The sequence below is a fragment of the Pezoporus flaviventris genome, unplaced genomic scaffold (genome assembly GCF_033815535.1).
Source record: "Pezoporus flaviventris isolate CSIRO_AGI_PZ_B2104156 unplaced genomic scaffold, CSIRO_AGI_Pfla_v1 ptg000007l, whole genome shotgun sequence".
Classification (NCBI taxonomy): domain Eukaryota; kingdom Metazoa; phylum Chordata; class Aves; order Psittaciformes; family Psittacidae; genus Pezoporus; species Pezoporus flaviventris.
The window spans coordinates 44,598,628-44,670,716 of record NW_026892555.1 but is presented as its reverse complement, the minus strand read 5'-3'; the positions used below and the strand labels follow the sequence as shown (position 1 = coordinate 44,670,716).

At 38.6% G+C, this 72,089-nt stretch overlaps 1 protein-coding gene across 1 annotated transcript; it reads right to left on the bottom strand.

Annotated features, from left to right (window-relative positions):
* Positions 1-44,283: 44,283 nt before the first annotated feature.
* On the bottom strand, positions 44,284-63,279 carry LOC133266896 (desmocollin-2-like). The gene is made up of 13 exons (XM_061448601.1): positions 63,159-63,279; positions 61,771-61,926; positions 60,779-60,923; positions 59,479-59,645; positions 58,261-58,395; positions 56,806-56,991; positions 55,120-55,379; positions 54,780-54,922; positions 53,051-53,266; positions 51,223-51,459; positions 49,141-49,262; positions 47,708-47,944; positions 44,284-46,949 (listed from the first exon to the last, which is right to left on the bottom strand). The coding sequence occupies exons 1-13, from the start codon at positions 63,201-63,203 to the stop codon at positions 46,752-46,754; spliced, it is 2,247 nt and encodes a 748-aa protein (XP_061304585.1). The 5' UTR covers positions 63,204-63,279; the 3' UTR covers positions 44,284-46,751.
* Between the last annotated feature and the right edge of the window lie 8,810 nt (positions 63,280-72,089).

Sequence of the window (72,089 nt, the reverse complement as noted above, 5' to 3'; positions counted from 1 at the left end):
AAATCCAAACCCAGAAGTTTTCATCCAGAAGTTTTCATCCAGGCTAGTAACAGGCTGTGTCAGAGGTCATCACCCCAGCAGTTTAAACAAGTTCTTTATTAGAAAGTATCAGACTGATGGCAGAAGAAATAAACAATAACTTCTATCCTAATTTTTGCTGCATCAATCCAACATCAGAGATATCTTTGCACAGAAATGTGAGATTTAATATTGTTTGTGACTGACTTTTGCCTTGCAAGTGCTTTTGAGAAAGCAGTCAGGTGATAAGTGTCACCCACACTTTGAATTTTCTGCTGAGTTTTGTGGCAGCATTTGGTTTGGTTTTTTTGGTGTGTGGTGGTTTTTATCTTGAACATTCTGTATTCAAAAGAGGAAACCTTTCTATAAATTTTAGGATACACTGTAGGACAAGTTTGGCATTCTGGTAGGCTGTGTTGTACCTAAAATCTATGCACAGCCTTTCTTTCCTTCCTTTGTTTAACAGTAAATGACTACTACACAGGATGTCTTGATTTATCTTCTTTAAGCATTCATTATTAGGCATAATTGCCATATCTCTTATTTTTATTCCCCTGAGCAGCCCATTTTAATCTCATACCATATGGAAGTGATGGAAGTGATTGCAAGCCATCAGCAGCAAAAGAAAACCTGAGGTAGATTTGCACTGTGATAGAGTGCATCTGCTCTAACATAACTGGAGTAATTTCACTGCAGAATGACATAATCTTGGATTATGTCAAGATCATAAATCAGTGTTTTAGACTGAAGAAGACGATATTGGCAGTCCCCTCAACATAAAGTTATTGATCAGACAAAGATAATGACCACATTTGGTGATGACTTGCCTAACATATGCCTTTGTTCTGTACACCGAATTTTGACAGAGAAAAATATGTCTCTATGAAACTGCAAACTCCCTTTTACGTTCCACAACATCATTTTATATTATATTTTGAATTCATGTCTTATTTCTCCAAAATGTTCAAAATACCTACCATCTTGAGGTCCAAGGCGTAATACCTCATTAAATTGCAATCACAGTAAAGCCCTCAGGGGTTATCAGCTCTATATTACTGTCCTACATTCCCAAGGTACAATGTGGATTCTGAAAAAAGGTTTGACTAGAGCAAACAGTGTGAAGAAGGAGATGGCAATAATTTCTTACTATCTTTAAGTGTCCTTTGTACGTGGAACTAGAAGGAAAATAGAAAACAGGAGAGCCTTGCAGAAATTACAGCTGACTTCTGACAGTAGATATGATGACAAATTAAGTTAAATAATCCACTAAACTTAGTTTCCCAAAAGCTGTAGTACCACTTCCTTGAAATACTGTGGATATCCTTGTAATAATCTCAGTTTCATCACTTCCCTGCTGACCAAAAGGCCTGGGCTGAGAAAAATCTAGACAGAACTCTAGGAAGCAAAACCTCAGATAGTGGTTTCAGCATATCAGGGGGTCAAGGTCTTGATATACAAGTTTTGTGGCTAGTAGTGAATGCAGGTACACAGTGAAACAGAAGAGAGCTTGGAAGCAAGGCAGCACCTGGAACACCCATCATCTGCTCTACTTACAAGTATGTTCTCTGACCCTGCTATGGCATGCTCCAGCTAGCATTCCTCAAGACCAACCTATTTCAGAACGGTTTGCTCCTTTAAAATTGCAACTTGGTGCCAGCTGGTACCTCTTGGCCTTGGGACCAGAAACCATGACAACAGCCAGTGACAAGGAGCAGAAATAACTCAGAGAGTCAACCCAGTCCAGGATTACTTAGGAGCTATAACTACATCTTTGTGCCGTAAAATGGCACCACTAAAAACAAAAGCAACCAAGTCTGGTCCAGGCTATAGCTGTTCTCTTATAACCACATTAGGTCACTGAACTTTTTTTTCTTAAGAAGTCAGTTTCCTGAAGGCATGATTGCCCCATTCAGTTCCTCTTAGCAGTTTCTTAATAGCTTTGGAAATGATCATAACAACTGATTGTGGAATCTAAGGGAGTCTACAGGAGACATTTTTATATATTATGAATATTTTAATTCACTGCAAAGTAGCAGAAATCCACAGTTCTATAAAATATTGAACTAACTTGTTTATTCCTGGAGGGTTGTGTGAGGAATTCTTGAGCTAGGTACAAAGGCACTTAGCATGTCAGATAATCCTTTAATTAGATTAGAGTGCGCAAATACCTATTGATTAGTGAAAAAGTCTGTCTTGAGGTTTCCTAAGTATATAAGATATATTTATTTTCCACATAGTTAATTTAAAATTACTCCTAAAGGACTACGCAGTTCAAAGGAATATTTAGGTATATTAGTGTAGCTCTAAAAAGGCTAAATCTAACATGGAAAACCCTGAAACATTTGTTTGCTGTGTGCACTGAGGACATCTTTTAGCTGTAGGGAACCCACATATATCCCCTCTCCTGTTTGTCAGCATGCTGAAAAGACATAAACTTGGGCTCACTGCTCAGCAGCACAGAAGGGCATGATATATCTTGAAACCTCAGAGCTTTATATGCCTGCCTTTGTTTTGGCTGGGACAGAGTTAATTTTCTTCCTAATGGCTGGTACATTGCTGTGATTTGGATTTAGTGTGTATTGTGGAAGGAAATTAACTCTATCCAATCTGAAACAAGGACAGTAAGAGAGCAATGCTGATAACACACCAATGTTTTAGCTGTTTCTAGGTAGTGCTTACTCTAAATAAAGGACTTTTCAGTCCCTTATGCTCCGCCACTGGGGAGGGACACAAGAAGCAGGCAGGCAACAGAGACAGGACACCTGACCCAAACTAGCCAAAGGATATTCGATACCATGAAACGTCATGCTCAGTATATGAACTAGGGGGAGTTACCCAGAAGTGACTGATTCTGCTCAGGAATGGGCAGGGCATTGGTCAGTGGGTGGTAAGCAATTGTATTGTGCATTACTTGGGATTCTTGAGTTTTATTTTGCTCTCTTTTTTTTATTATTATTTTTGGTTATTACTATTATATTTTACTTTATTCCAGTTATTAAATTGTTCTTATCTCAGTCCCTGGATTTTACCTTTTTAAAGATTCCTCTTCCCATCCCACAGGAAGGAGGTTGAGCGAGTGGCTGCATGGTACTTAGTTGCCAACTGGGGTTAAACTATGACAATGCCTAATACCAAAGAGCATCTTCCTGTATAACATCAGGTCTCTGACTAGGAAGCAGTTTCAAGCTGAATTGTTATATATTCATTATTCAGTGTAGTACTTGACAGATTTTTTTCATCTGACTTTCTGCCCTGCCAAGTCTGAGGGTTATTGTAGTCACATCCAACCTTACAGCATAACACCCTAAACACTGGTCCACAAACTATTCTGGGTGGAACACTTTCCTCCCCAAAGGGTCTTCATTACACTGATAGATCCTGTCTCCTTTACTAGCAAAATCCAGACATTTGAGCAATTCAGCTGGATATCTAGACTGAATTACACCAGTTTCTACTCCAGCTGAGTTTTCATCAATGAAGCCTTTCAGTGGCAAGTAGGAATTTTTGTAACATGCTAAATGATGGGCTATGATTATGGAATATGGAGAATCTTAGAATTTATAGAGGGTAACATGTACCCTTACACAGTGTCCTATTCATAAATAAAGCCTCTGTTCCCAGTACTTGATAGCTTTTTCCTTATTCTATGATTGCACAAGTTCAAAGTATATGTTTGCATACTTATTGAACTGGTGTTCATTTTCATGACAAGAAAGCTGTTGAGAAAAGGTTGGGGTTTTCACCAAATCACTTAGGATTAACCTGATATCTATTAATATCATTCAATGAAAAGTTTATAATGAATGACAAACACTGTACTCTTGATCTTTACTGTTTAAATGAGCATTTTGAGAGTACCAGGCATGGTCATGCTTTTAAGGGCTGAGCAGCTGAAAAGATGTTCCCTGCATCTACCTGAAAATTGTATCCAGTAATGAATTTCTCCATAAAAAAGAGCAGAGCAGTTTTGCCTTATGGACATGGTGATGTAGTTTGTTTTTTTTTTCAATATGAGAAAGGGCTTAGAGCAGGATGACATATGCACAGCAGTATAACAAAACCACAGAGTGAACCACTCATCTTCCTATGTTCTAACAGTTTGTATGAATGTAATGAACATGACTACAGAGCTTTTAACTGCCTCGGGCCCTGTATTAGGAACTCAGAATGCATGGAAACAACGAGACGTCAGAAAGGAAACCATTCTTGTTTTTGAAATAAGCATGACTTTTCTAGCTGTCTTGTACACATAGCATCTGTGAATTTCTTACACGGTGAAAAAATGTCAAAAAACATGGCCTTCTGTGGGCTGAACAGTAACAGAGTCTGACAACATGTTATGAAACAAAGCTTTATTGAGGCAGTAGGAAAGATGAGCATATAGCAACATACCCAATTGCTGATAACACAGGATCATAAGTGATGCCGTGGGTCCAGTGGGCTGCCAGGGACACTTGGTGTCTGTGTCATCTGGCAGCTTATCCTGCAAATGCTTTTGAATGCAGGTCAGAATCATGTTGCTATGCAGCTCCAACAAGACTGGTGTGATTTGGAAGAATCATACCTTAAATGAATAATGTGGGCAGCATCCCGTCTGCACTACTGACTCTGGTTAAGGGTGGGGTGTCAGGCTGCAGGGTATGGCCTTCTTTTTATGAATAGACATTCATATATGTATATAAATGTTTAATATAAACATGTTTAATATTCATATCTGAAATTTCACTGAAAATATCAAAAGATTGTTCATTGCTCATTGGTGAATGTGAAACTAGGAATCTATATTTCTATTGTTGTTTTCTTGTAGAGAAAGTACCATATGTCTCTTGGAGAGAAAAGTGGAAAACAGTAACTGTGATTTAGTGCTCAAGCACCAGCCTACATCTAAGGCTTGAAAATACATTTTTAAACTTCAAGACTATAAGCATAATTTAAAAAATGACACAACCCTTTTCAGCTAATCAGATGGAAAACTTGGATATTCAGCTTAGTGTTCTTTATATTATACTCACCATGCATAGTGATAATGTTAACAAAATAATTGTCATCAAAACTATTTTCTATTCTTTCTCAATTATAAATATGGGTGGAACAAAATTAATTTTTTTTTTTTTTTTTTTTACTCCTTTATACTTCTAGCAGCTTCCTGAAATGATAAATGAATTTGCTTCTAGAAAGGGGAGTAACTGCAGTGACAGAGTTGTTCTGTAGCCTTCTTTTTATGAGGCAGATCTGTTGTCATTTAGAAGAGAAAATTTTAAGACAATCATCTAAAAATCCCTATTCATTCTGCCAGCTTCCCTATAATTACTGCTAATTGCATTGTTTCAGAAATTGATGGAGCATTATAAGAAAGAGAAGCAGAAAAGGAAAACATCATCTTCAACAAAGCTCTTGGAACAAAAAGTCTATCTTTGCCTACAGGGTACATGAGGCAGTGCAATGCTGAGAGCCTGCAGCATAGTCTGTTACTTGGAGAACACACTGTCATTTACTAAATTAGTCAAATTATCATTATTCTCTGTAGTGGCCAGATGTGAGGTGTTCTATTATTTGAGTGTGGAGGTAACAAATATATAATTTGTTATTGCCAGGACCTTACCTGGACAGGGTAGGGCTAAGACATTAGGACTAGCTTCATTATATTAAATGGTTAAGTATACATGAATGTTCAAGAGCAAGTTTAAGATTAATAGGATGAACAAGGACTCCAAATAAACTTGGGTGTCAGAACACAAATGTCTGCAATGAAGGTAAAGCTACACATGAGGTTAGTTTGTCTTCTTCTACCAACTTTTTCTGCTTCTACAGTTTTATAAAGCTGCCCTTGATTCTTATTAGAGGAAAGTTAGGTCATGATGCTTCCTGTATTTCCTGTAAACAACTCATTAAACCAGGTAGCAGAGAACTGATGTTGGTGTCTCTCTAGGGAGTTGATTTCTATGCCTTAGACCTCAGTTTTAAGACCTAGGCAGCCAGCGACACACAAAAGAGAAACAGATCCAACAGCTGCACCTCCTGGACTTATGTGGCCTGGAAATAAGTGCTAGCAGATCAGCTGAAAATCAATAGCACTGAGTACAGAAGTAACAGGATCATTCTGACTAGTTGGTCCTTTCTACAGCATAGCTAATTAAATGACTGGTAATTCCTATGTCAACTACTATGAAAAAAAGGTAATGTGTAAATTAGCTAGATTGGAAGAGTGTGTGAGTGTGTTTTTTTCACTTGTTGATGAAGAAAAGTAAGTGGTGCAGTTAACGGATGTAATTTATTGTACATCACTAAGTTTAAAAACATTAGAAAAGTGTTCAGCTCTTTAGTACTTCACTGCTGGAGCACTCGCCTAAACGCAGATTAGAAGGACAATGTTTGATGCAAACATGAACTAAAGTACTAGTGTTTGAGAGGATATTTTTATTACAATATAACAGATTCAGGTGCACATCCATCTTCCAAATCACAGTAAGAGGATTTGAACAAAAAACAGAATTACACTCTGCCTGTATGCTAGATACTGCACTGCTCATAGCATTTTTAACAAGCTTATTTTAATCAGGAATAAATATTATAATTTATTTTAACAGAGGTATCTATGTCAAAAAGCAAAAGTTTGCATTTTTTGAAGCAATCCCCGTAACCTTGGTTTGTAATACTTGAACAACACTGAAACTATATACGCGAGTTAATACATGAATTCATTCACAGCTGCATGACTGTCTTCCCCAGTCAATGTTTTTCTCCATTTTGAAAATGTGAAATCAGCACATATTGATCATGCAAAACTAAAGCAGCCAAAAAATCTAAGCATTCCAGCCTGGCACATGTGTGTGCCTCCAATGACAGCACCCATGACAAACAAGATGATTACCGTTTCTTCAGGCCTGAAAAACACATACAATCTGGAAGCATAGGCTTCTGTGGGAGAGTTAAGTAACATGACAGCTGTGTATTTTCAAAGTACTGCCTGTTTTCATTTCCCAGTCACCAGCACTGCCACAGAGGCAGTTAAATAGTACAGCACCAATCTTCTTTATCAGGAATCTTGCATTTTAGCTAAAAAACCAAACCAAACCAAACCAAAAAACACTTCCAGTTATAGAGATTAAACTCTTATTTTCTCTGTATAGTGTTCTCTATGCCAAACCCTGCATAATTGAAATTATATATCAACATCCTTAAGGCTCATTCACAACAAAAGTAATTATGGGAGACAATGGGGAAAGGGGATTTTTGTTTTATAAGTGCTGTTTGGTTTTTTGTATTTTTGGAGAGGGAAAGATGCAAGCAGAAACAAGGTTTTCCTGTTTATTCTCTGAGTTGATAGCAGCAACGATACTACAGATAATACAGCCCTGATCTGACTAATAACCCCTGGTAAAAAGTCAGATCTATTGGCTCTGCACCGTATGCATGTGGTTATAACACTTCTAGTAGACTCAGGGCACAAGTCTGACTGTGAATGGGGGAGCAGACATATGTTAAATAGTATTACCTGGTAACATCTGCCATAATGATTAAATCCTGCCTGAAGACTAGTAGTGTCTCCTACAACAGCTGCTCTGATTCTGTTCATCTAGGAAGGCATTCATGCAGAGAAAAAGCTTACCTGATTTCTTTTACAGGATGTCAGGGGATAGCTGGTTCTTTTAAGGGGAGTCAAGGTCTATAAAATCTTTTTTTCATAAACCCATGCTGGCCCCTCGTAATTAGTTGCCTAGCAGCCTCCACAGCAGACAGTGAGCATCTGGCTCATAAACTGCTTAACTTGCTTCTTACAGCTGATCCTGGAAGGGGAAGCTTTAATGAAACAGAGCAGGACAACCTTAAAAAAAGATTCAGTTGATTGCTCCATATGTAAAGCATAGTTGTAGGAAAAAACCAAGGATGTAAGTGCTTACAGCTAAAATCCATGTTTTTTGGATAGGGAACCACAAAGAAGGTCTTTCTTTTGGTCTGTTGAACTCTTAATTAGCTAGGTGCTTGAAAAGGAAATAACAATGAATTTTGTCCCTGCTTCTGGTTAGGAGAAAAGGGTCAGTAGCCAAAGATAGGGGAGTGAAGGCTTCTGGCAAAGGGAAATCTATTGAACGAGGTGCTCAGGAAGATAGTAGAGCCGCATCAAAGCTTTGGTTAAGGTTTCCTAAGAGAAATCTGTAGAGATACATTCTGCATTGACTTCCTAACTAGGCGATTCCTTTTTTTCTCAGGCAATAAATCCTTTTGAATATATATTTACAAAACCTGTGACCTAGCCTGCATGGAAAATATTTCAGCAAAGAGCATTCTATTTCTAAAGATCTGTACCCAGATCTTCTAACTAACAAGCTCTTCAGCCTTTTATCAGCTTGCACGTATTCTTCTGTAGGACAGACATCCTGAATCAGTCTGGAAAGCACCTTCTGAAGTACCTCTGTCTAGGGTGTCTGTATTGTATTTATTATTTATTTATTACCCAGTTTGTTAAAAATTTCTGGTCTTGGACTTCCTTATGGCTAGCTGCAATGGACTTTTTTACACCTTAACAAAGTGCAGGTTTTTCATCTCCCAGTTCCTGACTTCAGGTTCTATATAAGGTTTTTTCCTTTCCTCTTAATGCTGACCTCTTTAGGTGTCTGCCTGGAAGCTATGAATTCTGAAGCTTTGACCCAACAAGCAGACACACACATATATATAAAATGGTAAGCATGTGTTCACGGGCTGTCTAGCAGATTCTAGAGGACAGAAGGGAAATTTTTTGGTCTCACACAAACTTACTATTTTGATATCTTTTTCTTCCCAGTGCCTTCAATGTCTCCTTCTTTGCCATTAGGTTACCTAATACAGCTAGTAACAGACAAAACCTTGGGCAGATTGGAAGTCAAAAGGAGGGAAGAGTAGCAATGACTACAAAGCAAGAAGGAAACAAAGTATATATAGGGAGGAAAAAAACAGGGAATTAGGGTCTTCAGAGGAAAATTGAACTGCTCTAGCCATCTATTGCTACTAACCCGAATAGCAAAAGAGAGCAACCTCCAAACCATTCCCCAGGGCTCAGTACTGGGGTCAGTTTTGTTTAATAACTTTACCAGTGGTCTTGATGACGGGATCAAGTGCACCCTCAGGAAATTTTCAGATAACACCAAGTTGGGTTTTGACCTGCTTGAGGGTAGGAAGGCCCTACAGAGGGATCTGGACAGACTGGATTGATGGGCTGTGGCCAATGGTATGAGGTTCAACAAAGAAAAGTGCCGGGTCCTGCATTTGAATCACAACCCCATGCAGCACTACAGGCTTTGGGAAGAGTGGCTGGAAAGCTGCTCAGTGGAAAAAGACATGGGGGTGTTGATTGACTGCCACTGAACATGAGCCAGCTTGTGCCCAGGTGCCCAAGAAGGCCAACAGCATCCTGGTCTGTGTCAGAAGTAGCGTAGCCAGCAGGGCTAGGACACTGGTTATTCCCCTGTATTTAGAAATGGTGAGGCTGCACCTTGAATACTGTGTTCAGTTCTGTGCCCCTCACTACAAGAAAGATATTGATGTGCTAGAGTGGGTCCAGGGAAGGGCAATGAAACTGGTGAAGTGTCTAAAACACAGGTCTTATGAAGAGAAGCTGAAGGAACTGGGGTTGTTTACCCTGGAGAAAAAGAGTCTCAGGGGAGACCTTACCAATCTCTACAACTACCTGAAAGGAGGTTGTAGCGAGGCGTCAGTCTCTTTTCCCAAGGAACAAGTGATATGAAAAGAAAATATGGTCTTAAGCTAAGCCAAGAGAAGTTTAGATTGGCTATTAGGAAAAATTTCTTCACTGAAAGGGCTGTCAGGCATTGTAACAGGCTGCCCAGAGAAGTTCTTGAGTCCCCATCTCTGGGAATGTGACACCTAGGACATAGTTTAGAGCTAGACTTGGCAGTCCTGAGTTAATGGCTGGATTCAATAACCTTAAAGGTCTTCTCCAATGTAAATTGTTCTGATTTTATTACTTTTGCTGTTCATATAGTTGCAGCAATGGTGTGATGGAGGGGAAAGAAAAACTGTGACTGTTTGGTTAATGACTGGAATGCTGCAGCAAGTTAGAGAACAATGGTGTGAATCTGGCTGGATTCCCACCATTGCCCATTGAGGGCTCTTTCCAGAAAGCCCTCAAATTAGGCACTACATGCTTGGTTTTTTTCATATTGCAGGTGCTAGACCATGATAGAGTAGTTAACAAATTGAGTGTCTCTAGTTGGTCTAGTTGGTGTCTCTTCTTTCTTTCTTGTTTTTAATTAGTCAAGTATAATATTCCAGAAAATGGTAGGTATGTTTATAGGCAGAAAAGAAGGCATCTGATACTAAAAAAAAATTGCTAGATAATCATTCTCCTTCACCGGTCTTCAAAAACAGGTGATCTGCACTTACACTTTGCAAATTAAAAGGTTCCATACAGTGGCCTTAGTTCACATTTTGCTTTATTCCCTGAAGTAATGTTTTCTAAATGATAATTTTCTTTCTCTGGGAATACATTATTTGCCTTGAGATGCATATTCAGTAAGGGACAGACAAGAATAAAAACAGACCAGAAATTTTAAGGCATTTTGAACTGTACAGGCAGATAGATGTTCACCTATTGGAAGATGGCTGTTATGCTAGTCCTAGCTTCTCAGTTACCTGCAGATGTGTTGTCTTTGTCATATCTGTGCTTACATTTAATTACTTCTGAACTCCTCAATGTTTATTTATGAAAACACCTAATCTCTTCTTTTAGACCTTCTGTTCAAATTATTTCTTTAAAACTAAGCCTGAGTCACGTCAGTGTTCCAGCATGTTGACCTTTAACTGCCTGCATTAGTGGCAATTAATGCATCAGCATTGCCAGTCACAAGAAACTGTGTCTGCAGGAGCAGGAAGGCCTCAATTTTCCCCTGAAACAAGAGAAGTAAGGTGTTGAGGATTTTTGCTGTCAGAATAACAGCAGAAATAGCAGGTCTCTAATTATGATCTGGGAGGTGCTTACTACTATCTTTCTGTGTCCTTTTCATTTCTTTTGCTGAGCTGTTTACATTAAAATGGTAGTGACTAGGAGCATATGGTGGTGGGCAAGGGAGGAGAAACACAAGTGAGGGAATGTACCAAGACAAATATAAGTGAAAATCAAATCTGTGCTGCTGCGTCATTTTCTCTCCTCTCTCTGTGAGGCTAATTAACAGTAAAATATGCATTACGTACACTAGTGTGCTCATTGAGTCTCACATTGAATGTTTCTGTCTTCATCCATTAAATTACAAGAATAGCCTGTGTTTCTTAGCCTTGAATTTTAACTGGAGCTGATGAAACAGAAAACCAAATAGACTAGACTTCAAACTGAGCTTCAAAAGTATTTGGGCCTTCAAAATATGTAACTTGGTGTATATGTGAGTCAACGATATGATGCTTTAGTACATGATTTTGACTGCAGCTGGCAGAGCTGACTTGTACTCACTCTTTTAAATTCGCTAAAAGACCTGACATTAGATACCATAAAAAGTTGTTTCCCTGGCCCAGCCTAAAAAGGCAACAATTCCTTAATTCCCAAATTCTATGATTTTCATTTGCGTTATCTGTTTCATCTAATTTTCATTGTAAATACATTCTTGGGCTTATTACAAGAAAAATAAAATATGTTCTATTTCTAATTAAATTTAAGGGAGTGTGTTGGTTTTGACTGGCATAGAGTTAATTTTCTTCACAGTAGTTTGTATTGGGGTTTGTTTTGGATTTGTGCCTGAAGCAGTGTTAATAGTTCAGGGATGTTTTGGTTATTGCTGAGCATTGTTTACACAAAGTCAAGGCCTTTTCTGCTCCAGGGCTGGTGGTTCACAAGAAGTTGGTAGGGGACACAGCTGGGACAGCTGACCCAATCGACCATAGGGATATTCTAGAAAATATGGTGTCATGCCCAGCAGTATAAGGCTAAGAGAAGAAAGGAGGGATGCTCAGAGCGACATTTGTCTTCCCAAGTAACTGTTACACATGATGGAGCCCTGCTTTCTCAGGAAAGCCTGAGAACACCTGCCTCACCATGGGAAGTGGTGAATGAATTCCTTGTTTTGTTCTGCTTGTGTGTGTGGCTTTTGCTCTACATATTAAACTTTATCTCAACGAGTGAGTTTTCCCACTTTCATCCTGCTGATTCTCTCCCCCATCACATCAAGGGAGACTGAAAGAGCAGCTGTGCAGAGTTTAGTTGCTGGGTGGGGTTAAACCACAAGGAATAAGGAGGAGACCATGGTTTTCAGTCTTAAGTTTGTTTCTACTGTTGACATGTCAGTAAAAGCAACATTTGTGTTGCTGGTAGATGAACTGCTGTGCTTTGACTAGCAGATTACAAATAGTCTTGGCAGAGTCAGTAAATGTGACAGCAAGAGATTCTAGCTACAGTAGAGTACAGTTGGATAGTATGTAGTGCTAAATGCCTGAGGGATGAAAGAACACGCATTCAAGCTCCTACTGAGACTTTGGATTTTATACAGCACATACCTTATAGCAGGACAAGTGCTGGAAAGGAGCACTCTCTTAAGTGCAGTGCATAGAGTCTGGTCTCTTTCTCTTCTTCCACCAAAAGGCAAATCTTGGAGTGCTTTCTAAAAGAAGAAGATCTATTATCATTGTCATAAGTCTGCCTATACTTTCACCCTATAAAAAAATTCTGACCTAAGTGACTATTTGTTAGTTTATATTGAGCAGACTGACAAACATATTTCTTCTCTCTTCCTTAATTTATTGAATACTCTGATACGTATTCTGAACAAATGACTTTGCAATAAGCATAAGTCTATAACAACCTGTTAAGCTCATAGAATCATAGAATCATAGAATAGTAAGGGTTGGAAAGGACCTTAAGATCATCAAGTTCCAACTCCCCTGCCATGGGCAGGGACATATCCCGCTAAACCATGTCACCCAGGGCTCTCTTCAAACTGGCCTTGAACGCCAGCAGGGATGGAGCATTCACAACCTCCCTGGGCAACCCATTCCAGTGCCTCACCACCCTCACAGGAAAGAATTTCTTCCTTATATCCAACCTAAGCTTCCCCTGTTTAAGTTTTAACTCATTACCCCTTGTCCTATCACTACAGCCCCAACTTTCTCAGCCTATCTTCATATGGGAGCTGCTCCAGTCCCAGATTGTGCATTATCTTACCTTTTCAGCTACTAACATTAATCTTAACATATGACAGACTTCAGCATTGTTGCTGTTGTGCTTTTGGAGTGTAATCTATTGAATGCTACATTGGGGTCCCATGCTATCACTTGATTTAAGTATAATGAATCCCAAAGGCAGATTTGGGGTTGGTCTGACTGATCCATCTGCTAGCATCTGCTTACCCATCTGTGGCTGGGTAAGATGTAGACTAAAGGTTAGTTTCACTCTGTGCATCTGAAGATTGGACTGATGTAGATTAAACACAACTTTGCAGTGACACAGGTATTGTGATTAGGCCTATGTGTTGGGGTGATATCCTGATTTCAGTCTGTCAAAGTCTCCACCAAGGTTGATTATGCCATTAAGATTCTTAAGATTTATGTCAACTTGAGTCTTGTCAAAAGCAAACTCTCTGGTACGTAATAGCTTTCTTTTGTGTCCCAGGGTACTCCACTCAGATAGTCCAGAGCTCTAGAAAACATCTTGAATATTGCTTCATTTTATGTGGTTTTGTCTCCTCTTTCATAGCTGCTCAGTGTTGGAAGCTGCATGAAGTTGTGGTTTTAAAACTGTTGCTGTATTAATTACCTGGACAGCAAGGAATGGTTCTCTTGGGCTGTTGCATAACACACAGGTACTCAGTGGTCTGTGGGCAGCGGGACATAAATCATGCCTTACTGGCCTGGACAATTATGATGCAGAAGTGCCATAGCTCATACACACGTGGTGCCTTGTGGGCTAATGAGCTCACGTCTTTGATATTTGGATGTCTCTGCACTGTAACCTTTTGCAGAGTATCAAATATACTGGTAGAGCTAATAGCTTCCAGGTAACTCAAGAACTGGGCCTTAATTTTTAGTCCCTTACAAGGACAGGTCTGTGGTGATGGCATATTTGGTGTCCATAAAACAAGTAAATGAAAACCAAAACATGACTGACTTCCCACTTAACTTGGAGATAGTTTCCTTAAAGCTGGTGGACTTGAACTGGAACAAGGTTGATTCTTCCCTTGCCTACACTTTCTGAAATGAATATTTTTGCTGTCCTCAGACAAAATTTCAGGTAAAATGTTTCTGTCAGCACTGCTTTAGGTGTTACTAACTTCTCACTTCTCACTTAACTGTGTCCTTGTGCTTTTCAATAGCCACAGAATGGAGAACAGCATGCATGCATTGACCTCAATATCATTCTTTTGCTAAAAAACATTTTTTTTCTGATTTTGCCTTGAGCTTGGGAGATACAATCAGGTAATAGGATTTCTGTCCAGGAGAGCAATAGTGCTATGTTTTCTGACTTCTTCAGTAGATTGGATTGAGTGACACTAATTAGATCTTCCCATTATAAATATGAGGCATGCTTTGTATTTTTGCTGCCAAAATTGTTTAACAAGTAATAGAATGGCAGATTGAAAAAAAAAAAAAAAACACACAAAAAAAAGGTTTTGATGGTGGGGTTATTTTGATTGTTGCTCTTTTCATCTCACCATCCTAAAACAAAACCCGAACCCAGGACACCTCCTTTTATTGTAAAAGTACGAGTATGCATATCCAAACTTACAGACAATGGGCCTCTAAAGTGAAATAGAAGAGGAAGGAAAAGTTTCTTTATAAAAGAGATATTTAAGTTCTTTTTAATCTTCAGGATATATTTATTTTACAGTTTTGGGGAGTATCAATAAAAATGCTGGTCTTTGCTGCTGAATTGTCCACACCTCTGTAAATAATTTAATTGAGCTGTGAATATTCAGTGATTGAAAACTAATTACTTTGTGGCTTAATCTGAGTACTGCCTGACTGCTCTGGGGTTGCAGGCAATTTAACAATGTAGACAGTATGTGAACATGGAATGTTAAACAGTGACTGGGACAGAGTTAAATATTAAAAAAGTACTCTTCTCCAATTTAAAAGTATGCCACTGACTGAGCTGTTTGTACCATCTAAGGGCTTTATGTGCACAGCTTTATGAGCAGTGTTTTTTGAAATATCTACGGGAATATATTTATACATCATTAAGTAATTGCTTTCCTCTCCCCATAGAAATTTATAGTCATTTTGCTCATAAAGATTAATGACGTAGCACAATGAATCGTATTCACCCCTGTGAGCTTCAGCTTTCAGTTTTAATAGCAGCTTAGGTATCATGCAGTTATTTTTCCTATGAGTTCCTTTAAACTTTTCTACCAACAGACTCATTGTTTCTGAAGGGAATGTGGTCTGTGCTTTTCCTGAAATGGCATTTCAATTATGTTAATTTGCATGACATGCAGTGCTTCTCTGGTGTGTATTTCTGATACCTACAACATGCAGCCATCGTTGAATATTCTTGCTATAAAAATTTAATCCCTGTCTTCTGAGGTCATGACAGATCATAGAATGATACAATCATAGAATCATAGAATCACAGAATAGCTACGGTTGGAAAGGACCTTAAGATCATCAAGTTCCAACTCCCCTGCCATGGGCAGGGACATATCCCACTAAACCATGTCACCCAGGGCTCTCTTCAAACTGGCCTTGAACACTACCAGGGATGGAGCATTCACAAACTCCCTGGGCAATCCATTCCAGTGCCTCACCATCCTCACAGTAAGGAACTTCCTCCTCATATCCAATCTAAACTTCCCCTGTTTAAGTTTTAACTCACTACCCCTTGTCCTATCACTACAGTCCTTAACAAAGAGTCCCTCCCCAGCATCCCTATAGGCCCCCTTCAGATACTGGAAGGCTGCTATGAGGTCTCCACGCAGCCTTCTCTTCTCCAGGCTGAACAGCCCCAACTTTCTCAGCCTGTCTTCATACAGGAGGTGCTCCAGTCCCCTGTGGCCCTTCTCTGGACTTGTTCCAACAGTTCCATGTCCTTTTTATGTCGAGGACACCAGAACTGCACACAATACTCCAGGTGAGGTCTCACAAGAGCAGAGTAGAGGGGCAGGATCACCTCCTTCGACCTGCTGGTCACACTCCTTTTGGTGCAGCCCAGGATACGGTTGGCTTTCTGGGCTGCAAGCACACACTGAAGCCAGCTCATGTTCATTTTCTCATCAACCAACACCCCCAAGTCCTTCTCCGCAGGGCTGCTCTGAATCTCTTCTCTGCCCAACCTGTAGCTGTGCCTGGGATTGCTCCGACCCAGGTGTAGGACCTTGCACTTGGCATGGTTAAACTTCATAAGGTTGGCATCAGCCCACCTCACAAGTGTGTCAAGGTCCCTCTGGATGGCATTCATTCCCTCCAGGGTATCAACCAAATCACACAGCTTGGTGTTATTGGCAAACTTGCTGAGGGTGCACTCAATCCCACTGTCCATGTCAGCAACACAGAGGTTGAACAAGACCAGTCCCAACACCAATCCCTGAGGAACACCACTCGCTACTGGTCTCCAACCAGACACTGAGCCATTAACCACAACTCTTTGCATGCAGCCATCCAGCCAGTTCTTTATCTAACAAGTGGTCCACCTACCAAACTGGTGTCTCTCCAATTTAGAGACAAGGATGTTGTGTGGGACAGGGTCAAACGCTTTGCACATATCCAGGCAGATGACGTCCACTGCTCTACAGTTCCTGTTCATCAATTCCATGGTCCCATCATAGAAAGCCACCAAATTGGTCAGGCAGGATTTCCCCTTAGTGAAGCCATACTGGCTGTCACCAAGCACCTTGTTGTTTTTCATGTGCCTTAGCATGCCTTCTAGGAGAATCTGCTCCAAGATTTTACCAGGCACAGTTGTGAAACTGATTGGTCTGTAGTTCTCTGGGTCATCCATTTTCCCCTTCTTGAAAATGGGGGTTATATTTCCCTTTTTCTAGTCACAGAATCACATAATCCCAAGGGTTGGAAGGGACCTCAAAAGATCATCTAGTCCAACCCCCCTGCAAGAGCAGGGTAACCTAGAGTACATCACACAGGAACTTGTCCAGGCAGGCCTTGAATATCTCCAACGTAGGAGACTCCACAGCCCCCCAGGGCAACCCGTTCCAGTGTTCTGTGACTCGGGGACTTCATCTGACTGCCACAATTTTTCAAATATGATGGACAGTGACTTAGCAACTTCATTTGCCAGCTCCTTCAGGAACCGCAGATGGACTTCATCAGGTCCCATGGACTTGTGTAAGTTCAGGTTCTTTAACTGTTATTCCTTTTATAAATGATTACATTCTTCTAGTTTTCATCTGATTTGTAATAGGCCCCTGACATGAATTCCTACTGTTAAATTATATATATAAGTAATATTTACCTGCCCATAATATAGTATAGTCCTAAAGAAGTCTGCATTTTAAATTGCATTCTTGTTTTCTAGAACTGATTAGACAAAGTTCAGAGTAGGGGGGAGGAATTAATTTGAAAAAAAAAAAAAAAAAAGAAATGTGTACCATGTATTCTCCAGTGAAAAACAAGGAAAATGGGAATAAAGTGAAAACAGAAGCATATGAATAAAGGTGATACACAATGCTTGTATTGTATTATTCTATGAACAAGTCATCAATAGGGATGTGGTCAATAGTGTGCTAGCACTTTACTAAGATGAATAAATAATACTTTACATTAATTTATCAGTCTATTATATAAGTTTCTGTCCAATGTTTGTATATCTTAAGGAGCATACGTAAGAGCTGACCAAAAAAGGGGTCTAAGAGCTACCTGGGTTTCATGAGAATGAGCTAAAAGGATTTCAGGGTTCTATTCTACTGAGTTAAGTGCTACCATGATAAAAATATTTGTTAAGTTGGTGTTCTTTTCATAAGTATGTGTTTATATGAGTAAAATGAGAACTTTTCACAAGAAGTTCTCATCTTAAGTAAATTAACTAAGGGCACAAAGTGAAGCACCCCGCAGTTCAGGCAGACCTTCAAAGACAATTTGCACAAAATTACTGTATAAGCCTTGCAAATAAAAACCTGTGAGCATAGTCAAAGCAATTCCTGAACCAGGAGAGACTGACTGTGCTCTCTTAAGAGGAAGCCTTTCCTTACTGGGCATCAAATGACCTCTGAGATGGGTTTACTGCAGTGCTGAACAGAATTTAGCACTGCTGTTGGTCTCCCTGTGGCATAACACAGTTAGTTCTTGGGAACTGTAACAATAGCATCCTGATGCAGTAGTCATCTGAACTATGGGTGCAGCAGGAAATGTTTCAACTATTAAAAAGAAAATATTTGCAAATCACTGTAATAGGACTGCTTAGTTTACATTACTTGTTTTTTAGTCTACCAAAAATGTTTCAGCAGCATTCCTAAATATCTCCCAAAGTCTGTGTCATGGCTATATGTTTCTTCTGCTCATACCTAAACTATCTGCCAAAATAAACAGTAAACTCTTTAGTTTTCACTACATTCAAAAAATTCACAAAGTTGTTAGAAGACCGTGTCCTCTCAGGAACTTTACACTGCATAAAGGAGACAAGAGCAGAAACTTAGCCCTGGATCAAAGCTAGCACTGCATTTCAGGTGATATTCTCTGGAATTCCAAGTTTGTTCTGATAGAAATGTACAGTTTAATTCCTGAATTAATGTCCCTGCAGCATGCTGAAATCATTTAGGCAGTATATCTTGCAGATTTTTCTGTTGTGATTTAGGTATCATATAATGATGATGCCTGAGGGCTGGGGGTTTTTGGTCTGCTTTGGGCAGCCTGCTTATGCCCTTAGATAGGAGAAAGGCCAGATTTTCTGCTCTAATGCAGCTTGGTGGGTGGAATCGATCCTTAAATGCACCTGATGCAACAAAATCTATATAATTACACATTCGCAGTGTGATGGGATCTAGGTCTATCTAGTAGCAGCCCCAGTAGCTCTACAGGGTGGGACCTCAAAATCTGTCTCTGCTATAGAGCCCCAGAGGCATATAATAGCTTCTGGATTAACCAGGAAGTTTTTCTAGGAGCCTACACAGTGCTTGGCTCATACAAGCGTGGTGCTTTGAGTGCCAAGCATGGAGAACAGCTGGGTGTTTGCTGCGACCTCACAAAGGATACAAAGCTGAGGGAAGGGGTCTAAACTGATGTAAGACTTCAATCATGACTTCCTTTGCTGCTGCCTAGAGATCAGGTTCATACTATGCGTCATCTTAAGTATCTAATCTGCATGTATGGAGAGAGTAATACTTGTCATACTGGCGCATAGCAATCACCATAGTGAACAATAGCAAGTAAAGGAAATCCAGGGGTCCGAAACCTGTTCTCCTTGGAGTTTCTGCAGTCTATGCCTTCCACCAAAGCTTCTTAGACTAGGGCTTTTCTGTGCATAGTAAAATAGGGGCAGAACATTCATCTCACCCTTAAGTCAGAGGAGAGAAGAATTCATACCCTGAACGCTACCTGGAGGACTAGTGTGTAAGGTCCCCAAGAAATTCTGATATTTCACTATCTTCTTTAATGAAAAGTATGTAAGCTGTACCTAGATCAAAGATCTGAAAACTAATTTTGCTGTATTCTCCTACTGCTCTATCTGATCAACCTTTCCATTATGTCACAACACATAGTACAAAATGCTCATACCCCTTGAATCCTAAAACCTAAATATCTGTTCCCTGCAAAGTTCTTTGCACCACAGAAGATGTGAATAGCATCGTTTTTTTTGATTCTTCACTCCTTTCTTCCCCCACAAAATTCACTTATGAACTGGTGGTGTTCATAAGAAAAGTCTCTGGCACAAGTGGACCCGACCCTCTTGAGGGTTTGCTTGCAAATGTTTTTATCACTTTTTGATGTAGTTTCAACTTCAAAGAAAACCTGAGAAATGCCTTTTAGTACAATTTATGCTTCCAGTTGCACCTTCCGGGATTGCATTAAACCCCACGGAGGGTTTTCAGAATTTGTGTGTATCCGAGCGGTGGCCCTGACAAACTCTCTAGATGCACAAAATACAATCCCTTGATTCTTGCAAATTCTAAAAAACAACCTATTGGCCTAGCTGTTTTTCCCTAAAAGCACTTTGCAACCCTTGAGGTACACAGAAACAAGATTAAATGCTATTTTTGCACTGTAAGGCTACATAGGAGCAAAATAACTTTCTAAAGTCTTTCAATATAATGAACATTTTCTGGGTTTGCTTTTTCAATCTATAAATGGTCTTACAACAGACACCAGTAAAGAAGATAACAAATAATTCTACTTTCCCAGAAAGTACTTCTTCAAGTAACCCCTAAATCCAATCCAGACGAGATGCTGTAAGACAACTGAAAAATCATATTGAAAAGTAGGACGTAGCCAAGGGTTTTGTTTACCTATGTTTGAGAATGTAGAAGAAAGAGGCTAGCCATAAAAATTTCACATATTTCAATTACTTTTTGAGACAAGACATGATCATTTTTTAGTGCTGTTATTGCTGTTAAATAACAACATCATTATTTAACTCCACCATCAGCAGTGGGACAGGAGGCGCTAAACAGGGAAGTACAGAGTCCTGTGTGTTCTGTGTCAGGTAGATAACTGAGGGATGAATGTGCACAAGATGAATGTGTGCCAGAGTGCTCCAAGTGATACGCCTTTTCAGTTATGCAAGAAAAAGCAGGTTTTGAGTGACTCAACAGATTTATATGTTCCCAGTGAGCTAAAAGCTGAAAGACGGTATTATCCTTCACTGTGGTTTACTTTGCTTTATAGAGAGCAAAGAATTCAAGTAAAGTTCAAGTGGTAAAAGGGAGTACCACAGTGGTTTTGCAGCAGCTGAAACACTTGTCGCAACCAAAACTGGTTCAGTGACTCACCACAGCTTGAGTCCTGATGCTGACCCTATCACCAAATGCAGTGCAGGATACGTCAGACTTCCTGCTGATTAGCATTTGTTTCTAGCGAGTATCTTGTTCTTTGAGACAATCTTCTTAAATGTAATGTTAGTAATGGTATATTTTCAAATTGAACAGACGGAGAGAAGTCCAGGTGGCAATTTCTTTAATGGGAATGGAAACTGTGAAAGAGAGTTTGTCACAGGATTCAGTTTTAATAAAGTGATAAGAGGGAGAAATATATGGAATATGAATATAAAATTTTCATTAGAAACAAGGAAATATTAGGATAGTGGGGGCCTTCAGTCAAAGCAAAGTCAACTTTTAAGTAACAGCAGGCTGTGTTGTTCTCTAAAACTCTTTATCCCTACTGAGTAGAAGACTAACTTCCAAATCTAGGCCACTATCAAAAGTGTGAATGCCTCCCAGGGTACAGGCTGATGTCACATAAAAATCCCAAAAGGCCTAGGTGGCCTTACCAGGCAACTTATTTCATGTTGTCAGCTTGTGTCTTATCTAGGAATACAGAGATTATTATACACAGATTATTATGATCAGGAGACTGGAGCACCTCTCGTATGAAGATAGGCTGAGAAAGTTGGGGCTGTTCAGCCTGGAGAAGAGAAGTCTGCGTGGAGACCTCATAGCAGCCTTCCAGTATCTGAAGGGGGCCTATAGGGATGCTGGGGATGGACTCTTCATTAGGGACTGTAGTGATAGGACAAGGGGGAACGGGTTCAAACTTAAACAGGGGAAGTTTAGGTTGGATATAAGGAAGAAATTCTTTCCTGTGAGGGTGGTGAGGCACTGGAATGGGTTGCCCAGGGAAGTTGTGAATGCTTCATCACTGACAGTGTTCAAGACCAGGTTGGACAAAGCCTTGGATGATATGGTTTAGTGTGAGGTGTCCCTGCCCATGGCAGAGGGGTTTGGAACTAGATGATCTTAAGGTCCTTTCCAACCCTAACTATTCTATGATTCTATGATTCTATGATTATTATTAACAATCTGACACAGTATTATAAAGACTTTACAGTCCCTTTACACACAGTGAGCTGTTGACTTGAATTTAATGAAATTTCTCTTGCAAAATCATCAGTGCTTTCTTCATTGTTTTTTCCTGATACTTCTAATTGTTAAGATACTTAGTCATTCTAAGCCTGCTTCCCTGCTCTACTCCCTTTTCAGCATCTGATTAAGTGATAAGTGGAAATATCTAATTAACAAATCTTTCTTAGTTGTATTTTCCTCATTTTAGGAAACCATTCTTGGCCAATTTTGAAACAGCTACTGCAACTCTTGATATGACTTCATTATTGAACAAACTTGCACCTCATCTAGTAAGTGATGTCCAAACTGGCTGCAAACCAAGAACTTCACATCTATGGGCTGCAGCAAACATTGCTTTGGAAAGACTGACATGTTATGGTGTGATTTCTGTGCTTTTACAACCTCTCTAAATGGAGGTTCCCAAAGTAATTGCTATTTGATGAAACTCCCTCAACATTTCCTATACTTCTTTTGGCTTGGATCCCCCATATACACACCATGAAAGGACAGTAACAACTTCGACTTTAAATTATACTTTTTTCATTACTCTTAGACATTTTCAGGATGATTCAGCTCTTCCCTAAACCTGGGTTGACTCTCTGAGGATCAGATGAACTGCTTCCTATTCACATTGATTAGTGAACTGTTGGTTTCAGAAGGAAGTAAGAAGCCTGCTTATTTATGTTCTCTACCCCTAAGCATTATTTTCATGAGCATACAAATAGTCTCCTTTCCCATTATCACAGTTGCAATACAAATCTATGTAAAGATTTAAATTCCATTTATTTATTGCTTTTCTTCCTATACTGTTACCTTCATGTAAAGTGAGATTTTCTAGCTCTCAGTGAATTCTGTAAAGAGTTTTGAGTAAAGCTCTTCTTGCTGTTTGAATAACAAGTGATCACCTGTGAGATTTGATACACGTTTGCCTCAGGTAGAGATAGTCAATGGATAAAACTGGAAATTATGCTCGCTGTCTTTCTAACACATTTGATCTACTCTTCCTACCCTTGCAGCAACAGTAGAGCGACACATAAGAGACTAGCTACTGTTTCTTTCCAGTGTAAAACTAACCTGAAAGTCTCTGTTCAGTTTCGAGCACAACACCTTTAAACAATAATTATTACTCCTCTACTAGGGTTAGAGAACAGCAGTCATGCAATTCAACAAAAAGGGTTCTTAAATATGGCATCTTTTGACTTCTATCTGATGGGCATGAGGGAAAGAAATTTCCACAAAATGTCCTTGATATAGGACAAAAAAAAAAAAAAAAAAATATAATCAATCAGCTTATTCTCTGACTGACTGACAGTGGGTAAATCGTAGATATGGAAGGGGACCCTGCCTACAGGTTCAGTAATGGGGTTTCTTGTTGTCAGATAAAGGGAATTCAAACCATTTTATTTCTCAAGGGGCTTCTTTCCCATCTAAGGGCAAGAAGGGAATCCTGTTTGAACATGGAAACTTACACTTAAGTGTTACATGCTGTGCAGGCAGGTTAGAACTAGATGATCTTAAGGTCCTTACCAATCCTAACTATTCTATGATTCTGTGATTCTATGATTCTACGATCATTATGATCATTGTCTATTAATCATCCACAAACAGATGCCAGAGGATAATTTAATAGAAAACCTAATTTTCCTTATCACGCTTTTGCATTAAGACTGATTTTAAGCTCGGATATAACTATTACCAATGGATGCTATAGGATATTATCTGTCATTTATGCAACATTAGATGCAATAATATTGCTTGATTGGTCCAAATTCTGTGAAGTAACTGAAAAAAGCTTAGTAACATATAATTTGTTTTAAGGTGAAAATCACTTAGGGGATCTTAAAATATAAACCATTTTCTTAATATTGACTCTTTTAATAGCATGCTACACTAAAACAGAGCTTAGAACATTAATTCAGAAAAAAAGAGATTATATTTGTAGAGTTACTCAGTGCAGCCTTTTCTGTTCTCAGTGATTTCCTTCTTTCTTTTCCAGTTTTCAGTTAATCTGTAAAGCACTGCTGTATACAATCGATTTCTCCCTTTCAAGACATAGATACAATCAATTGTTTAGGTTCTGCTTACAATGCCAGGGGAAAGAAATTTGATACTTTATCCTTCTGAGTGCCATAAATAACTAGCATCAAATAGGGAAAAATAGGCCACCAATACTTTTGGGCATAGAAAAGAACTGAGAAAGCACATGCTATTACTTTATTTTTACCGTGTTCCCCAGTCTTCTTTTTAACCTGATTGTGCCTGTGATTATTATGGTAAGCTAAGCATCTGACTATGTTTTGCTCTCTTAGGGTCTGTTGAAGCCTGCAAACAGTAACAGTGCTCTGAAAAACTGAAGTGATTCTGAAACAGGAATTTCTCTTTCTATCTTCATACGTATTCCAGAGGATCATGTAGGATGTCTTCACAAGCTGTTTTAAGAGATATCTGCAAAGACTTTTGTCTCAGCTTTCTAGAACAATCCAATATAAGCACTAAAGCAATGTTATACTGCATTAACAGTATACTATTTTATTCTCACATATTATTTCACAGTATTTGGGATTAACATTTTTAATTCTTTATTTCTTACCAATCAGGACAGGAGTAAGAAAAAGTTTTATTTAGTGAAAAGCTTTTTTAAAAGGAAAAGCATGCATGCAAATTTCTATTTGATTATTTATCAAGTCTGTTTGGGTGGGGTTTATGTTTTGTAAATAAACATACAGTACAGTGAAACTTCTAACAAAGTCTACTGGAATTCTTTTCAGAGAACCAGTATGGCTGTGACAAGCTTATTTAAATGAGGTTTGATAGGAAAAGAGGGTTTTTTTAAAACTAAGTTTTGGAGGTGTAACTGAAGACATCAGACTCCTATTAGGAATCTTGGTCACAAGAACGGGTAGAGAAAGTTTGTTATTAGCATTTTTACATTCTCATCATTAAGAGGATGTCCACAAGTCACAGATGTAGTATGACTGCTTTTGAGAAGATTTTTCACCTTTTTTCAGTGATGTCTTATGAATGTTTTTTTTTCTTTTTATTTATAAGTGCCCCTTTGGTACCTTAAGCTAAGGTACCTCAGAAGAGGTAATGATGCAAAGTTTGGATATTTCTATGCTTTTCCAACTTCTGTAGAGTTGTCAAAATAGTTTATTTTTAACAAAGACAAGCCTGAAGTATCAATATTATCAGTTCCACCTTGTTCATGTTAGATTACTGGTGAATTCATATTTGTTTAAAAAAATTTTATAATCACAGAATAATTAGACTGGAAGGGATCTCTGAAGGCCATGCATTCCAAACCCTGCTCAAAGCCGGTCAAATCAGGTCCGAATGGTTAGGCTGCACCTAACCATTTAAGTGCACCTTAAACCTCAATGATTCCCAGCCTATCTGGGCACCCTCATGTTTGACTATCTCATGAGAGATTTTCTTTTTGTTTGGTTGGTTGGGGTTTTTTGTTTGGTTTGATGTTTGTTTTGATTTGGTTTGGGGTTTTTTTATGTTTTCAATAATAATAATAAAAAATAATCAGAATTTACTGTTTTCCAATTTATGTCCAAGATGATACAAGCATTGCATCTTGTTTTATCACTATGCACCTCCAATAAAAGTCTGAAGGCATCTTCTCTGTATCCTCTGATCAGATAATTAGAATTAGAATTCCATTAAGAAAGGCATACATGAAAATTGCTAACAATAATAATATGTGGTTGATCAATTTTTAAATTAATTATTCATATTTGAAAAAAAATACTGTGTAGGCAAAATGATATAGGCTGCATAAATTCCAATTCTTTCATCAGCTAATTTATTCACCCTCTGTTTTATGAAAAAGATTTTTTTAAAAAGTAAGAAATCAGCTAAAACTCATAAATCTTTCAAAGCTTTATGAGATCTAAATATATTAGATAATTTATTCCTAGGAAGTAATTTAGCCACTTCGACTTATAATGGAGCTTGAAGTAGGGAAAACAGTATCCTCCTAACAAAAATCAGACAGATTGGTTCCTAATTACAATGTTATACATTCCAGAGCCATGTAGTCTTTTGGGTTTTGTCTGTATCTTTCTCTGAGAAGAGACATCCATATAAAACAGCTGCAGCTCCAAAAGGACTTTCAGTGGTAAATTGATTTGATTGATTCAAATTTGATTACATACTGGAAACACATTTAGTTCAAGTTAAGCACATTAGCACACATCAGCTAGAATAAAATTCAAATTGCTTCTTTGTTATTCATTAATGAAACTTAATGACTCCAACAAAACATTAATGAAGAAAAAATATTGGCTTGCATAATTCCTTTGGAAAAAATTAATTAATTGTTGTATTAAGGGCAGCCTACTCCATAGAGTAATTACTGAAGCTTTGGTGGAGAATTACTTCATGATATTTGTTTTGCAAGCTGTTGTTTACTCCTTTCATTTCACATTGATTTCGCTATTCGGATAGTATATTTTTCTTGCAGAAGGAAATTAAGCACACTTTGAAACGATGATCATAACTAATTACTTATAATTGATAGGGTGACTGTATTTTTACACTCAAGCTGATAACATGATGTTTACCACATTCAGCATCTATTGGAAAAATGAGAAAATTTGTCTAGACATAATATATGAAGTCAGGAAAGACTTTTGCAAGAGCTGATTTACCACTTCCAGTGGACAACAGAAACAGTCACTTTGGTTCAGCTATATTTTTCTAACAAGTACAAAATTACTTCCGAATCCATATTTTCTTCCTGTTAAGTTCCATTAAGAAATATGTTAGAACTTTCCATAAGATCTTAATATTAAGACAACAAAAACATCCTCTAGAAACAATTTTTGCTTTTGTCACATGTTTGACAGCTACGAACAGAAATTTTATCTCAGTGAACCTAAAACTTTAAGTAGAGCTAGACCTAAATTAAGACAGAAATCCCTACAAGAGTCAGGCAGTCAGAGCTGTAGTCCAACCGGTTTTCCCTCACAAGTGTTTTAATCTTTCCCTCAAAAATGCTTTAATCTTATGGGTTTGTTTGGTCTGATGGAAGACTAAATCCAAAGCAGACATTTACAGGTGAGACACTGCAGTGCATATTTTCCTGGCTTGTAGCATCCAGAACTAGGGACCAATTAAGGTTTTAGTCTGCTACTTACACAAACCATGTAAAAAATACTCTGCAGCTCTCACATGGGTCAAAATTTCTTTATCATGGAAATCAGATCATCATTGGAAAGAAATTGAAAGAAGAGACTGGTTTCTCAAGGAGACTGGAGCTTGCCCTAAACCCCAGAAGAAGGAAGTGTTGTGAGGTTCCTGTACCCATTCATCCATCCACTGATGGTTCCAGCATCCATCACAACTACTGTAGTATGTAAACAAAGCACCCAAAAGAGGGTCCAAAAATGCAACAAAAAAACTGCAGAGAATTTTTTCTCTCCTTTTGTTCTAGGTTCATGGTTAGGCATGTTCCTCCTTTTACTTTATGCTCATGGCAGAACCATTTCAGTGGAAGGAAAGCATGAGACAAGAAATAATTCAGTAGGGCACTTGTTAGTGAGAGAGGTAGACTGAACAGATGAGGGTACTACTGTTTCTCAGGTGAGCATTCTATGCTACTTCTTCATTCAACCAGACTTTTGGAGAAGGTAGACACTTATGCAGAGATCATAAGTGCTCATCTCAGGATCCTGGCCCTATTCTGTAAATAAGGCAAATAGAAGGTCAGTATGTAATTTTTGCTTTTAAAGGTGTCTTAGTTCTTCATTGGAGCTAACCCTTACCTAACAAAGTTAATTTTAATTGAAACCTGACATGAAAGTCATTTTGGGCTTAGCAGCAGGCAGTATCATGCAGTAGTCTCGTTGACAGCAAAACCGAAGTTTGCCTGGAGGTATACAGTTGACTGGAGCCAAGTGTCACTTATCTAACAGTGGACAGCCATGAAGAAGAAAAATAAAAACCCAGCACAACACTTCCTTTAAGGGTTCCCCAAGGGCAGTAAGATTTTGTCTTGGTGTGGTTTGGTTTTCTTTCCTTTGCTGGAAACGAAATGTTCTTTTATCAGTGTTACGTGAAAGGGAAATGTGTGAGTGAAAATATTACAGACTTCTAACCAGACTCCCAGAAGAGCCAGTTCACTGAACACTTGCAAAACTTTGCAGTCTTTACATGTAAAGTGGAATCATATGTCATCATATGGATAAAACTGTACAAAATAAATCAGAGTTTGACTGTAGCTGGCTTCTCATTGCTGCTTAGAAATTTGGGAGGTTTAATGAACAATACTTTCCTATTTAATTGTTGCTTTAATAGAAAAGCAAAAGCTGCTTATATGACTTTTGGCATTTCAATCACAGCCGATGTACTGTGTATGGCTTGGGTTTTCTTTTTTTCTCACTTAAATTAGTTTTAGCAATTCCTGTTGTCTAACTAGTAAAGAAACTGCCTGACCACAGGAGATATGATCCAAAGCTTACTGTAATTTGTGTGATCTTCTCACTGCATTTAAAAGTATTTGCATTAAATTTTGTATCTAGCAATATGCATGGAACAGATTAGGGTAGAAAACAGATACTGAAGATGTGTTAGTTTAGGTGGTCACAATTTGAATAAATTGCTAAAATCTTCTAGAAATGGTTTTCTTATGTGGCTGCTTTTCTACAAAAATAAAATCCTCTTATTTTACTACTGAGGCATGAGACAAAACACTGTATTCAGTTCTGGTTTGTGGGTTAGGAGGTCCAGAGAGGACTTTTTCCTATTTTTTCCTAGTTAAAAATGTAAAGGACACTTTTTTTTTTATGTAAACTGAAGTAGAAAATTAAACTCTACTACTAGAGACAGAACTTTCCTTCATCATGGGTGAAAAGGAGATTAGTAAAAGACTTAAACTTTCTTTTCATTTCATTCATCATTTTCACTTCAGTCTGGCCACTAGTATGTCAGACTTTCCAGTGAGGCTGAGAATATCAAAGGTTTAGGAGCTTCTATGACTTCTACCAGTTGGCAAGCACTGACCAGCACGACAGCCTGGATATTCTTCTCCTTTTGCAAGAGTAGAGCAAAACCAGAAAAGAATCTTAAGAGAAGTCAAAGTGTTACAAGGGATTCAACACTTCAGTCTTTCTCCTTAGAGGCTTTTTCAGGCCAGCAGCAAATGGAAGGGGAAGAAAGAAATGGTGGAAAACAGATTTTTTTTTTTTTGGTTTTGTTTGTTTGTTTGTTTTTATTTTCAATGAACAAACACCTAACATACCACATGATGGCAGCACAGGCTGAAAAATACAAGAGTTGCTGTACCCGGTAACCCTGACAGAGAACATAAACTAATGTTGAATCTCCTGTCTAGCAAATGCTTTCGAGCGGTAGGGTATCGTGGAATGCAAATGGCTGCAAAGTGTAAATCTGGGCTTTTCCTGTACACTACTCATGCCTGCGGAGAGCACTTTTCCAGTAAAGATCCCCTTCTTCAGTTCCTATAGGTGTTTCTGCTCAGAATTATAAGGAGCTACCATCTGCAGTGAACTTCTTTTATGTTCTCTCCACCCCAAATTATCTGTGCATTCTTTAAACAGTAATTGCTTCAGCTTATTATGCACTTGATGCACTCTGGGGCCTGCTCCACCCTCACATGCTTAAGGTTATGGGTTAGCAGGGCAGGACATGCTTGAAGGCAGAAACTGGTTCTAGTAGTAATCTTTGCTTTCTATGTACAACAGTCTCTGGCATCATTTTAGAAAACTGACATTTCAGAAGGAAAAGCAAAACGAACCACAGGAAAGAAAATAAGCTGTAATTTTGCCACCTGATTAAAGGCAAGCTTGGAAGCTGTGATGGAGAAGGGACATGGAGAAGGGATGAGTTTGAAAGCTGAGCAAGGTGCCGTTCCCTGTTGCCTTTTTAACACCCCTTCTGGCTTTGGGGGGATTCCTTTCTGTCCAAGCTTAATCCTTACCATCTGACTTTAAGCTCCTTTTTTAATCTGTCACTGATTAAGAAGTATATAATAGACACACATGCCATAAATAAAAACATTAAAACCATAAACTTTACAAACTGAAATAGAAGTCTAGAAACAAAGCAGATAAATCTCTTTATTGGGATATGGGATAGTGATGTTTTTTTAATTCTATTTCACCCTAAAATTATGTATGGAGTTATTTTTGCACTTTGAGAGTAACTGCAGATGTTTAGTCTGCGTTTCGCTTGTTTGCAATAGCCCAGAATGCAGTTTTGGGTTGGAACATGTATTCGGAACTCTCTACTGCCATCGGATGCTGCCATCCTGAGGCCAATTCTCTCAGCGCACGTTAACCCTGCAAATTGCTGTCTGGCAGTGCGGGATTGCACGCTGTGCTCAGGTGCTTAGTGAAATGTAACTCCAGATTATCATCTGAATCTGTTCAAAACATTGCCATTTCAGAGGTAAATCAAGATAATTTTTTTTTTTTAATTCCAGGTAGATAAATGAAATTTATTTTTTAATAAGCACACAAGCTTCTATATTGTACTTCTGGTTTGTATTTTTTGTTTGATACTGTGCTAATTACTATTTTTACAACTGAAGCCTATTTTGATGCACTCCTTTAATAGATGTGTATAATACTGTCTGATGCAATTACTCTTTGCCTTTTATGGACCATGCTTATCTGTCTGTAACTGGGGTATAACCTATAACCTGTTATCTTTGAGTCCTAAATGCTGTCCTAGTATTCAAGGAATGAGTATGCTATCTTCATAGCTGCATGCTATTCCTAATGCATGTTTTGATCATAAGAAAAAACCTGAAATTAAACTTAATATTAAAGTTAAGCAGTGAAATACAGAGGGATGGAAGATTACTCGAAAAGCTTAGATACTTACCTAAACCTTTGTAGGTTCTTTCCTTTGTGAATTCACGTGCAATATCTTTCTTCATCGACTGAGTCATGGAGAGTGCTGAACCTATTTTACTACATCTGTTTCATGGAAATGTTCATCTTGATACTCATTCTTGCACCTGTTCTGCTTACCTCCCACCCCCATATACTCCCTTGTTTCCCAAGGAAGGCAATTAAGAATTTCCCTGGTTAGAAACTGAATCCCACAAGTTTCTGTTACAACTCACCATGGCAGAACAGATGAAAGATTGAGTGTAAGGTGAGATTTATTCCTCTGTTCAACTGTGTATTCCTGTGCACCAGGGAGTTCATCTGCTTTAGCCCAAATGGCAGTGGGAGTTGAAATATAAATCAAGTCATGTTATAGACTAGACTAGTAGTTCATGTAGTCCTATATTTTGCTTCTAAAATTGACTGCAAACATTTTAAATGATGAAGCATAAAACTTGCTATTATTGCCAATGAAATGGCTTGTTTCTAGCTAGTGTTGGTCTTACAATCTGAAACATGATAGCTTTAACTTTTGTCTCTGCCAGACTCCCTAACATAATTCCAGTGTTTTCTCCTTTAATTAATGCATTGAATGCTTTATAACTAATTGTGTAAGTGATCATCGGATACATTCAAGATGGTGTTCTACTGACAAGAAGCAAAAAGTGGAGCTTCAGGATGTGCGCTTTCTACCAGAGGATACCAGTTTCCCAGGCTCTCGTTTAATCAATGTGAAATTGCTGCTACCAGGATCTTCAAGGAACACTGAAAAAGCTCAACTAACCTTCTTCCCAAGGAGCTGACAGCTGGACAGTGGAAAATGTAGCAGTAAGAGGTTGTGGGACAGGATAAATAAAGATTCCATGCTCTCCATACTTACTGTTGCAGAGTACATTGAGCTGTAAAACTGATTCAGTATCTTCATGCTATGATTTTAATTTAAACCAAGAATACATACAGCCTGTAGCTAGACCTTTTTTAGTACTTCTGCAAACACAAATACATTAAATATGGAATTCTAATGTTTTTCTGCAAGAGTTTCTTTGGGGAAACTTGAAGGTCTAGATCCAGTGAAATTAAGTTCCAGAAATACTGCCAACTCTTCAGGCAAGAATTGGTATAAGTCTTTTTTATATCCCTAAGTACATGCAATTAGATCTGCATCCTTTTTTTTTTCTTTAAAGCAAATTTATGGTTTGATCCAATTCTTGCCTATAGATTTCTTAGTTATCAACTGAGAAGTGAGCTGTCGTGGTTTAAACCCAGTCAGGTAATTCGTTCGCTCACTTCCCCCCCTTTCTTGCCCTCCCCCTGCTCTTGGAGGGATGGAGAGGAGAATTGAAAAGAATGCAACTCCCACGGGTTGAGATAAGAACAGTTTAGTAACTAAGGTATAACACAGATCACTACTGCTACCACCAATGATAATAATGATAAAGGAAATAACAAGGGAAGAGAATACAACACCTCAGCACCAGCTGACCGATAACTCGCCCCCCTCAGCCCGACCAAGCTCCGACCGATACCTCCTCCAACCCTGCAGTCTCCCAGCCCTTCCGGCTAACTCCCAGTTACATCCTGGGCATGACGTGCTGTGGTATGGAATACCTCTTTGGTCAGTTTGGGTCAGGTGTCCTGTCTCTGCTTCCTCCAAACTTCCCCTCCTCCCTGGCAGAGCATGAGGCTCACAAAGTCCTTGGCCAAACCAAAACATCTCTATCAGCTCTGTTCCCGAGCTGAAAGTCAAAACACTGCACTGCACCAGCTACCAAGGAGGAGAAACATGACTGCTACTGCTGAACCCAGGACATGAGCTTAGAGAAAAACAGCGTGTAACAGATTTATGAGAATATTGTAATTAAAATACTAATGGTTTGTTGTAACTTGTATAATTATGAAAATCAATGCAGTAAAGACAGTTATATATGAATATTAGGAAAAGAGAAGTACAGATTAATTCAACAGAAATACAGAACAATTCTCTTTACAGTAACATGAAATAAGAAACATTAAGTTTGTGAATAAGTGCTTTACAAAACCTATAATTGTTATTCAAAAAAAAAAACCAACAAAAGTCATCTTTTATTGTAAGATGGATGCAAATTTTTATACTCCTATGAGTACACAACAGAAACAGTGTAAAACATAGCACCGTATGATAAAAGCCAGGTGGAATACTTGCAGTGCTGCTGCATCTGCTGACAGGAGAAGCAGTCAACTGTGTTAGGCATTGTTGTACATTTGATAATGCTGTCTTTCACCTTTCAATCAAATGCTTCTTTGGTTCACTTCTGTCATGGTTTAACCCCAATAGGCAGCTAACACAGCCACTTGCTCGCTCACCTGAAGCAGGAAGGGGGGTAGAGAATCAGAAGTGTAAAAGTGAGAAAACTTGTGGGATGAGATAAGGACAGTCTAATAAAGAAAGCAAAAGCTGCACGCACAAGCAAAGCAAACCAAGGAATGCATTCACCACTTCCCATGGTCAGGCAAGCATTCAGCCATCTCCAGGAAGGCAGGGGTCCATCACACATAACAGTTACTTGGGAAGGCAAACATCATCACTCCAAACATCCTCCCCTTCCTTCTTGTTGCCCATCTTTATATGCTGAGCATGACACCATATCATCTGGAATATCCTTATAGTCAGTTGTCGTCAGCTGTCCTGGCTGACCCCCTCCCAACTTCTTGTGCACTCCCAGCCTACTCACTGGTGGGGTGGAGTGAGGAGCAGAAAAGGCCTTGGCTCTGTGTAAGCTCTGCTCAGCATTACTGTTTTGTTACCAAAACCACCCCTAACTTATCAACACTGTTTTCATCACAAATACTAACCACAGCACCATAAAAGCTACTATACCCCAGACAAAACCGGTACAACCCTTTGCTGATGTCTTTCATGCAAGTGGAATAATTTAGACTAAAGCTAAAACTGTGGCAAAAGAGGTTGTTTCAGCCAACAAAGAAATAAAGAAATAAATAAATACAGTTATTGATTAGAATGTAGAAAAGATGTATGTTAAAATGAGGAATTAGACAAAGGTCTTCTCTCCTCTGTCTGTAGGTACTTCAACTATTCCAATCCCACAGGCTGTGTGTTCCTGTGTTTTTCACTTTTCAAGGTGAGGGCCAAAACCAGACAATGAAAAAGATGGAAGAACAAAGAACCTTCACAAGCAAGAAATGCAGATTGTGTTGATGACATGTCCTAAGCAAGCTAAAATAAAGATCCACCTCTCAGCTTCTGAATTCCTGCTTCCAGGCATTCACTGATCACATTTGTAGTTTGGTGTTCTGTAATAGGTTTTTCATTTTGAAGAGTTTAATCCTCCTTACAGTTTAATCTTCCTTTCAAACATGATTCTCTGACGATTGTGTCGACCCAGTTGCCTCACAAGGCATTGTATTTTAATGTTATTTTCTAGGAGAGTAACTAAAGAGTCTTACATCTTTTGGCAAAATTAGTTTTACTGAATGCCTTATGTGGCAGGAGCCAGCTCTAGTTGCTCAACATCTCTCTTCTCCTATTGCATATATGTTTGATCTTGTCCATGACTGAGTCACTGTGCGGGAAATTTTGCAATCATTGTTCTTTGAGAATTTTTATTATCATAGTAATTTTGTTGAGAGCCAATTAAATCATGTTGGTAAGACATGTTTGGACGGTAGAAGGAGAATGCCTTGTAGCAGCAGAAAAATACTCAGTAATAGTGTCAAATCATGTCAAGCAGCAAACCTCAGAAACAGATGCATGTATTTCAGCTTGATTTTTAAAGCAGGTTGCATGACCAAAATAGAGACTAAGAAGCAAGCTGACGTAAACTGGATATTTGTGCATCTGGTGATGGATGAATAGGTAGAAGCAATACTTCTAATATATTCTTGTCCTCTTTCTTTTCCCTTTTACTTTCCCTGTGCATTAAAATTGTAATAGTTTTTACCTAAGCTCAAAGATGCAGTTGGTGCAATATTTTAACTTTTTTTTTTTTAACTTGGCTTGAAAATTGTTTTGAGCAACTCATATTCACACAGCCATTATCTCCATTTAAGCTAGCTAGTTTTGATATGTGTCTTCTGCCTTGATCTTAACTACTTTTAATATTCTCTTCGTTCTTAGTATGATGCTATCAGTTGTCCCAGATTCTGCACCTACTATGTCATCAAAAGTTTTGTGTGCTTCATAGCAAGACGTTCACCAGTTCCTGCACAGCTATATACTTACTAGTTGATCCAGACAAATAAACCCTGTTTTCTTTGTGCATTCGAGTTTCACAGCCTGGGGTACATGTGACCTTGACTTAAATGATATCAACAAATTTCTCATTTGATGTTTTCTTATTAAATCTCTTTCTGCTTTTATTGAAATGAATCTGTCTCTCCACGTGGAATGCCACAGATAAATATGGTAGCTGTTGCTGAAGGCAACTAGGAAAATATTATACCCCATATATTTCTAAATTTAGTGACATTTGATAAGAAGTCCATGAAGAACCTTATGCAATATTCATTTAAGGATGGCTTCTTACTGTTTCAGACAGAAGAGAGGTTTATAGCAGATCCCAGATCTTACATTCCTGTGATAAGCTGCTGGGTCATACAATCCCTGCATGAGGCAAGAGTGCCCCAGTCATTGGAGCACTGTCTACGTTGACATTTTTCTCCAGAGCATTTTGAAGTGGATGTCCCAGTCATCCCCACCTGCTGCTTGCCAGTGCAGTTCTCAGACCAGTTTTGATACCAGCAAACTGGATTTGTTTAGGAGGAAACTCAATCAAAAGCTTTCCTTTGTGTGTTCATCAAACACACTCATCAACCCAAATGAAGCTGTAAAGATTCAGCCAATGAACAGCCCTTTGAATACTCTTTAATCACAGGAAGGGGACATTCAGGTCAGGGACCCAGGCTAAATCTTGACTGAGGCCACCTGAAATTGCCCTAACCATCTTCTGCGTGTAAACAGAGGCCTTGGCACCAAGTGCTGTGATCCAGTGTTCGTGTGCAAGATTATTTGCTAAAGTAAACATTAGCAGGAGCCAAAGACTCCTACAGCCTCTGGCTGGATTAGCCTTTTAAGGTCTGGTTGCCCTTTTGTGTGGTGTACAGTGAGATTCTGGAGAACCCACCTTGTGCTAGCGATTTCCAACTAACTTGCAACAGTCCAGCTGCTGGATTTTAAATGAAATGTTAAAACTGAGTGATTACTCCCTTGTAACCAAATAGATCTATGCAGATCACAAGTAATCTCCAAACTAATTTTTGAGAGTCTTATCTCACAATAACGAATTTATTCCACATTTTACTCATGCAAAAATGTTTCAGCTTACTTTCAGTAGAAGAGTTAAGCATAGTTTCAAAGTTAGGTCTGTTCTCATGATACTTAGGGTTCTCTCAAACTCATTCTCTTTAAAACAGACTGTACATAGAAGTTTATTAAGGTATAAATGTTGTATGATTTGCCTATTTTTTGTTGCATTGTCCATCACAGTATGGGCCATAGAGAGGAAATACATACTCTGCATCGCCTGGAATGGATGTGTTGATTATCAGTCTCTCTTATTCTAATGTCACAAAAAGTCAATTAATACTTCCTATTTTTAATCTCAGTTTACATACATCTTAGTACATTTATACTCTACCATTATGCCAATAGCTAAATAATGTTCTGTTCCCATTCTTATTGATCACTTTTTGCATTTGGGGAGGGACTCTTCATTAGGGACTGTAGTGATAGGACAGGGGGTAATAGGCTAAAGCTTAAACAGGGCAAGTTTAGATTGGATATAAGGAAGAAGTTTTTTACTGTGAGGGTGGTAAGGCACTGGAATGGGTTGCCCAGGGAAGTTGTGAATGCTCCATCCTTGGTGGTGTTCAAGGCCAGGTTGAAGAGAGCCCTGGGTGACATGGTTTAGTGGTAGGTGTCCTTGCCCATGGTAGGGGGGTTGGAACTAGATGATCTTAAGGTCCTTTCCAACCCTAACCATTCCATGATTTTCTGCCTCTACCCTACACATGTTCCTGTCATTAATGAAACCAACTTTCATTTGTAGCTGTGCTCCTTGCAGACAGTAACAGTGCAGCACCAATAACTTCATGCACAAATGGCAAGGAAGAGAGTATTCTGTCAGTCAGGTCTGTCAGTCTCTGTACTCGCAGATCTATGTGTACACAAAAGTGTGTGAAACTGATGGCCCAATACCTTGCTGCAAATCCACATTTGGAAATATAACCACTACTTCCAGGATCAGCTGATTACACAGGCTATCTCCTGCTTAAATCAAACCATGCTTTTCAGCTGCAATAACAATTAATCAAACTTCATTCAGTCTGTTACAACACCTACCCTCCTTTGACAGATTAAACCATCTCTTATCGTTCAAGCAGAACTAACTACCTTGGAACTATTTAATTTTCCAACAACTTGCAAGGTTCATTTTCCCTGCTAAAGTCACATCAAGGAGATTCTTCATTCCATCTACACATTTTCCTCTTTTTTTACATATGCATTATCATGTGCATGTACATCTCCCCCAAAAATATAGGAAGCATTTAAAGGTTTGGAAAAGGAGTTCCAAAATGTGTATTTATCAGAAGGGTGGCACTGCAGTTTACTCCAGCAAACTGTCACAGAAAGCATTAGGATCAAAGGATATTCGGGTGTGAGCTCCAGCTTTTCTGTAACTATCAAATTTCAGAAAATTTATAGTGTTGCATTTCTGGCAGGCATATATTTCATCACTGGCTGGACTCCGGTCTTCCCTGCAAACCCATTCCCAGAAAAACAACATAGAGCAAAGCTTGCCTGGCACATTCTCCTGGCCTTGACACCTCCCATGACACCTCAGCAGCAAGAGCTGCCTCGCCAGGGTGCAGAGCTGAGAATGGTGTAGAGATGTGCACCACTGGTACAGGGAAGGATGCAAGAAATGAGACTGATACTGCTGTCAGAAACTCTCATTCCTGGCTACAGGTCATCCTTCAGTAAGAGTTTCAGCTGGCCTGTCCTCCCACAGGCTTCCTATTTTAATGGGTAAATTCCATAAAAAGAATACGGAGAGCAGAAATCACCTTTTTTAAGTAAGTACTCTGTCGGATACTTAGAAAGAAACACATATTCCTCCAAAAGCAGTGGCTCTGAGATCTTTCATGCTATGTGTCATACCTTACCCTCATACATGAAATGCAGTACCAAAAGAGGGTGTCAGTGCCAATATCTAACAGAAATCAGAACAGACTTTGACAAAATTAAATAATTTTAATAATAATGGTGATGGAGGTAGACTTTCATCAGTCACTGTTGCACCTCATTCAACCGTAAAGGGAGCCTTTTAGTGAACAAAGAGGGCACAACTGTTTCTAACAACTTCCTGTTACCATTTTTCTGGTGGGAATGAACCAGGCTTTCTTTTCTCTTGATAATCATGTTACAGACCAGTGTAATCCATGCTACACCATCACCAGGACACAAACAAATGAGACAGCTCTTCTAGGAAACATTCTCATTACATAAAACGTCACTAGGTGATGAAAAAGTTTTGGGGGTTTTGTCCTGAATTTATACTGCACACTAGGCTTAATGTCTGACCTAACAAATTTTTTCTCCCATGTAATTTTTTCAGGATAGATAATAACTAATGAAGCTAACACTACAGAGGTTATGACTGGCTGTAGTGCTACCTCACATAATGGTATTATCTTTGAATTTCATTTTGATATTATTTCCTTCATCATTTTTAATTGTAAAAGATTATATGCTGTGTAAATTCTTGTTGGCTTAAAAGCCACTGTGACTCTGGAGTTCTCGCTGTCATCTGGTTAATTCAAGTTCTGAAGAACAATTAAAATTCTACCTTCAGTAACACATGTAGCTGTTGATCATCAGCAAAAGCTCTTTGTGTTACCACAGAATATAGCAGTAGCGTGAGAAAATCATGTATCCTTCATGTATAGATTATTATCTAAAGGCTTCCTGTACTTACTTTATGTTAGTGCTACACATTTAACTTCTGCCCTTTTATTTTTGTTACTGATGTAAGTGACTGCTTGAGCTGTGTACAAAACAAAACCCAAGTTATAAAGTGATCATAAACCCATGTGTTAGGTGGCAAGGAAAAGGTGCCAACTGTTTTTGTGTTGTAGAGCACAGGTGGAGCATAAAACCTAATCACATACTCTTTGATCTGGTCAAATTATAACCTCCTTAAAGAGGGAGGAAAGAGATGGGTCTTTATGGGCCTATTTGATCTGTTTAAGCGTTTGTGTGATAAGTTTGTAGTGGTTTGGTTGTAGTTATGGGATGGCTTAATTATAGGTTGATCCAGCAAAGCTACCTGTACTTAGAGTTGTGTAATGCTTCCTTGTTTGCTCAAGACTACTTTCAGTCACTCATAATGATTTCAACAGATGAAGATGATTTGCATTGAAAATTTAAGTTGTTTGGGATCAGTTGGAGGCTTATTATTTTCTCAACAGCATATTTACTTTTAGCTCGAAAATATAATGCTTTCTTAGAGAGTGGAAAAAAGAAATTAAAACCATCACATACACGCAACATAGTTGTTGGAAAGTTTCAATGTCTCTAGCTTTTTAAATAAAAGCTTGACTGTTTCCAAGGGATTACTCTACTGTCAGACATCAGTATCGTGCCTGTCACACTTGATCAAATTGTGAGTCTGATTTGCACTTTGCAGATAACTCATTAGTGTCTGTTGGCTCATATGTAAAGAATTATTTTTCTGAAGCATGTTTCATCTAAGAATATTTGAGGTTGACTGAGACTTTCCTTTTGGTTGTTCCTGTAACCATAGGCCTTGTAACTGAAATTAGTTATACAAGTGAGAATCATTTGACCAAATGGAGACCTTTATCTTCAGATTAAATGAATCATGATCCAAAACTCCATTGTCAAAATCTCTGCTAACTGTAAATTCACTGTAGGATAATTACCTTATTTGTAGGTGTCTACACTTTTAAAGGCTTATGCTAAGTTACTTGCTTTTTCCACACGTACCTGGGACTGCCTCTGCTGGGCAGAAAGCCCATGCAGATTCAGATGACACAGGAGATGAACGGAAAGAAGAGATAGTAAATTGAAACAAAGATGTTTCACATATGAAAAAAAAAAAAAAAAAAGACCTTTGGAGAAATAAGGGATGATAATAGTACTTACACAGTGACATGTCCTGGGGCCAGGGCTGAGAACAAAGAAAGCAAAGGAGAAGACAGAACAAGGGTAAGAGGGATGTGGAGTCTATAGCTTAAGAGGCCAAGTCTTAAAATAGGAGGAGGAGGCAAAGCTGAGAACAAAACAAATTGCTCTGGGAGTTGTTTGAACATAAATAATGTTGTTAGCCAAACCATATTAATGTAGTACGTTGGAGCTGAAGTACCTGCTGGTGGAAAGAACTGCATGCAGAGTTTTCAATGTGCTCCAGCCCAAAGAAGACTATAGATGTTTGAAAACTGTGCAAAACAATGTGCCACTTCTGTAGATCTTGCTCAGGTTTGCTGATCACTGATATTACCTGGGCAACTTTTAATCTAGAAAAATCTGATTTTTGTACATAATTTCTTTTAATGTCACAGTTTTATCTGAAAACATTACAGAGGTTTCAATGAGTATTTGTATTGTTCCACTGAAGAGTAATAATCAATGAATATTTGGGTGTAAATCAACTATACTTTATGGGAAAACACACTCTACCCTTGAGCAAAGAAACCTACTAACATTGTAAGGCCAAAACAAAAAAAACATGGCAAACAACAATAGTTTTCATAGTAGTCTATTTTCAGTATAAGTAACTCTGATAGACAAGTCAGGGCCCTTCTCATCTCAGGTACATCTCTGTTCTAATAACACAGACATTTTAATTTAAAAAGCTTGCCTTAGATGCATTCAGAAATCTTTGAGAGGGATTAAAAGAACAAGAATAGCACCTTGTGTTATAGCCTTCTGATAAAAGAATGCTTTGTCCCCTTACCCCTCCCCTGAGAAAATACTTAAAAGCAGGAAAAAAGAAAGATCAGCTGGAAACTCTAAAGCACATTTTCATCAAGGTGCTTAAGTATAGACTCAACTTGAGGCCGACTGAGGTTGACGTGACTCAATTTCAAGCCTTTTTTCTCTCCCCGCTCACAAGTTTCTTCCCAGCTCAGTTGCCCTAGCACTCAGAACTGTGGATGTAACAACCCTCTACTTCATGAATATGGCCAGCACACAAATGCTGAGCTCAGTGCTTTCACACCTCCTGCTCAATGAGATGCCATGGAGTGCCAGGGCACATGGAAGCCCTCCAATATGCTTGTGTGCCCACACTCACAGAATGGTTTGGGTTGGAAAGGACCTTAAAGATAATTTAGTTCCAGCTGGTGATTTGGAACTAGCAGGGATGCTTCCACTTGACCAGGTTGCTCAAAGCCTCATCCAAACTGGCCCTGAACATTTCCAGGAATGGGGCAGCCACAACTTCTCTGGGCAACCTGTGCCAGGGCCTCACCACCATCACAGTAAAGTTATTACTTATATTTAAACAAAATCTACCCTCTAGTTTAAAGCCATTCCCCCTTTCTCCTATTACTACTTGCTTTTATAAAAATTCCTTTTCCAGCTTTCCTGTAGCCCACCTTCAGGCACTGAAAAGCTGCTATTAGGTCTCCCCTGAGCCATCTCCAGGCTGAACAATCCCAGCTCTTTCAGCCTGGCTTTACAGGAGAGGTGCTCCAGCCTTGTGAGCATCTTCATAGCCCTCCTCTGGACCCACTACAACTCCTCCCCTTACAGGCCCCACAGTGTCAGATAACACAGGGCTGGAAGGAATAGCACCCTTTGTATGAGCTATAGCTGAAGCACATCAGTTGCCTGAATATTGACAGCATGTAATGAGGCAGGTTCATCCCCCTCAAAGCCGAAGAGGAGTCAGGTGTGCTGTCAAGAGAAGCATCAGGGCTGACTGACCTAAAGCCATGCAGATACACCAGAAGGAAGCAGCGAATGATAGCAGTGGGTGACTCCCTGCTCCAAGGTATGGACACACGCATTTGCCAACATAGCATGCTGTCTAGAGCACTGCTTGCCAGCTGAGAGCGTATGAGCAAGGATTAAAGAGCAGACCCATATGGGTGACAAGGTAGTGAGCATCTGCTATGGGCTCCTGACCAGGAAGAAAAAGTGGATGAGGCCACATATAGACAGCTAAAGGCAGCCTCCCATTTCCAAGCCCTGATCCTCATGGGGCACCTTAACCACCTTTCTCTCTGCTGCAGGGGCAACAGAGAAGGGCATAAGCAACCCAGGAAGCTCCTAGACAGCATTGATGTCAACTTCATGACACACTGAAAGAGGAGCAAGGGAGGTGCTCTGCTAGACATCATACCAACAAGGAAGAGCATATCAAGGATGTGAAGGTCAAAGGCAGCCTTGGCTGCTGTGACCATAAAACAATGGAGCTCAGGATTCCAATAGGATAGAGTGGGGCAAAAAGCAAGACCACAGTGCTTAACTTCAGGAGAGCAGACTTTGACCTCTACAAAGACCTGCTTGGTGGAGTCCCATGTGATAAGGACCTGAAGGGAAGAGAGTCCTAGAAAGCTGGATAATATCCAAAGATCATCTCCTCCAAGCTCAAGAGAGTTCCATCCTAATGAATACAAAGTCAGGCAAAAATGCCAGGAGGCCTACATGGATGAACAAATTGCTCCTGGGGAAAAAAAAAAATCAAACACAAAAAGCCTATAGAACATGGAAGCAAGTACAAGGTAATGTGGGAGGAATACAGAAACACTGCCTGAGTATTCAGGGGTGCAGTTAGGAAAACTAACGCCCAAATGGAAATTAATCAGGCCAAGGATGTCAAAGACAAGAAGAAGGGTTTCACTAAGCACAGAGGTGACAAAAAGACTAGGGCAGATGTCATTGCAAGGCCATTCTTGGCAATATTTGATCGATCATGACAACTGGGGAAGTGCCCAATGACTAGCAGAGAGCAGGTATCATTCCTATCTTCAAGAAGGGCAAGAACTACAGGCCAGTCAGTCTCAGCTTGATCCCTGGGAAGGTGATGGAGCAGCTAACCCTGAAAACTATTGTGCAGGTACATCAGCAGTAGTCAAGCATAGCTTCACCAAGGGGAAGTCATGCTTGACTAAGATAAACATCTGTGATGAAATGACTGGCCTGGTAGGTGGGCAGAGAGCAGTTGTAATTGTCTACTGGGATGTAAGTAAGGCCTTTGATAGTCTCCCATTAGATCTCATAGAACTGGTGTTGATGTACAGGCTGTATGAGCAGAGGGAGGTGGACTGAAACTCGCTTAAAGACCAAGCCTAAAGGGTTGTGGTACGCAGTGCAGTCTGGTTGAAGGCCAGTAACTGGCAGCACACACCAGGGGTCAATATTGGGTCCAGTCCTGTTTAACATCTTCATTAATGATGTAGAGCACAGTGTACCCTCAGCAAGTCTGCTAATGACACAAAACCAGGATAAGTAGCTGATATGCCAGAGGGTGATGCTGTCACCCAGAGGGACCTCAACAGGCTGGAGAAAGGGGCCAGTAAGAACATCATGAAGCTCAACAAGAGAAATGTGAAGTCCTGCACCTGGGGAAGAACAATCCCAAGCATGAATAATATGGTTCCTCAATCATAGTAGCACAGCCATCATACGATGCCTACACTACTAATATCCTGCAGCTTTATGACTGCCAAACATCTGAAGTTTGGGTTATCTGCTTCCACTGGTTTTCATGAAGAGGTTTTGAAAATAGGCACTGTGTATTTTCTGTAATTTATCAGTGAGGTGACAGAGTAATGCTTTCAAATTTTAAGATCTTGAGTTCATCTAATGTTCTGTGATCACTTTAGAAGCACTAAAAAAGCCCCATAGGCAACTGGCCAGCTTGCACTATAAAACTTCAGCTACAACTCCTTAGTGCTCATGCTGCAAGGAGGACATGATCAGAAATTCAGAAATCCATACAGATCCCCTTTAGAAACAGGCATGCTTATCTTTCATGTACAAGAAATGACTATTTTCGTAGATACTTTTATTTTGCAAAACATTTATTACTCACTGTTGTATAAAATATACCTAAAACATTTTAAGGTAATGTTGACACAAGTAGGTAGTTTGCAAATTACCTAGTTGAAAAGAACAAATCTTCACAATTTTTAAGGTGATTCAAGACAGTAACAGTGAGTGAATTATACATTTTGAAATATTTCATTTGTAAGCTTTACACAAATGTTATTTGGTACTAGTATTTGTAAACCTGAACGCTTTGTATACAAAGTTTCCATTCACGTGATTAGAAGATACAATGAAAAGAATGTTTTACAGTTCATTTTCTAAAGCATTTCAATTTCCTTTCTACTTTTGGTTTTACAGAAATAGCTGATTCAGTTCAGAACTTTAATTTTTAAAAGACACAAACAAGCAGTATTAATTACAAATCTTTCTTTATAAATTAACAAAAATTGCAAGTAACTCATTACTGGTGTTTGTTGAAATGTAAAAGAAAAAAATGAAAACATTTTTAAGGTAAATTATACTAGAAAATATTAGTTTGATTTCAGTATTATAACTCCTGGGTGGAAATTTGGCAAACATCTACTTAAAACAGCCAATGCCAATTCAATTAAAGTTTACACAAAACTGGTTTATTTCTTTACAAGAGTGCTACTACTATATTTCATGAGGCAAGAAACCATATTTCCAGAGGTTTCTCTATGACACAGCCCAAGTAATTTTCTAAAGAGTGCATTCAGTTATTTATCTTAGTTTCTTCTGAACCACAGGATTTTTATATCATTAAAAAACAAACAAACAAGCAAACAAACAACAAAACCTAACCAGCAAACATTAACGGGGGGGTGGAGAAGTAGGAGGAAGAAAGAAGACATTAACATTACCTTAAAAAGTGTATATCCGATAACTAAAGATATGAGACACAAAGGGGACAGATCTTACCTGGCATAAAGACAACATAGCTCCACTGGCATCAGCAGAGCCACCCTGACTTACATCAGCTACAGTTCTGCCTATCCATGCACAGCAAAAGCCATTTATGTTAGTGATAGTGTTCAGAAGTACTGTTAATACACTACTACTAACAGTGTTAGCATGCATTTTTTAAAGCAAGTTCAGAACACCTTGGTTCTCATCTCGTATTTTGTTGCTGGTGACTATTGCTCTTACCACTGACAGTGTATCTAGTTCAGGATGAATTCATCATGACTTTCAAATGGTAGACTAAAATATATTTAACATTCATCTATGAAGTTATTAACCACAGCTAGTTCTTATCAGAAATATTCTGAAGCCCATTTACAGTGTGACACAGGTGGTTTTTAAAGTACTATTTTACAACTTTGGTTAAATTTTTATACTGTTACAGATTTCCACTCACCATAATTTGTGCTGAATAAACTGCAACCACTGGAAGTCAACAGCAACTGAAATTTAGAGCAGCATGACTATTTGTTGTTAGTAATAATTTCTTTTACAGATCATTAACTATAGGAAAATTAATTAAAAGTATCTCCCTAAGGCTTTTGTTTACAGAGCAAATCCTAAAAGCAGAATTATAGGAACAGAAAAAAGTAATTGCACAAGTTTTTTATAGTCAGAAAGATGTTCTTTTAAGGCAGAAGAAAATTCCTGGAGTGCAGAGGACAGATTACTTAACTAGGAGTACAAATATTAAAAACATATAAAACCTGGGAAGCAGAGGCTGAATTCCAGAAACGCTTAAGGTAGCATTCAGGTCCTACTACTATCATCTGCCAAAGCTATCTCAGGCTTTTGGATATATATATAATGTATATGTATGCTTAATCTAGTAAAATAACAAATGGGATTCAGATGATTTCTGCCAGAGATCTGTACAAATGCTCACCTCCACAACCACCACATAATATACTCAAAACAGTTTATCCAAGTGTAATTTTGAATCTCAAATAAAGCTATCTGTAAAATACATTATTAATGCAGTGTATGCTCAGGTCACTTGAGCTCTATCTTCTGTCAAGTTCTACTTACAGAAAGAAACAATTTAATGAAGTCTGTAATAAGGCAAGTATAAAAGGTAGAGGTAGCTACACTGGACAAAACTCTTGGCAATTTTCATCATTTCTGTAATGATCCTATGTTAAAAATCTCAAGAAGCTGAGGTACAATCTTATGTCAAGTAAACATGAGATTTGTCTTGCATTCATTTGAAGTACAACAGTTACCCCTATTTCCTGATTTTTTTTTATTTCCTTAAAAGAAAAATACATACTCGCATACGATGCTGATACCCTATGTGTGGATGCCATAAATCCCTTAGGATAGCAAGTTTGATGGGTGGTAACCCATTAGGAGAAAAAAATATTTTTTAATATTATTTTACATATATACAATATATATATATTTAATTTTCAATCAAAATATAAAGATTTCTAATGTATTCATCAGTATTTTAAGTGAAAAATGAAAAAGTGTTTTGCATCTCAGTTCATATAAATTAAAAAACTAACAAGGTATTTGAGATCCACCAGTAATGTTTTTTGGTTTATTTCTACAGAATTAAAACAAAGAAACAGTAAGCTAAAAAGCTTTCCTTCTCCAAACCCAAATGTAATAAAATCTTGAAGCTGAGTAATTAATTGAAAGGACAACACCAAATTTTGTACTTTAAAGCAATCACAAAGAGTAAGAAATGGAATCTAAGTAGAAACTATCATTATTATATCAACATAGTCCAAAGAAAAAATATTTTTAATCCCTTATTTTTGATGGAGTGTGTCTAGCAGAGATTAAAAAAAAAAAAGTTGAAAATTAAAGTTAAGTTAGTTACATTCTCACCAGTCTATACTAATTTGATAAACCTCTCCCCCCCCCCCATTTCCAAAATACCTAGTACCACAGAAGTACGACAGCCACTTATTTACAGGGTTTTTTTCACCACTGTGAAAGGCACATTTATCTTTTTACACATGTTTCTGCTAATGTCCTAAACTTGGGTTCCAGCTGATCTAAGAAGTCAAGTGCCTCTTCTTCATGCTGATCACTGCAGCAGCCTACAGAGCCAGCCAAGGATCCTTTTCCTTCATAGTTATATGAAAGGAGATAATCTTCAGAGTGCTTCTGTTCTTCATCCTGTCTGCATAGGTGCACCTTCTGCATAAGAAGAGAACACATCTTATTATTTTCTTAAATTGTTATCCTAAACATATTGCATAAAAATAATTTCTTTTTGATTTACCTTTCATTGATTAATTTTTAATCAGAGTGTGTCCTCTAATGGATTCCTACATACAAAAAATGCACATGATTGGTCTATATCATTAAGACTACAAAATATAAGTATTTAATAAATAAATAATTTCTACTAATCATGTATGTAACAATAAAAGAGGAAGAACCTGTTTAAATAACCTGTCAAGCAACACTATCCGAAATTAAAAGACTGATTTACACATAAGCAGTTAGGCAAGGAGTGAGAGTTTTTGATCTCCAAAACATGGAGCAGCTACATTTTTAATGCTGTACATTCATTCCTGCAACACTGCTAAGGTAAGTATCAGGTTTAAATTAGTACAAAGCCAGCAGTTAGAATAAGGCCAACAGACATTGTCAGAAAAAGGTAACAAAAGCTTGAGTAAAGTAAGTCTTGTAAATGAAAAATAGCATATTGCCTGTAGTTTAAGCCAAGAAAAGAAAGTTATTTACACTTATGTCTAAAATAAGGAAAGGATGATTTTTTGAAAGGGCAATATTCCAAAGGGGATGCAGAGGAGCAAAGGAAACAAAAACCACAGAAAGCCACCCTCCTAGCACAAATACATGCCTTCATTGAAATGTATGCATTTATTGACCATAGCCTACACTCAAAAAAAAAAACAAAAAAAAACACCAAACGATTTGGGAATACTTACTTCACCTAAACGAGGATGTGTGAAATTATGCCATTCTGAGTAGGAGTATCTACATGTATCCATCATAGTCTGTCCTCCTCCTTCTTTAACTGATCCCAGAGTCTGATGTCCACCTCCTTTGACTGATTCCAAGGTATGCCCTCTTCCTTTAGTCATTTCAAATGTTTGTTGATCTCCTGTTTTTATTCCATATCCTCCTTGATCACATGTATTCTGTAGAGGAATTATATTGTGATCCTAAAAAAAAAGATGCAGCAGTGGAGAGACCTTTAATTTTTTAACTCAAAGGATGAAACAGCAGTCAGGAACTGTCAATACTGAGAACTGGGAAGTCTCTACCCTTTTTGAACAAAAAGCTGTACTTAGTGCATAAGGATCACTAAGTGGTTTTTGGAAAGAATACTATCACAAGGAGCAGAAAAAAAATCTGCAATTAAATATGATATGAGATACAAATACTGAATCTTGAAACCAATGAGAGCTAGTTTCTTAACATGTAAAAATAATTGGTTTTTTCAAGTCAACAACCTGTAAGCCACTAAGCCAAATATAGTCATATACATAAGTTTCATTCTGTTTCTTCACCCATTAAGTTCACATAACACGTTAAATGTGCTAAAACTAGTACACAGTTAGATCACAAATTAAAACTACATTATCGGTTCATAATGGCACTACATTATGTTTCATAGGCAACAAGTTTGACACTTGTCACCATTAGGATTTTTTTCAAGGTGAAGTTAACTGAATGGTTTTTAAACTAATCTCCTTTTCTTGGGGAGGGCAAAGTCAGAGAGTGGGAGACAGAGGAGAAAGGAAAGAGCTAAGTTCTTGTGTATGAATGCAGTCTTGGGCTGGACTATGTTCATGGTAGACTGAATCTTAAAAAAAATTTAGATGCCAAAAGCACAAATATATTTCATGAACATGGACTATTTGATTATTTACTATTCACCCACCCCCCACCCCCCCCCCCCCCCCCCCGGCTCAAAAATCAAGTGTAGTTGGGGTCATTTTCCAGAGAGAAGGCAGAAACTGCACCTGCAGTAATGTTCTACCACAGACACACATTTGACATAGGCAAAATAGTAGATTTCCACCTAATGTCATTGCTGAAAATGACTGAAGAGATTAAAAAGTTCACCTGAAATTTCCAACTAAACAGTTAAAGTCTGGAAGGATTATAAGCAGCCAGGCTAAGAACTACAGGATATGTTCAAATATACATGGTACTACCAACTCAGCCTAAAAAAAAGAATTTTCAAGTTCTTCTTAAATAGCAAAGCACACCTAATGATCCCTGAGTGTATTCTTATTCGTATTGCTTATTTCCTTTACCAGATCACTTACTTGAATGTGGTCCTGCTCTCGAACTGAAATGCTATGGATACCTTAATTCTACATTAGTACACTGAAGTAAATAGACAACTTACCATCACTTCTTCTCCTGGAGCTTCTGTATTTGAAATGATTAAATTATGATTGGCACAATCATCAGTCACATGCCTGTGCATTACTCCAGAACCACAGCAGCCACAAATTGTGATCAGGATTACTATAGAAAGGAAATAAGTGAGGAAAATACTATGAAATTTAACTCATAATGGTATCTTCTGTCTGACAATGAATTTTCCAGTAGCAGCCTTTTAAAATGCCTAAGCATCAAGTATAGGTTAAAAAATACTTCATTTCAAAAAACGCCCATACACAAAACTGTACATATATACATTTTTTCAAACAGTACATGGCGTTTTCACTATACTGGTGAACTGTGTCACTCTTCTAGAACATATCTTGGTTTTCCCTAAAAGAAATGCAAGCATCCTTTATGAAAACACTGTGACTGCGAAATTTCACAGTAATAAACTTAGACCAAATCCTGGTGAAAAATCGTATTTTGTGCCTACAAAGTTATACATATTTTTCATTTATGAATATGAAGATGTCAAATTATATCATAAGGAACTATGATAAAGTCCTAAGCTAAAGGTCCCAATACCAGCAACTTCTGCTTCACAGAAAGGTCAGCAGAACCCTGGAGGACTTCAAGCATTATGTTACAGAACAGTCTTATTTAATTCCTTGTATTCAGTTTATCCCTCCTATACTACTACTTTGTGTTGTCATGGAGACTCAGCCAGGAATTACTTTATATAAAAGACTCACAAGCAACCAATACCTCTCCTAAACAAAGGATTAAACATTTCATTCAGAGAATTCTCTCTCCTTCTGTTTTCAAGTTGATAGCTTAAAAATAAAGAAGTCCGCAAGGAACAGAAGAGTTCTGCCTAACTGCCCACTGAGCAATCTGATCTCTGAACACGTAAACTCTGGATACTGGCCAAGAGCTACTTTCAAGCTCATTTAGCTTCTGCAGCTGTCAGTGAGATCTGCATCAGCAGTTCCAGCAGGCTGCTGCCTCATGCAGACAGATGGGAAGAAGACATCTATGACAGTACTGACTAGAAGACACACAGAGTAAAACCTAGCCACAGTAAAATAATGGGTCTGTCTGGGAAGGCTGCAGTCAAAGGGTAGTGACAAAAGCTAGCTGACGTTTCACACAGTCCCCCTACTGAACATCCCCATATCTGAAAGCTACACCTCTGGGCTGTATCACAAATTGGGTACCTGCTCTCTTGGCATAAAATATGGACCTATCTTATCCCCAAAACGTGTGCAGGTCCCAGTGCTCTATCTACTTGAGTAAGAACAGGGGGAGAACTGAACAGGGGCAAGACAAGATGACCATTAATCGAGAAAATGGAAAAGAAAGAACTAAAAACAAACAAACCACAAACAAACAAAATGCGAAAAGAAAAAAAAAACAACCAAAAAAAAAGATCTAGCTTTGCTATTACACATCACAGCCACCATCACACTGGTTAACAGCAATATTAACCTGCTAAGTATCTGTCAGTCTTTGGGCAACTCAAGTAAAACAGTATGTTTTCAAGAATTTGGTCCATTGCACAGGTATCCAACCTGTCCTTCAATATTACACTGGCTCTTGTAAAATCCCTTGTGAATGTCTCAGATACTCCATGTTTTAATCCATGACACAAGAAAGGTCACAAAAAGCTCTTGGAAATTGATTTCTGCATTCCTATAAACAGAAATGTGCATCCCAAACCCAGCACTAAACTCACAAAGTTTGCTGTACTTGCCTCAAGGCAAGATCTGATAAGCACTACAAATCTCACCCTCTTCTGGTTCAAGTTCTGAATGCAGGTTTTCTGGCCTTGCTAGCATGAATACATAGAATATTTTACATAAACTGTACTTAGAAGAATAAACAAAAATCTACACACAGTAACTGCAGGAGAAGATGAGAGCAAGAAGCTTGTGATACAGATACAAACTGAGTAGCTAGATTAAGTCAGTGGTGACTGACATACAGCTGCCTAAATAAAGAAAGAAATGTTTGAATCAAGTTTGAATCAGGTGCCTTTAGCTAATTTTAAAATTAAGTATTTTGCATTTAGTGTTAAAAAAAACAAAACAAGTGTACTTACGCAGCAATAACAGTGACCCTAAGATCATTGCAAGGATGGCCCACACGCCAAGAGTAACATTTCCACCAGAAAGTTCACGGCTTTGGCCACCATTGCATTCGGTTGGAGTAACACAATCACAGAGGTTGACTTTTATGTGGTTCTCTCCTACCTTTCCTCCATTATCAATCACACTTATAGGAATATCATATGTACCAAATGGAATATCACCCTTTGGTGAAAGATATACAGAATTATCTGAAAAGAAAACAAACAAAACAAACAAACAAACAAAAAAAACAAACCAGAAGAAAACAGGTTTAGTGTTAATAATAATTGAAATTCTGTTGTCACAAATGTGAACATAGTCACAATATTCCCTTTGGTTACAGCTACACTGCTACCAGATCTGCATTAGCTAGTTTAAAGCTAGCTCAAATGTGTTGACACAAAACTACATCTTGAAAGCATTCATACATTCAGCACCTTTTAAATGTTAGAATTGAAAAAGCAAACCTCACACAGCTTTCTGAAAACATATGATTTTAAACTCTCATTCAGTTGATTATAATAAATGAAACTATTTGGGCTTACTAGTAAAGACCATCAACTATTTATTAAAAGGACTTACGGTAGTGTGGGTGGAATAATTGTAAATTTAATTTATACTTCTTCCACTCTTTAGCTCTATTGCTATATTCATTGGGAAGTAAAATCCATTTAGTCTACTGCCCTCCACAGCAGCAATGATTAGTGACCATGTGTTTTAAAGGGCAAAAGAAATCATTTGTGAGAAATATGTACAAGACAGACACTGATGTATATAATGTTGCTTTATGATGAGATATATGAAACTACATTTATCATCCAAATATTTTTTTTTTTCAATTTGCGCAATACAAACCTTAAGGCTCTTAGACATCCTTGCTGTCTTTTGCATTTCATTAGTGATGTTGGATGGAACATCCGATGAGAATCGGATCCTTTTCAGTCTAATTCATTACAACATAGCAGCAAATATATGTGCTGCTCTTGTTGCCAACACCTAGCACCCACCAAGAAACCACCATCAGCTATAACTTCTTATATAAGCAAATTTTAGGAAACAGCAATTCCTTTGCTAATACATTATTTAACTTCTATTGAAATTATAAAAGTTAATAGAAATACATTAAGGGAGATAGTAATGTTTTCTTTCACCCAGCTCAGCTTTACTAAAAATGTGCTGGCTGACTGCAGTACTAAGAAAAAAAACCTGCCATGATTTTTTTAGTCAGCATCTATTCAATTTTAGGTAAAACTTCAGTTTTCCAGTTCTCCCCCATAAATAGCAGCTTAAGAAAAGTTGAATTTTTCTTTAAAGTAGTAGTCATTTCATTCTTAAATTTCTTTTAAATTATGATGACACACTTCATTATACCTATTTTTATTCTCCCACCTAATATTTTTACATCATCATTTCAGACAGCAGCTGGTAGCTGACCCAAGGATGCTGGGGACGGATTCTGGTTTATGCTTTAAGAGGCAGAACATACTACCCTTCTCATTCCTTTTGTGATGCAAACAGTGCCACCTTCTTCTGCAAACTGTTTCAAACCCAGGACAGTTAAAATAAAGAATACTTTAGCTGTTTCCCTTTATTTCTGGCATAATCTTGATCTCCTCCTGTATAGTAAATGAAACAGAGGAACCACTGGAGATTATCAGGCCTACCTTGTCAGCCCCACCGAGTACACCAATACCTAACATACATTCAACTAATCTATTCTTATAGTCCCCCCTAGGCAGATGTAGCAAAGGCTCCTCTGGCAACCTACAGCAAAGTGAGGAGGACAAAGCATTAAGTTACCATTGTGTCGAGTTATCTTCCACATGGAAGCCAAGCTACGGTCAGTTATGCGATAGACGAAGGGTGTGCTGTAAGGAGACTCATCACCATCCTGTGCAGTAAGGCAGATCGGTTTTCTGTCTCTGCACATGATATACTCAGTTTTGGTGATTCGTGGGTAATTCTTGTTCCCAGGCACGATGAAAACCTGAATTGTCCCAGTGCCTGTTTTGCCATCTATGAGATAAAAATAACTACTTATAGTACTTACTTATAACATTCACATATTTATTTCTACTCCAAACTTTCACAATGAAATGTCGTAAATTGTAATATCCAAGTTCAGAAGTAAGGTGGAAAGCAGCTGCTGATCTAGCCAAAAAGAGAGAGAGGGGCTCCCAGAGATTGCTCTTGGCTGCTTCTCTTTGTTTGGCTGGTTATAGAATGGATCAACAGCTCCCAAAGTTCCATATTCTGCATGTGCACACAATGTATTTTGCTGAGATATGTGTGGGCACAGATAATATTCTATGATGATAAGAGGAGAAAGAGCCCATAAATCAAGGATAAAGGATGCAACACTAAACTGAGTCAAAAGCAGAAAGTGAAGATTTCCAGCCTTTTCACTTCTGGAAGGAGGAAATAGATTACACTTTCTCTACCCTCCCTTCCTTGGAACACAAACACTTTCAGAAGTCCTCTTCCCTCCGAGTCAGTTGTTTACTTTTTATGCAACAGAAATTCTAAACAATTTAAATTCATATTATCTACATTTAATTTGAATATGCAAGCTTTAGGTTTAGAATTTTTAGCTGCAAAGCAACTTTCAATGGTCTGCTCTCTACTCCTACTGTGGCTTAAGCACATAAGGGCTCATACTAAATCCTGCCACTGGATTTATAAAGGCAGTCTATTTTTCCTTTTTAATACAAGATACTTATTTTAGAATTTAAGGTGTGGCCTAACATTTTTTTTGATAATCTATTTGGTACATTTAGCACTTGGAAGTGAAAGGTCGATTTAATCTTCTTGCGTACATGATGTTAAGGCAAAATTACATCTTTCCCTACAATAAATGCATATACACAAATTAATCAGAAATAGATGATCACTCACATTAAGTCAGAACAAAAACCTGTTTTAGAATGAGAATCTGAGTTTATAACCCTTCCTTTATGATTAGAGTAATATGTGACAGCTTATCACTTGAGCAACACATAGTGTTAACACTGTTACAGAATCTAGAGGACTGAGAATAAGAGCACAATAACACACAGCAATGAATACAGCTATTCTTAGAGGTCCTTAAATTAAGGGTTTCTAAATGCATGACACCAAGAAGTCAAACAGAGCATGAAACAGAAAAACTTGCAAGGTTAACAACTTTTTCCAAGGAGTTCTCTCTCTCCTTTCTTTTATCAACTTCACAGCTGCCAAGTGGTACCATTTAAAAAAGAGCTGGGAAATAAAAGGAATGCAATTCACAGGAAAATCCCTCAATTTAAACCTAACTGAAGGATTTTAAATGGGAGCAGATAACTTTTAAAAACATTGAGAATTTGCCCCAATTTTTGAAATGCATTCCCTACTGTATAATATTCCCTAAGCATTTGATAGAGCTATCCCAAAGACAAGACAAGGGACTATGTGGACCTCTGGTCTGAAACAACATAGCTGTCCTCATTCTAAATTTTCATGTAAGTATCTGTTACAGAGACCACAAGGAATACCAACAACATTTAGTACTCACTTCTGTCTACTGCAAGGACTGTGATATTGCATTGACCTCTTCTCATATCTCCTACATCTCGGTCCAAGACTTTAACAGTTCTGACTTCACCCGATTTTTCATCTATGTTGATCCAATTACATTGTCCAGGTGCTATCCGGTAGCTATCAAGAATAACTTGTTCGGTTAAAGATCTCAAACATATACACACATGTATGTACATACATACACATATAGATACATGTATTCACATACACTCGTGTGTGCAGATGCACCCACACACATACAGCATCAACAACTATTTCTCCCTTCCCATATCCCACTCATGCTGTACTATAAACAAATTAGTAGCTTTTCATACCTTATGCCTTCACTATTTCCAGTTTCTGGATCTTCTGCTACGTATCTCCCAATAGCTGTTCCAATGTCCTCACATTCTTTAACATCTATGCGTAACAGACAGGGTTTAAACACCGGCCCCTCATCTACATCCAGGACATGCACTGTAACAGAGCTGGTGCTCTGGGAAAGCTGTTGTGAATGTGGTGCCAGCATGTAGGGTGCCTCATTGTTGACTGCGATCACAAGGATCCTTTGCTTGGCATTTTCATAGTCCAGTCCCTGTAATAAGAGGTGGGGTGTTGTTTTTTTCTTTTAAACCAATACAAAACTTGGTATTGTTTCCACTGCCCAACTATTAAATAGATAAAACTGTACCACATTTATTTACAAAAGAAGTCAGCTATCCTTCTGGAACATCCAGCTTGACACAAGGCAAAGGGGCATAGTATGAAAAAAGTCAAGTTCTAAGTTACTCAAAGAAAACCTGAGGAACTACCCCTAATAAGGTAAGCAGCACCACTGTAAAATTTTAGGTGAATATTCTGATAGTCACTTAATAATCAAACCAAGATAAGAATTACATGTGGTAGAGGATTTTCTAATCCTGTATCTAGTTGGCTGGGTTTTTTTAGGTTACGTATACTTCCTTTCCAACACAGGTGAATCATGCTTCTTGCTAGCATCTACATTTACTTCCTAGTAAGACTTCATCCATTGGAAATACATCTGAACTATCTGAAGTTGTGGTGTTGATCAGTATCTTCCATTTATCCTTCAGACAACTTCTCCAGTATCACTGTATGCCTTTAATACAGCTATTTATATCCTAAAGTCATAATACTCTTTAGTTTACTACAGCATTACTTTAAACATAAGAAATTTTAACAGAGTCTGTATACCAAGGATGTAGCTTTAGGAAAGGTTCTAATAATTGCCAGCAACAAAAAAAACAATAAATAAACCCCCCCAACTCTATCCTTATGATTTACATTTTCAAAATTAAGTATTAATCTTCCCTGATCCTTAGAAGTTACTTGCTATTGCAGTTTTAAGAGATAATAAAAAATAGCCGGGTGAAGCATGATGATAAAGGACAACCCGATAAAGAATGCCCTGATAAAAGGACACATCTGTAAAGTACTAGGTATAACAAGTAACTAAACTAAAATGTAGTCTTACATGTACACGGACTCCCTCACACATTAAAAAAAGCAAACCTGAAGTCACTACCCTGCAAAATAAAACCTGGAGAGGTTTATCCTGAATTAGTAAGTTCAAACAACTCCCACAGAGGGCAAGGCTAGAGAAGGTGTTCATCCTTCCCCTCCTTTGCAACACTCCCATTTCTCTTAAAAACCGAACCATTAAGTATTCCTCACTTACATCCCTAAGTATAAGCAACTCCAACTGTGGAACCAGGCAAAAGCACCAAGCTATTCTGGAATGACCAACCAAACGGAATTCCTTGAATTACGTGCAAAACTGCGGAGTAGTCTGGGTGTTGAGTTTTGCAGGTTATGAACCCAGCATATGAACCCAGCTGCAGCGCATTATGCAATGTGAACTAGAAGAGAGTTCAGATCAGGAGAAAGCGTGATTTGCCTGATAGTTACTGATATTCGTTGAATGAGTTCTAGATTATTGGTTTTAAAAGCAATACCTGAAGACATACAAATTTTCCTCTAGAAGCTCCATTTCTACATACCTTAACAACACACAGTATTCCTTCATTTGTATTTTTGTCTGTTGTAATTTCAAAGGACTGATCATCATTTCCCTTTATAATTTCATACACTGCTCCTGAGCCAGGCGAGCCAGGTTCATCAAGATCAACAACAGAGACTCTCAGTATTTCTACGTTCACTCTGTTTTCCTCCACTCGTGTTTCATACTTGGAGTATCCAGAAAAAAAAAAAAAAAGAAAAAAACCAATCTGAATTGAAGAATACCATTCTATGATGCAGGACTGAAGAACACTGTATTTAGATAAGACTACTTAAACCCAAGGGGTCAATTTACCAAGTTGCTGTAATGATTTACTTTGTTTTCATGCATTAGCATAATTCTCCCACTTCTCCCTTACACCCTAAGTGAAACAGTAAAACCTCTCCTGACAGCACAGATGAAATCTCAGCTCCTTCATACACTAATATAACTAAGCCTGGAATTCTCCTTCCAGGAAATGTAAATTAGCACAGTTCTCCCCAGTTACCTCAGCTCTACATGCTAATTTGCCTACACCATCAAGCTCAGCATTAGAAAAGACATGGGGATAAATTAAAAAAAAAAAAAAACAAAACATATATATAAAAACCCACAGGAACTTGAAGGAAAGCCAAGAAGAGTGAAATACATCTGTACTTGGACAGCAAAGGATGAAAGGATCCTTCCCACTTTTTTATTTTTTGAAAGAGTTACGTTATCTGTGCTTCTTGAGCTTATACAGAATAAGAGTGATTCTGAATTAATACTACTGATGATATTCTACAGTAGTGAATGAAAAGGACAAGGTATGTGTGCCTCATGGGTAATGAATTATTTTTTTATGAATTTCATATTACAAAATCTCCCATGGTATTTTGGCCTGTATATGTTGCTATTAAGACCTGCAGATGGCTGCAATAAGCAAAGACTTAAGTATGAGTTGTAGCTATTGGTGAACAAGAAGTGGTTTAAATAATACTTCTGTGGATGAAAGAGAAGTTGGAAAAACTAGAAAACTTTGGTGAAAATACTTTCATCTACTTCATCGACACTAACTTTTACATTTGCAATAGACAAGTAGCCAAAAGCTGGCCAAATGGTAACAAGGTCATGACAATGCTTAGGAGTAAATCTGTCCTCTCCCTGAAAATGGTTAAATTATGGGATTTCTAAGACTATGCATTGCAGCAGAAGTGAATGAATGAGTCATGTCAGCTTTCTCTCAGAACATAAGGCAAATGAATCAAAGCAACTAACATAATAATAGGTCTAATTAACAAACAGCACATCAACGGACAGGGTGCTTTGAAATGTCTATACTGGCATTAGCTGTCTCAGGGCATTAGGCTTCACTGAGGGACTGCCCTTCAGGAAACTAGAAAGGTGATAAAAATAGGCTTTTTTGGAGTTGGTTCCCCCTCCCCCCCCTTTTTAACAGACATTTAAGAAGACTTACTTGCATTTGTTTAAAGCATGGTGCATTGTCATTCATATCTTCAATTCTAATGACAGCAGTTCCTGTAGTACACAAACCAAAAGGCTGGCCTGCCATATCTCTCACTTCAACTAACAAAGTGTAACTGGGTACCAGCTGAAAAGAGGAATAAAAGCATAAAGAAGTTTGGCATACTCATTCTTCAATCACATAATTACACACAAGAGTAGAACTAAATATTTTACTACAGTTCCCTAACTCTGCTCTAAATTCAGTGCCTGGAAAAAGCATTAGGTTTCTTAGGTGGAGGAAAAACACCCCTCCTGTTCCACACTTCATAGATTTATCATTAGAAGATAGGCAGTAGACTAATTTTATCAAGCCTTTCTTCCCCCAGTAGTCACTGTGATATTTTCTTTAGTAGTCACAGTGACGCTCAGACTCACTGCATTTTTCTCTTGCTACAGAAGTTGAGCAGTGTACCTGCAACTACACAATTCTGCAATTCACTGCTAACGTGGACTTTCAGCCATGAAGCAACATAAGTATGCCAGAATATGAGTCCTTTTATCCTCAGAAAAGATGTACCTGCAGCAGTGATTTTCTTCTAGAACGACTGTCTTATGCTAGAAATATTATTTTGAATAACCCATGCCTGTCAGATTTTCTAGTATAAACGGTATCTCACAGCACATTTTACCCCCTCCCATAAAAAAAATCCCAAATAAAATAATAACTAAAACCCCTGTATCTTATTTACTTGAAAGTTAGCTGATAAGTATAAATGGTTTGGACTTTAATTTTAGGAAATGTTATATTGCTGTTTAGCTTCAGATATCAGAGATATTTCTGTTAAGCACATGATGACCAATTACTTCCAAAAGAGCTGGTTCATTTACCCTGTAGAGAAGCAAGCAGCACCTCAAACAAAGCTTGATTAGGAGGAAAGAGTGGCTCATGGGATTCATGAACAGAAAAAGAGTGAAAATTCATGGGACTTTCAATCCATAGGTCAAGTAAGAGAGCAGTGGGAGGTCTCCTGCAAAGATTAGCTAGACTATGGTACATCTATACAGAAATTCTTTGGACAAATTACAGATCTCTGGAAAGGTTCAGAAGCTCGTTAGTGAGGGAAATAAAAATCATAAACAATTATTTGTCAGGTGATTCCCATGCCAGCAGTTAAGAAGCTATCTGTGTGCACTAGATGACAGCTAAACATGCTTCAGAAAACATCACCTCTCTGTCCAGCTGTGGCAATAATACAGCAATGACACCTGTGTCACTATGTAAAGAAAATGCTGGAGTTACTGGTGGATTTTGTGACACAATGCGGTATTTCAACGTAGTATGCAGAGTATAAGGCTCATCTCTGTCCTCCGCAGTCACCTTTCCAACAATGACACCTGTGAACACAATACAGCAATTTTTTGTTCCAGAAAAATCTGGAAATAATCAAAAGCTATTTGAACAGGTATTTATATTTTAGATACATGAAAATAGCTTTAAATGAAAATAATATTAAAAACACAGTAAATGGTACTAAAATACAGTAATGGCTTTTTTTTTCTTCCCTTCTTAGACAAAGTTGAAATTATTGAGCTATCAGAAATAAATACTAAAATTTCTAGATTTCAGTTAGTGTTCTTGACAGTGTGTTCTAACTGACCATCTCAATCACAGCTGAAGAGGAGTTGCAGGGAGAATGCAAAGGGAAGGTTTAGTCCTGCTTTGTGGGGAGAGCTGCTGTATTTTATGCCTATAGCCCCAGCAGTTTTGGAACTCCGCTTTATATCAGCAAGTAGAGCAGCTCAGATAGTGAAATGCAATTGATGTTTTGGGGTGAAGTGGAAGATACTTTACTTCCTTTTTTGTGAAGCGCATTAGACTTTCCCCACTCTATAGCCTTAGCCTAAGAGATGAGCAACGAAGGGTATACGATGGCTTTTGCATTCCTTATTCTCTGAGGTCCACCTTCCCCTCCTGCTTTTGTCCTCTGTAACACAGACAAGTGAAGTCAGTAACAGGCAAATCCCTACCTTTTACAAGTACAGGCAGAAGCAAGACTTTGTTCCCTCCTGTCCTCTCTCAGGAAAAGTCCTTGGTTCATCAGCTCAGAAAAATGCTCTAAGCTTAATCAAAGGCCTTTTACACCTTAGGACACATCTAATTTAGTTGCTTATGAAACTAATTGTTAAAAACTGCTGTTCTGTCAATCAAAACATTTTATGGAAACAGGCGTCTTGGATAAAATGAAAAGAATAACATTCGGAAGTTCTTAGAAACATCAAATAATATCAATTTTTAAAAACTTCTACTTGAACAATGCTTTTCAATATGATTGAGATGGCATTTTGGATTTTCTAATCCTTAAGAAATCTTGATCTGCTCTTTGCAAATTCTGTCTTTGCTGTAAAGAAGCACTCCTTAGGAAATGCCACTGAAAGTGATTAAAAGGCAAGATTACACTTAGTCATACTGGTATGCAAATGAGCCGAGTAGTGGTAATTGCGTTTACTGATTTAGAACAATTTCTTACCAGGTTTGGAATTTTCAGGGACAGAAAACTCAAAAAGGTCCTGTGTAAAATATGGAGCATTGTCATTATCATCCTCTATCCTGATTGTATGCACAAGTGGTACCTCTGGTGAATAACCATCTGGAGTGGTTGCGAAGCAAATGATCTGAAAGACATAAATTCAATAATTCACTTCATCCTTAAGCAACATAAAGTATTATTACACTTTCAGTTCAAAGGAGGAGTCAATAAAGTGAAATATAGCATGCAAAGCTCAAGCCCAGGCTCTTCAGCCACATGAAAGGGGAAGTGACTGATACCTTATGACAGCAACACAAACCCTTTAAATGCTTTCCAATCTTCCCCCTTTCCATTCCTTGCACTACAAGTATTTGAAAATATTTGGTAAAAATACTTTTACCAAAAATTTTGATGTAAATATGTCTATTTAGAACAAAATCAAGAACAGCAGCAAAACTATTTGTCCATTACAACATAATCTAATTTGCAGTAATAGTTACTGCAGTAATAGTTACTGGAAATTACCTAACTCTTTGGAAGATGTTTCTACTGCCTTCTTACACATCTCAGCCAGCAGAGAGAGCAGTGTACCTTGCTAACAAAACACTGAAACAGCTTGAGAAAGAGAGGCTCAGGTCTATAGTTTCTCATGATTTTGTTTCTATGCCACCTTACCAACCTTCCCTGAAAAACTCTGGGATAACTTCAAACTCTTCTCAAAAGTGATGTAAATGCAATAGCTCACTTATGCTGTAAATTATAGCATAAATAGCTCATTTATGCTATAATTAGAGTCTAAGTAATAAAAAGCAAAACTACTCTGTAGAGGCAGATGACCAGATATTTATTTGTAACTGATTTTCATCTCTGTAACACCAAAGATATTACTCAGATCTTGTCTGCTCCCAGTTTTTCCCCTGTCACCCAGCCTTCGAATACATGTACAACAGAAAAAAAAGATTTAATTATATTTGCACACTTTAGATCTATACCTGAAAGCTCGGATATTGTTCACGGTCTACTGCACGGGTAGCAAAGATATTCCCAGTTTCTCTTTCTATGTAAAACAAACCCTTTGGATCTTGATCAATTCCTGGTCCACTTGCAGAATAGTAAATGGTGTAGTTCTGAGCTGTGTCCGACTGGACCTATAAAGAATGCATTTTTTAAGCCTAAGGAAAACAGCATCATCCTTCTAATGTATTTCCCCCCTTTTTCACGACCATATTTAGCACAAGCAGGAACTCTTTGAAAGAAAAAAAAAAAACAACTTGATATACCTCTACTTCTTTACCAGCTTAAACTTCACAGAACAGCTTGCCATGCAATTGCTTTCCTTTTCAATGTGTGTACATTGGGGTAGTTAATTCATACTCAGAAATGTTTATGACTATCAAACAATTAAAGAAATAACAGTGTGCATAAAAAAAGTGTTTTCAAATCTAATCTCACTAGAATACTGCACAAACAAGGCACAGTCAGATACAGATGGCTTACTGTTTCTGTCCCTGTTCAAGAGATTTCAGGTTTAGCGCACCCACTGAGAATGTGGTTTGCAACAAGACAAGAAAAAGCAAAGTAGGAAGGGAGGAAATAAAAGGAGAGAGGAAGGAAGGAGACTGCCTATAGTCCAGAGATATGCCAATTCAGATAGTCTCTCTGCATTTCGTTACAAGCATCAAGGAGGTGACATTAGCAGCTACCTATTTAAAAACACTCCCCTCCTCAAGTACTTTCCTTACCTATTGAATGCCGGAAGTTAGGAATGTAAAATTAGTAGAAGAATAATTGCTCTTCACAGACTCTGTTATTACACTTGTCTCTACATATCTGCTACCAGCCTCTCTGTAATCTAGTGAAGGCTAGATGGATCTATGATAACTTTAGTTCTTGCATTTCTCTTTCACGCCTACTTGTTTTACAACAGTAAGTACTTTTCCTAATAATATAGGCTATAGTCAGTCTTCAATGCTACAGGTACACACCTCGTGCTCCAGAAAGGATGTAGACACGCAAGTAAGATTTCCCTTACCCTGTGTTTACAAAACCATTTTCTAGGCAATGTTTTCTGGGGATTGTTGGGCTTTTTAATTACACACTTTATTGATTTCCAAGCCAATGAGCTCTCTTCCAATAGTGTGCCTCTCTGCTTTTACAATTTTTACACACTTCCAGTTCATCCCAACAACTGTGATCACAAGTTGCTTCAGCAAAAAGATCTCAAGATACACACTGAACAGGACAGAACAAGACAGAGGAATAACAGCAGGAATGGCATCAGTAGGGAATACAAGAGAGCTCACTTTTGTTCTTCTTTTATCATAAAAGTCACACACAATACTAGTTTGGGTCATAAAATTAGGATTTGTATAAAATATACCTGCTGTATTTGTAGTGGAAAAGGTCCCAGTGAGTTCTCTATCATAACAGATGGAATAGGCCCCCACCTTCTTTTAGTTCGCTTGAGAACTGTATCTCTAGCATGCCTGGTCTTCTGTGTCTGGGCCCAGAAGATAAAAAGACAGGTAAGAATATACCCATATATTCTTACTTCATGTATTTTTGCTTAGCTATTGTTCTGAATTTTCATCTTTTTTATCCTCCATTTCAATTTTCCCACTAACCATTTTTTTCCAAAGTCTTAACTGCTGATTATGCCTGTGATAGTATTCCAAGAGTTTTTTCATTCATTGTAATACTTTGCATGATCAAAATCTGCTTTAATTGCTCAAACATGGCTTTTAAGATTCTTGACATTCCTATTAAGTTCCTTGCTTTCTTCCATTTCCTTGCATCTTCCATTTCAGAAAGGAGCTCTGTGTTGACTTAAACAACACAGTAATCAACAACTGCTAAATAAAAATACACTCTAACCTATAGTGCTTTGCCTAATTACTTGATTTCCAAAATTCAAATACAATTACTCAGCATGAAGCTGTACTCTATGATACAGTATTTCAAATAGGGATCTTGTAGCTAGAAGCTCACCTTTGTTTCTTCTTCCACCAAGCTAACATGTATTTTCTTTTCTAGTTGTTCTTGAATATCTTTAAGTAATATGGCAAAAGTCTTTTTCTCAGCAGAAAAAGAAACAGCAGATGTTGTATACACAGAACCATCCTCCAGAATTTTGAAGTTTCCATCACTGGAACTGATAAACTCTGCAGACTGAAGGCATTCTTTCAAATCAACTGTAAAAAATATATATATTCAGACAATAATTCAGACAGTGAGACAATAACATCCCTCAGAAAACAAAAAAGAAATCCCTAAGTAAAAATTACATTTACTGACACATGGAATCCTCAAAAATCTGCTCATTCCGCATTTAAGCATCACAAATATAGATTCTAGAACTCATTTATGCACTCAGATTTGACCAACACCACTCTTGTGTTCAGTGTTTCCTAAAGGATATGGGTGCTTCATGATTATCTTTCAACAAGATGCTATTACACTGGTGAAACTACTGAAGCATGAGAGATGAACTAGTATGTTTAAATGCAAAAAATGCTGGAGACACGCTCATTACTGGATCAGTAGCTATGACATTTGCCCCACAAAATCAGTGAAAATGATTAATTAATGCAAATGCCTAATGGTGATACTAAGTCTTATAATTTTTGCCTTCAGGAAGAAAACACAGACTGGTACAAAGTGATTTAATAGTCTTGGGAGGACAAAAGCCTTTAAATTATGAAGCAGACAGATGGGAGAGATACAGAGTAACTCTAGAACAAACAATTGGCAATTTTTTCGTATGCACCTGATAGAACCCCATGCAGTTTATAGCAAGTACCAGGTAAGTTCAACATACTTCTTGGGTATTTTTTTACTGTATTTGCTATCTCTTGTGGCTACAAAAACTTTAATACACTTTAATAAATTCGGTTCATTAGCAAGTAATTCAGCACTACAGCTTGAAAATAACCAAAATCAGGATGCTCATAATGAACTGCAGTAGGGCACAGCACTAAACAACAAGGATTTGGCACCCTGAAAAAGATGAAGGCCAGAGACCTAAATGCTAGACAAATGATCCTTGCAGAGTACAAGATGTGTCAGTGTCATGTTCTCAAAATCAAAACTTTTCAACACTCCTTCAACGATATGATAGTGGATAGCACCTTGTTCTATGAAAGCTGACTGCAAAATGTAGACTCAGAATTTCACCCCATATATGTAGTTGATATTTTCAATAAACTAAATTTCACATCTCTTTCAAGAATGCAAAAACAGATTGGAAGCATAATTTTAATTATGACACGATTTCTTCTTCTCTTCCTTCTGAAGTCTGTCTTTTAACTACTGAACTAAAAAGTTTTCTAGACTTTCTATAATACTGCAGAAGTGGTTCCTTTCCTTTGTCAATGAAAATTTAGTATTGCAGAGAATACCAATGCCTCACTTGAAGGTGTTGCATATCGCTGCATATTACAGCACTGCATTTCAAAAAATACCAGAGTGGAGATTTTGTTTCTGTTGCGTGAGTCAACATTATGCTCAGTTAGCCACAGCTTTGTGAGATCTTTTTCTTTACAGCTTCTTGTATTGTGTAATTCAGAAATATTAAAATACCTTACAACAAGCAGGAAAATCCTGACTCATTTTATTTTCAAGGTACGGTCCTTGTATCAATGCAAAATACATTATGCTTTCTCAATAAATGTTTAAGTAATGTCTTTCAGGCTATAAAAGTTCTGTTGAATTTTTGTTTAAAAAAAAAGCCAAAACAGTTAATTCTATTCTATTCTATTCTTATGCTCTCAACAATATGCAATTCCTTTCATAGTACTATAATAACCTGAAGTTTTGGGTTCATGTAAATTAAGTTTATTTACACAGAGAAATGCTAAAGTCTCCGAGAATTTACTAATTACTTAAACAGCTGTAGCAAACTTTCATTTAAAAAAAATAAGAGTAAGGGCAGTGAGCTTTTATTTTTAAAGCTGTATTTTCCCAGCATTTGTATGTGATGAACTACTGATCCACTTTACTTGTCCCTTCTATAGGAACTTGGATTAAGATCACAGATTTGGAGTATATTCCTCTGTTGGTTTAGGATTTACACAGGAGATCTCTGAATCCTCAAATTCAGTCTCAGCCCTGTTGCAGCTCTTATGCCACACCTGTAAAAGCTGCCCTTCATAGACTGGTCTGGGCTAAAAGAGAAAAAAAAAGGAAAAGAAAACTAAAACCAAAGAGGAGTGTGGTGTTTTTTTTCTGGTCTCCTCTATTCCTCCCAGTAAATTGTGAACTGCCATAAAACCAAAACAGACCATCCAGTCAGACAGGAGCACTCTCCCAAATGAATGTACATGTAGGACATCTTTGCAATGTGTCCCCTCGCGTGGCCTGAATGTCCCAGCACCACTGAGCAGTCAGTCACTTGTGTGTTTCACAGAGCAGCAGCTTCCGGGGGCTTTATTGTGTGGATTTTGTCTCTTTTTTTTCCTTTTCCATTATCCAAATGACTTACTACTTTCTTCATATGACTCTGGGGGTTATGGGTGCACTTTGGAATATCAAGCCACTTATATAAATATTAAGCCTTAGACTAAAAACATTAGACTCTCTCATTCTTGTTTTAAAATAAACACTGTAACCTGACAATAGCTGTTTATGCAAAAGTCAAATGGAGCTGGCGCTCAAATCCGTAACAGGGCGTATCCTTCACAAAAAGGCTGATCCAGCTGTTTAACTGGCTGTCCAGTCATCCATTCAATCCATTAAAAAAAAAAGGTTTCCTTTACTGTTAACAGCATTCCCAGCAAAGGTGCAATGTTGTATTGATAGGACCTTGCAGTTTCTCACCTCTGCCAACTAAGGTTTCAGCCTCTAGTTCAGAAGGAACATGAAAAATTACTGTCTTGCAAGCTTCACAGCACAAACTCAGTACCTAGAAAACAAGTTAAGAAATCATGAAAACAAAAAATAATTACATGGTATTTTGAATAACAACTACAGACACTGAAGCTGCCTTTGATTCATTTGTTTTTTAAGACTAGCCAGTTCAATAGCAGAGAAAGCTCTCAAGCTAAAAATTCAGGTACTATGCAGCATAGCATGTAAAGTTTCAAACTGGAAACGATCTGACTGCTGCTCCTGGATCTGTCCATGGCTTCTGTTTTTTCTACGAAAAATCACACAAGCAGTGACATTAACAAAAGTTCTCTCTCACTAGAAGATTTCACCTACACAATTACTTCAGTAGTGAGAAGATAAAATAAGGCTTGGCTGTGCATTCCCTCCAAGCGCATTCTTGGTCGATTTAGATCCAAGGTCCCTAAGTATTAAAAATCAATCCATTAACACTCAGTTCAGTAGAACTGTGGTGATGCTTAACATTAAAGGGACAAGTATCTTATTAAAACCACATGACGACACCTGCACTTCCATATCACTATGCATCTTCAAAGTACGTTCTCAACAAACTAATTAAATCTAGCTTCAGCAATTAGATATGACATAAATAAAATGCCGTGTATCACATCAGTCCACTCCCATATAACCACTTACAAAATGGGGTCCTCCTCAAAATTCAAATGAATAGTAGACAACCAGACCTTTTTATAAAAAGAATCATGCGGAAGTACAAAGACTTTCCTCAGCACAGAGCAACGCAGTCCTATCCTCAGATTATATATATATATATATAATGTGTATATATATATAATGTGTGTATATATATCTTGCCTGACTTCTATTCAGATGTTTAAAACTGTAATCCAAGAATCACACAGCCAATTAAACAAAGAAATAGAAAAATGTAAATAAATGCATTCACCCTTTTAAGTATATTTTTTCCTTCAGGATGAAAGTCTAGCAAAAAGGAAAGTAATTTTTATTTTGCACATACCTTTAGGATTAAAGGTACATAAAAGTAAATAGCTAATGGAAATTCTGAAAATGACTTGTGATTCTTATTTAGAAAATAATTAAATAAAGATACTTTAAGATCTTTAAGACATTAGGAACCTTCAGAAAAGCTATGATCAGCTAAAAAGTGAAGCTGAAATGTGGAATTTAACCATTGCATTAAAGTAATTTAAATGTGGTGTCTGCATCATAAAAGCTCTTTATACTGTTCCTTATATATATATATATATACACACACAGAGATATAAAAATACTTATACATGAAACAATTTAAGCATTCCAGCTTATGTATTAGTGCACGCTTTCCCTATTGACAGACACTTACTAAAACACTCTCTTCTGACAGACGCTGTATTGACTTTTAAGTTATTAAATCACACCATCTTAATACGTTGTTCTACGATACTTTAAGAATAAATGCCATCTAATTTTGAAATACTAATGCCAAGTTAGTCTGGAGTCAGCACGAAGAACTATTGAGAAGTTAATCAAATGTAAATGGCAGCTACTTGTGAATACCAAGATACAAGGGAACACCAGATAAAAATAAGCCATGCTGTCCTTTACACAAATAAGTCCCTTAAGGAATTTTGGGGGTTTGGGTGTTGGGTTTTTTACTCGATAGATGAATTTCTTTTACTTCCCTCCCCCCCCCCCCCATGTATGAGTAAACTCGCTTGGGTTTCATTAGCAGCCTAGCAAAAGCAGGCATGCCTAGTGTCTGGAATAGTAACACTTTCATTAAAATGTACATATATAATTAATATAAAAATAATAAATTCAGTGCTTCGACACTACCGAGTATTTTTCTTTCGGGCTCAAACGATCAGAAACGGGTGTTTTTTGTGTTAATGCAATGATAATAGGAAAGAAAGGGGGTAAGAAACAAAAGACAAATCACTTTCATTCATTAAAAAGAAAAAAAAAAAAGATAAAGCGCTTTCCCCGCTCTCCCCGACAACGGCTTTTCTGTAGCTGATAATAATCTACAAATACAGTAAACTGAAGGTAAAGGAAATGGCTGAAATTGTTCAACGCACATCCAACTCTTCCACGGGAGCTTAAAGCCCTCCGCACCATACGCATGACACTTCCCACAGAACGGGACAGCCGTCGGGCGGGGGGGGGAAGCAGAAAGGGGAGATCTAAATAAAATGAACTGCGGTTTCATTTTTTCCAACGAATGACCAGAAGTATCATTAGCGACCAGACCGTGTGTCCCCCGCGCAACCTTACGGCAAAAACCTCAACCAAAAGCCACTCTACCACCAGTCCGAAAGCTAACTGAACCACTAACTGGCTTTCTCTCTCCGACGAAGCCTCCCCCGACACGCCGGCTGCGGCACCCCGAGATGCCGCTCAGCCACCACGCTCCCCTACGCGGGCGCCCGCAGCGGAGCGCGCCCCCCGCAAGGACCCCGCCGAGGGGAAAGCTTATTGGGAATCAAGATCAACACGCTATGGTTTCGCGGTGAAACAAAGTAACAGAGCGCACGAAAAGCTCCACTGCACACCACAAGTGCGTTACCGGACTCCGCGCCAGCGCACCCCCGCTCCGTTCTCCCTTACGCCCCCCACTCACTCCCTTCTCCGACCTCTTTCTCACTCACCAGGATGCCGACGACGAGGCAGGGGACTGTAGGGGCCATAGTGCTCGGGGGAGGGTGGCAGCCGCCGCCGTCGGTGCTGCCACGGCGGGAGGGCGGGCGGACGAGAGAGTGCGCGGTGCCGGCGCAGGCGGCGTGTCTCGGCAGCGGGCCGTCTCCCTCTGTCCCCTCCCGTCTGCCAGAGGAGCCGGCCGGTGGGGAGGGTGGGACCGCGCGGAGCGGCAGCCGCGACTTTAATTACTTTCTTCTTTTTTTTTACCCCCTCTTTAGGGTAATGCCTGTCCCGGGCACAGCGCTGGGACACCCCGCCCGCCCCGCCTCGCTCTGCCCTGCCCTGCCTTGCCCGCCCACCTCTGCGGCGAGGCAATGGTCCTCCCCTTCGCTCCCCTCGCTGCCCTGTCGCGGCGCCGATTCAGCGCTCAGCGACGCGCAGGGGAAGGCGGGGAGGCACAGCCCCCCCTTGGGCCCGCACCCCGCCTGCCTCAGCTCCGGGGCGCGGAATCTTCGCGCCCCAACGCCGTAGCCCTCCCGGGTCTGCGCAGGGTCCGTTCCGTCAGGGCAGTGTCAGCCCCCGACCGCCATGGCGCGGGCCCGGCTGGGGAAGGTGCGCCGGGCGGATTGGAGGAGTGCGGGTGTTTGCTGGGAACTGGGTTCAAGGGTTACTTCGACTTTTGGGGCAGATTTGTTTTTTTGGGAGGGTTGTTCTGGCTCAGGCCGCGAGTGCTCACCAGGGTTTCGGAGTGGCTTTGAGTAAATAATGGCAGAGATAATAACAATAAAGTTAGAAATGCAGTTGCACAGCACAGGCAGGAGGTGAGCTTTCGGAGGAAACGCCCTGCAACTGAAGACCTTTCAGCCTCAGTGGGGCAGGGCATTTCTGTTGCAAGCCAGTCGGTACCGAGATTTTTATTTCATACTTTGCTTCAGAAACAATACTGATTTGCAACTTTTTTAATCTGCCAATCGAAAAGAAGATCAAGTGTATTGGTAAATACATTTCAGTATTTATGTTCAAATGCACAATTAAGAAAAAAAAAAAAAAACAGAACCTTCCCGTTTCTTACTATTTCAACATAATAAAGGGCATCAATGACAATGTTGTGTCTGAAAGCATAAGACCTTCACTTCTTGAGGTCACCAACACTGCTAGTGGTGAGAAGATAGGGAGAGGTGTAACCATCAGGCAATTGCAGTGGGACACTTGCACATCTGTGTGGGTATAAGAAATGATAGAATGGCTGAAACCACAGCCATGCTCCCCTCTAGATGTTTGGGCAGTCTGTAGAGGTTTGAACTCAATGGATTAGTTACAAATGCATCCAGGGTGTGGTGTGCTGGGAAAGCGAGAGGTAGATTGAAACTGTTCCTTGGGCATAGGGCACTTCGATAACCTATGATAAACTGTGATAATGCTCTCAACTGTGTGCTGCAGTACACCGTGTGTATTGCAGACCAGCTCTGCTGATGGTTGCAGCATAAACACAAAACATTGTCCAAACTCACATTGTAATCCTACAGACTAAATGGAAGCAAAGGAAAAATGGGTGCAGTTTTTCTTTTTTTTTTTGCTGTTGTTTGAACTGGTAAAGCCTGATTTGTCATAAGCAGCCTCATGTTCTTGGCCTTCAGTCGTCTTCACCTCTCATGTCCCACCTCCGGTGTTCATGTAAGCGCATGACAAAAGCCCACAGTGCCCTGCAGTACCAGCAGCTCTACCCAACCTGTCACTTTGCCACAGTGGGTTTCACGGTTAAGTAGTAAGCATGGGGCCTAATTTCTAAATGTTTTAATTCGTTATGCTCTGTTCAAGCAGTTGTAGACATAGGAAGGGAATGAATTTGTCTGGACCTGCAATAATTTCCAGAAGTAATAACCCAGAATGCTAACCTTGTGGTCAGAACTTCATTTTTTGAGCTTTTTAGTTCTTTGTTTAGTGTCAGTGTGGGATAAACCCACATCTGTCAGGATAGGTGCCTAGACTCGGTTGACCCAGACTCTCTATTCCAAGCCTTAATTAACAGTCTTAAAACTCTGGCCTGGCTTTGTACCACTGCATTTTCCTCCTCCTACATGATGATCAGTATTTGCAGTAGCACACTGGACCCCCACACTGAATGTGAAGCTCCTTCTAGGGTTGTGAGAATTTCAGGAGTGCAAGGGGGGGGGGGCGGGTAAATACTGGCAGGAAGGATACATGGAGGAATAGCAGCAGGATGGGGTCGTGATGCCCTCAGCCCAAGGCTATCTGAAGTGACAGCCTTGTTCTGATTTTTCCTGGCCGTTGGCTTATTGCCGCAGCAGAAAGCACACTGGGCTGGATAGGCCATTGGGTATGACACAGCATGTTGGTTGCTCATGTGCTCCTGTGCTTCCATGAGCTTCTCCTAGAAAATGTGGAGCCTTTCTTAGTGTCAGTAGCATCAAAGTTGCTCTGCTGTTCAGAAATCCAGTTGGAAGTTCCACCAGAGTGAGTAAATGCCTTTCCATCACAGCACTTTTTAGAGTCATTCATGCCTTCTTCATCACCAGGAAGTATTTGTACAGCAGAGAGTTATTTGAAAACGGGCTGGCCTGCCCATCAGAAGAGTTAGGTTGTGTAACTGCAGTAAATCCTTGCCCTGTGTGTTCTGTCCGTGAGCTTGTGGACACATTTCAAGGCCTTTGTTTGAATGTGAGAAATCTCCCATAGCTGGAGCTCTGCATTAACTTTCTTCCTTTTTAGTGCTTTTGACCTGGGTTATGCATGGATATGCTTATATTTAAAGCACCTGTGAGTGCATTCTTAGGACTAGAGTCTTATTCCTTAATAAGAATGTGAGGAGAAA

What these genes read in the sequence shown, in the direction of transcription:
- LOC133266896 (XM_061448601.1), bottom strand. Translation starts at nt 63,203, where the DNA reads ATGATAGAGAACTCACTGGGACCTTTTCCACTACAAATACAGCAG. An exon ending in TTCCACTACAAATACAGCAG is followed by an intron (nt 61,927 to 63,158) that starts GTATATTTTATA and finishes CATTCTTTATAG; the next exon opens with GTCCAGTCGGACACAGCTCA. An exon ending in AACAATATCCGAGCTTTCAG is followed by an intron (nt 60,924 to 61,770) that starts GTATAGATCTAA and finishes TATGTCTTTCAG; the next exon opens with ATCATTTGCTTCGCAACCAC.